General features: G+C 42.5%; 2 protein-coding genes across 3 annotated transcripts; one reads left to right on the top strand and one right to left on the bottom strand.

Moving 5' to 3' along the window:
• Window positions 1-30297: 30297 nt before the first annotated feature.
• Window positions 30298-45795, top strand: RAB4A (RAB4A, member RAS oncogene family). Its single transcript, XM_081186950.1, has 8 exons — window positions 30298-30558; window positions 36055-36135; window positions 37200-37314; window positions 37678-37740; window positions 38915-39069; window positions 40242-40337; window positions 41127-41281; window positions 41838-45795. The coding sequence occupies exons 1-7, from the start codon at window positions 30528-30530 to the stop codon at window positions 41240-41242; spliced, it is 657 nt and encodes a 218-aa protein (XP_081043076.1). The 5' UTR covers window positions 30298-30527; the 3' UTR covers window positions 41243-41281; window positions 41838-45795.
• A 6496-nt stretch (window positions 45796-52291) lies between these two features.
• Window positions 52292-62020, bottom strand: CCSAP (centriole, cilia and spindle associated protein). 2 transcript variants are annotated; one of them, XR_014006060.1, is made up of 4 exons: window positions 60700-62020; window positions 56119-56405; window positions 53951-54082; window positions 52717-52845 (listed from the first exon to the last, which is right to left on the bottom strand). XR_014006060.1 is itself a non-coding variant. In XM_081186844.1 (3 exons), the coding sequence occupies exons 1-3, from the start codon at window positions 61040-61042 to the stop codon at window positions 52672-52674; spliced, it is 804 nt and encodes a 267-aa protein (XP_081042970.1). In that variant the 5' UTR covers window positions 61043-61973; the 3' UTR covers window positions 52292-52671. The 2 variants fall into 2 exon arrangements, 1 of the variants encoding a protein (XP_081042970.1); XM_081186844.1 differs by lacking the exon at window positions 53951-54082 and having other exon boundaries at window positions 52292-52845; window positions 60700-61973.
• Between the last annotated feature and the right edge of the window lie 9872 nt (window positions 62021-71892).

Genomic DNA, 71892 nt, shown 5'->3' with positions numbered 1-71892 from the left:
TAGTGTTATATCATGCACGTAATGTGGCATTTTCAGTCATATTCATGCAACACACTGCTGACCTTGAAAGCCCAGGTGTCAAGTCCAACATGGAGAATCCCATGGCTTCTTGTCCAACTCCTGCACACACAGCACAAGACAGATACAGATGGGGCCTAAACGTGAGTACAGTGGTACCTCAGGCTAAGTACTTATTCGTTCCGGAGGTCCGTTCTTAACCTGAAACTGTTTTTAACCTGAAGCACCACTTTAGCTAATGGGGCCTCCTGCTGCCACCGCCGCTGGAGCACGATTTCTGTTCTCATCCTGAGGCAAAGTTCTTTTTTTTATAATCATATTTATTAAAATTTCCAATAATAACAGAATAAGAAAGATAGAAAAGATAGAGAAAGAAAGAAAAAGAAAGAGAAGTTTAAATCCTTACTTTCATAACCTTCTTTCTAGGACTCCCTCCTTCCCCTCCCAACTGTATTCCCCTTTCCTTAAGTTGGTTCCACAAGCTCTCATTCCCAATTTAAAACCAATATGCTTAACCCATTAACCAAAATTTATACAATCTTACCATCACTCCTCATCTTTAACAGAGAAAGTAAAAAGATTTTTCCCCCAAGATCTGCCCCAATTTCCTTCCACGAGTTCCCCTTTTAAAAAAAAACATGTTAAATCAAAATACAAAAGTTATATAAAGAAATAGAAGACAAAAGATATAAGAAGATTCAAAAAGTTGGTTACATAGCCTTTGGATTCCAAGATTCCCCCTCCCTTCCCCGGTTTGAATTCCCCATGTCCATCAGTCTGTATGTTGTTAGCCTGGAGGTCTCAAGTCCATAGCCAAATTTTTCCCATTCCACCTTGCCGGTTTTCTTTTAATTTGTTTGTTTTAATGATGTTTAACTTCAAAAATCCAGTCTAATAGAGGCCTTTAGTTTCCTTGGTCTTTGTTGCTCCTCCCATTGTTCTTTCAGTGTCATAGTTGGTCCTTTGTTCTTTTTATTCCTTACTTTCTCAGGTTTCTTGTCTTGTTCAGCTGCTAAAACGTTCTTATTCCGAGATCTGGTATCTCTACAGAGGTTTGTTATTCAGGAACAAAAACTTGCGTCCAGTCCCTTCCTTTCTTCAATAGGAAATTCTATTGTCTCCTTTTAATGTAAACACCTCTGTAGACAAAATACTGTTTCAGTTTTGCAGCTTTCCCAGAGGATAAGACCTGTACACATCCCAGAGTAATTTTCCACATACGACCACTTGTAATGTCCCGAAACCCCTCTAGGGGGATTGCAGTAACTTTGTATCCTCTAATCCAAAAGTCAAATAGTTGTTTCTTTTTCCCCCTGACAGTTTGTATCCATATTATATCAAATTGTAACAGAATTAACCAGCAAAATACTTATAACAAAGTCCTCTTTATATTCTCAAGATTTGACAGCTACTTTGACAGTTGTCAAATTCTCCGTCTCTCTTCGCCAGGTTCTACGAATCGCCCCGGTTCCCAGGGGGGGTTGCCTTTTCCCTCTCACCCTCCACTCTTCTCCTCCAGCACAATTCTTGTAGTTTCCCATCGTGGAATTTATAATTTTTGTCAGCAGTAAACTTCTGGATCGATCTTGGTTACCCAGTCCTTGTTTTAGCATGTTTACAATCAGGGGGAGACTGACTTCCTTTTTAGATCGCCCCCGCTCGTGCCGAATCCGAAAAAAATTTCTTTTTTTCTCCTTTTGTACCCGGTTTCCCAATTACTCACGGGTTGTTGTTAAAAGTCCGAATTTCCAATGGAAGAAGCCAGCGCTCTCCGTCGAATGGCATGCGACTGCGCTCGGCAGGGGAAGCGGAGGACTCACAGCACCACGCCACTCCCCGGCACCCGATCGGAAGCCTTTAAAAAGGCTCCTTCACGGGTCGGGAGGGCGCTATCGGTGCCAGCCGAGTCACCATGTCCACGGGCTCCGTGCCCGTGGTTTTTGAGGGTCCCCGCGTCGCCGGCGCGGTAGGACCCAGCCCCTGCCGAGCAGACTTCCTCCAGAGCTCGGAGGGAGTCCGCCATTCGGCGATGGCGCCAACCCGGAAGTCTTTCCATCCTGAGGCAAAGTTCTTAACCTGAGGTACTATTTCTGGGTTAGCGGAGTCTGTAACCTGAAGCATCTGTAACCCGAGGTACCACTGTACTTTCATACACATATAATGGAACTCAAAGGGCCACTTCTTATTGTGGCAATATTGATGGTTGAATAGGGGTCTATCTTTGGTTGATTTCTCTCTGATTCATAGCTTTTTAGTAAATCAGAAACTCTGAGTAACCAGTGCAATAACAGCTCTTTTTTTTCCAGAAGGGAAAGGAGAGAAAGAAATCCTAGCCTATTTGTAAAACTGATGCCCAAAGGAAGTGAACAGCATGAAAGTCACCAAGAAAATTGCCACTAACTAATTGGGCCCAGGGAGAATTGGGGGCCTGACATGTCTCACCATATTTCATGGGAAATAACCAAGAAGTGAATGTCGCATTAGATGCTTGTGCATTGATTTAATCATAATTGAACTCAGAATGTTTCCCAGCTTCTCAAGAATGCAAACATATTGTCGTATCATCTCATTTTTGGCTTCCTGTGTCCAGGCACCCTGTGTGTCTATAAGACAGACTTCTCCAGTCTGAAGATCTCCAGATGTTGACTGAAATTCCCACCTGCCCCAGACATCATGGTTGCCTTGGATGGGGCTGCTGGGATTTGTCATTCAAAACACCCAAAGAGTCCCAGGTTGCAGAAGGATGGGCTCTGGTTTAGCCTTCACCAGATCTAAACACAAATTTTCTCGTAAAAACCCAAAACGATTTCAACCGAGTTAGAGAGCAAACAGACTTTGGCAATACTGATAAACAACGAGCTGGAACATTTTATTTCTTGTTGCAGTGTGACAATAACTCCTTTGTTTCACAGAGAACAGCAAGGATCAGATACATGACTACAATGCTTCTAATCCCCACTGCCCACATATGGAGATTAGAGGTGCTCCAGGAATTTGTTCTTTGTGGATTCTGATACAAACTGACCTGAACTGTACTTCCTGCCTAATTAGACTGGAACTCGGTTATCCACTGGCTTTTGCACTCCCCAAATGTTCTGGCGCAGTTTTCTTTTTGCTCAGATCAAATAGGTTGTAAAATGTGAATTCTGAGAGAAAATAAATTTTCGGCAAGAGAGAAAATAAAATGTCAGCAAGAGCTGAAATGTTGATGTGTGAGGGCCGAGTTATCTGAAAGCATTCTGACATGCCACACCAGCCTCCACAGCAGTGCAAGAGTCCAGGCATTCACTCAGGGTTTGTGTTTCCTTTTGGCAGCGCTTTTTTGGGGGGGACAGGACACAGGGGTACGCATACCCCTGAACATTTTGCGAATCTTGGTACTTTAGTCCATTTATTGTATTTATTTCCCCCGATTTGAACTATAAAATAGTGATTTTCTTGAGTCAAAAGGAGAGTACCCCTAAACATTTTTTTAAGGAAAAAAGCACTGCCTTTTGGGAATGAGGTAGACTGGAGACTATGGTGTCTTTATGATATATGGTTTATTTACACATGTAAAATCATAGAGTTGGAAGAGACCACAAGGGCCATCGAGTCCAACCCCCTGCCAAGCAGGGTTGTATACAACCTGAGCCTGCCATGGAGGGGTTCAGAGCATTGTCGCCCCAAAGGAGTCTTGCTTCTTCCCTAGGCACAGTCCAGGATTCAAACAGAAATCAAACAGTCTCCAAAAGATGACTCTGACCCCCTCTCCAGCTTGCTGACTTTGAGAGACTACTACATCACTGCCAAAACTCCATCCTAAACTCTCCTTTTGTCTTTCTAACTAACCTTTGAGGGAGGCGCCCGCTCCTATTTGCTCTCTGGCACAGAATCACTCCCTTTGTCCCAATTAACAACTCATATTTAGCAGGCCATTACCAGGCTGATGTCTAGCTTGTACTTTAACTTGTTGAATTCAATGTCTGGCACCCTAGATTTAGAAGGGGAGTCCAGAGACCCCACAAACTTACATTACTTCAGTTTTAATTAATTACCCTAATGCCTGATTCCCTCTGTTGTTTCTTCTTCGGTTTTAAAGAACTGCTCACTAGTATTATTTTTTTGCTATGTGAAGGTTCATGTAGATTTTTTAAAAGTGCAATGCACTTTTTTTAAAAAAAAGTATTCAATGCAGGAACAGAATGAACAGATATATGGATAAATACATGTGAAAGTGACACAACCCATAACCAGAATGATTCACCCATCTCTAATGGAGGAAGGCCATAGAAAGACACTTCCCTAGAATGCCTCTCCTTCAGCCCTTGGCATGCTACTGCTGAAAATGCAGCAGGGCATTCTGCCTGTATTTATCCCCCTATTATCCACCAGCCTTACACTTTTTGAAATCTCTTCTCCGTTGCAGGTTTAAAGCACAATCTGAAAGTGTATCAGCCTGCTCAGCCACTTTATTTTTTTTATAAAGCTGTACCTGTACTGCAAATTATAACTGGTTTATTATGACATCTGTCCAAAGAATGCCGGGGCCGATAACAAGGTGGGCTACTGTTAATTATGCAGTTGGAAGTGAGTCTCTCTGCAAGGTGCAGCTGGAAGTCAGCCTCAGCAGCACCCAGAAAAGGAAAATAAAACCTAAAGCAGGAAACATGGGAATAGCACCTCCAAACCAAACCTTAGATCTGTCTTTTTCTCGGTAAAGAGCATGGGTTTTTAACTGGTGGGTCATGAAGGCCAGATCAGGCCAAGGAGGCAATTTTACCCCCAAACAGCTGCTACAGTGTCACACCACTGTCCTCCTGACAGCAGTGTGTTACCAAGTGGTGGCAAGGTCAGTGCTGTGCAGATGCATCAGCAGAAACCAATATGGCAATATGGCAGAACCAATACCTGCACAACCCCACCCTCATTGCTGTTCTCTCCCACACTATCCCAGTAAGCGGCAGCAACACTGCTGTGAGGAAACAAGAGTGCCATCTGCTCTGGATTTCACCAGCAGTTCTACACACACAAGATGTGTGCTAAACTTTTGCTGGCTAGTATATTTGTAGGGGTTCAGGACATGGGTGGCACTGTGGGTTAAACCACAGAACCTAGGACTTGCTGATCAGAAGGTCGTGGTTTGAATCCCCGCGACAGCGTGAGCTCCCGTTGTTTGGCCCCTGCTCCTGCCAACCTAGCAGTTTGAAAGCATGTCAAAATGCAAGTAGATAAATAGGTACCACTCTGGCAGGAAGGTAAACAACGTTTCTGCGCGCTGCTCTGGTTCGCCAGAAGCGGCTTAGTCATGCTGGCCACATGACCCGGAAGCCGGCTCCCTCGGCCACATGACCCGGTATGCCAGCTCCCTCGGCCAATGAAGCGAGATGAGCGCCGCAACCCCAGAGTCGGCCACGACTGGACCTAATGGTCAGGGGTCCCTTTATCTTTATCTTTATCTTTATCTTTATCTTTATCTTTATCTTTATCTTTATCTTTATCTTTATCTTTATCTTTATCTATATTTGTAGGGAAACAGAAACTATTTCCAAAGGAGGTAGAGATATTTTACATGTTACCTTACTTTAGGTTTTGCATGTGTGTTCTTTCATTCTCCACATGGACACAGAATTCTTTCGTGGCAGAAATGGACAAATTTATTATACTATCCATGAGGACTTTCAGCGAAGTGGCAAAACACACCTCTGGCAGCGAGACAACTACTGTATCTGAAGAACAGCTACTAGAATACTGAAGAAGTCCATTTCTGGTTTAAATCTACTAATGATAAGAATGTGGTCATTGGTGCTTCATTTTAACTGACAGCCCCATACTAGCTTCCCCATAGTTTTTTGAAAACCATTGCAGAAAACAACAAACAGCTGCCCAAGTATCAGTCAGGCTGATTTAGCAGCGAGAACTGAAGTAAGTTGATGCTTGGCACCAGAGTCACGTCATTTAAGAGCATGTTAAATTTGAAATAATTATCCTAATACCTTGTTCTCTCTGTTGTGCATTCTTTCGCTTTTAAGAAACAGTCACTAATATTTTTTAAGTGTCTCTAATGAGAAGGAAAGGATTAGTGGTGCACAGAAATGCCCCAATTTGTGTCATGAACACAAATAGAGAAGTTCAAAGGCATTGGCAACAAAAAGAGACAATACAATTTATTCCAGAGATAAGTTAGGTAATTCGGAGATCAGATTTCTGGGAAATTTTTAACTGGGCTTCCAAGAAAACATTCTATTTAAGGACTAACCAAGAAAGCAGGTAATTGGGACTTTAAAAAGGGTATAAAATATTTTAAATGCTGCCAGGGCAGATTTGGAAGAGGAAATCAAATGAATAACACCAGCTTTTGTAGCTAATGGCTAGTAATAATCAGGACAGTAAATGAAAAAGCGAGTGAACAGGCACATGCACACAACATTTATGATACTATGGCTCAAGCATGACATCTTTAGGATGCTGTTATGTTTAATGTTTGTTTGCTTCCTGATTGGCTGGATCTGGAAATAGCAGGTTTGAGTCTACTATTACTGCTATTCCTATTTACTTAAGCAGCTTGATTCTGTGCTTGTTTACTCAGAAGAGAGTTCCACGAAGTCCAACAGCACATACTCCTAAGTGAATATGCCAAGCACACTTCTGAACAACAGAGTTTTCTTTGGAGTAGATAGGATTTATGCCTGAGAAAACATATTTAGGATGATGCCGTTAGTGTTAGGGTTAATTCTGAGACCAAGATTAATTTGAAATTAATTTCAGTGGCCATCATGGAATAATAAAGCCCTGCCCTCTTCAGCTACTTGCAGTGATTCCCAAGCAGGAAAAGAGAAACCTAATGCTGACCTTAGTCATGTTGAGTATTCCGAGTGAAATATTAATGCTCTTTGTCTCTCACACATGCCAACTCCTGGAGCCAGATGCCTCTTTTCACCAAGCCCATCTGTCCATGTGGCACATTGAATCCCCAAAGAGCTCCCAAGCCCTCCCTGCCAACTCAAGATCAGCTGTTCTTCCCCACACCTCTGAGTGAGCACTGGTTTCCCAAGTCCCAACAAGATGCTGGTGTTGCTTATATGCCCACAGATCACATCCCTGTAGAATCTAGTCCCCTAGTAAACAGCACACTGTTCAGTGATACTGCTCACAATGCTTCCCACTTCCTTGAGTGGCGAGGTGTTGCAGAGATAGCGCTGGTCCAGAGTTAACTTCCTTTGGTGAGAGGGAACTAGAAACATATAGTGCTTTTGTAATACTTGTTTTATTTACAAGCATACAAGGATACCACAATGGAGAAAGACTCAGCGCTGCTGCAAAATCCTGCTTCAGATCTCTAGAGAAATTGCACCCCAACAATGCATGACCAGCAGCTCGCTCTGTTTGGAGTCAGGAAGGAGGAAAGCAGGCTACTTTTCTTAGTTAGCTGGTGGAATATCCTTCTCTTTAAGCTCTGGTGGGCATTAAATTCCAAAGACTGGAAAGACACCCCCCACCTATCAAGGAATATTATTACGTTAAAACCCAACAACCCACCAACTAATATTTTAGACAAACTATAAGAAGAGGTCCATTCACAGTAATTACAGTGGTACCTCAGGTTACAGACGCTTCAGGTTACAGACTCTGCTAACCCAGAAATAGTACCTAGGGTTAAGAACTTTGCTTCAGGATGAGAACAGAAATTGTGCTCCGGCAGCGCAGCGACAGCGGGAGGCCCCATTAGCTAAAGTAGTACCTCAGGTTAAGAACAGTTTCAGGTTAAGAACGGACCTCCGGAATGAATTAAGTACTTAACCTGAGGTACCACTGTACCGTGGATGGCTGAACTGGCAACAACAGAGATAACAGAATTCTAATACTGTTAGGCAAGAAAGCTTTTTTCTGTATGGTCTGTATCACACAGGAACATAGGAAGCTGTCATATACTGAGTGAGACCATTCTCCATCTAGCTTGGTATTGTCAACACTGACTGGCAGAGTTTCCAACATGGGTCTTATTCCTACCTGTAGGTGCTAGTGATTGAGCCTGGGATGTTCCATGTTAAAGCAGTTGTTCTACCACTTCTCTGCCCCCCCATCAGTTTGTAAAGGGATTAAGGCCCAATCATATAACTGCCTCAGCCCATAACAGTCAGTTCTCATTTAAAAAAGCATGCTGATTCTTAGCTGTGCTGTGATACAGATTCTGTGCACAGCAGGTTTTGCATTAATCCATAACCGCCACTTTGGGGCAGTTGGTTTTAAGTCCAAAACCCCCATCAGTTTGCTGGTTGGCAGTCACATTACCCTGTTAGCCCATGGCTGTGAACCTAAGAGTCAGCATGGGCCACCAAAACGTGATCCTGAATTCAGGGGTCCTGAATTTATTCAATACAATAGTACGAAACTACCGTATTTTTCGCTCTATAACACGCACCCGACCATAACACGCACGTAGTTTTTTGAGGAGGAAAATCCGTAGGCATGCCACCCGTAGGCATTCCCTCCATAACACGCACAGACATTTTCCCTTACTTTCTAGGAGGAAAAAAGTGAGTGTTATGGTGCAAAAAATACGGTAACTGTATTCCTAGATGGAATGTTTTCATGTGTTTGACTTGCTAGGTCAGCGAGCCTAACACCTGCAAGCTGTATGAGGACTGTTCCCAAACCCCAAGCTGCTTGTATCAAGCCCAAAATGGTACACTGAAGGCTGGCGGTATATTAACATGTGTGCTGGAATTAGAGACCCGATTTGTATGAAGCACCCGATTTGTATGAAGAAGGTCCCTGTTCAATCTCTCCCACTGGGCACCAGGTGACCTCCCTCAGCCTGAGACCCTGAAGAGTTGTTGCCAGTCAGAATGGGCAATTCCAGACTTAATCTGGTCAAATTGTCTGATCTGGTACAATGCACCTTCCTATATGAGTTAACTTGAAAACATGCTTTCCCCTTGGGCATCATCTGCAGTTTCTGGAAGCCAAGAGGGACCCAGTGAGATTTTTTAGTGTACTCATCAAATCTTCAGAATCTGTGTGGATGCTGCTTTTACTTAATGTTCAGAGAATGCCTGCCCTAGCTCCCTCCCATCTTCACCCCTTCCCCCCCCCCCACACACAATGCTGTATGCTGAAGTCATTGCAAAGCAGAGCTTCCCACTGCCTGATACCAGCAAACACATTGCACTGTTTCAGAGAACTACCCTATTGAAAAAGAATGCCCAAATTCAGCAAATGGGTGGGGGGATGGGGAGGGAAAAGGCCAGATGAGCCCATAGACAGAATAAAAGCCCCACCACTTCTCCTGCCCTTTTCTGTTGAAATATGCTTAGGAAACCTTGCCCATGTTTTAGCTATTTCTCAGAGCACAACACTGTTGATGACTATATGCAGCAAAGGTCTCTCCTTCTCCCTGTAAATGTGTGTTACAGTTGCTTTTAACAGACTGCTGATTCCCAATAACATTAAAATCCAGGAAACAATTAAATGCATCAAAAAACACACACACAAAATTACAAGAACATGAATGCACCCTCATAGGGTGATATTTCCATTTATGATTCTCCTGAGAGCTTTTTAAGAACTCCTAAGAGCTGGGAGCTTGTTAGCTCCAACAGTTATGGTATCCCATCCTTAAAATGCATGAATTAAACATAAATGTAATAAACAAAATTTTCATCATTGGTTGAGAAGCTTATAAGAAGACTGTTCTGTAAGTCAGGCAACAACTGAAAAGCATCTTCCCATTGTTATTTATTAAATTTCTATACCGCCCTTCATCCAAGAATCATAGGGTGGTTTTCAATATAAAAACACAAAAATACATAACATAATAACCAAGCAAGCAAGCAAACAAACAAACCCCAAAGGCTGTAGATTGTTTAATTAACCAAAGGCCTGGGAGAAGATCTGATAAAGCAACATATAATCACTTGCTTTGAGTAGCAAAGTGCCTTTGCAAACCCCGTAGGCCACCAGCTTGTTTGCAATCTGAAATAGCTGTAACTACAGTAGTATTCAGAGGAGCAAGGACTCTGCCTCCCAGAAAATGCATTGTGCAAAGATAACTTACAGGTATTTTTTATTTTATTTTTTGCAAGAAAAAAAATTGTAATCTCTAACCATATGTAAACTATGTAACGTGAACAGCTTGAAAACGTTTTTTGAATTCCTGTTGCCCCTCAGAAGTGATAGGGGAGAGGGGGAAAAGTGGGGAGCTGGATCCAATGGTCCCATTATACCAGATCGCTACATGTCACAGTAATGTAATCACAGTTCTGCACACCCCCAACAGCAATGTCGACAGCAAAACAATATCACTGTACAGTAAATGAGGGATAATGTAGTAGCATTGACAGGCACTCCCACAGCATCCATAGCAACACAACTGGCACCACTATTCACAGTGTGCCTGCCAAGGACACCCTTACTACCATATCATGCATTCACAGAAGGAACCAATCATGAATGGCAATGGCAGATTAACCCCATGGCATCATCTCACCCCAACACACATGCTATGCACAATCTGGTGGTCAAAGAGGAACCACAGCAGCCACACTCGTTCATAATGTCGGGTCCCCAATACTGGCATATATTCAGGTTCCACCAGCACAAATGCATTTAGGAATAATCCTATCTTTATCCAGCAGGCATATCCTGAGGACAGGATTTCACTCTTAGCAAACAAGTAACTGCAATTATTGGATACACCGCTGTTTAGCTAAAATTCAGATTAGATGGTCCTGAACATTATTTTAACCACCTGTACAAACAATCCCACAAACTGATCAAGAGGATGGAATAGGGAAGAATGGGGTTTCTCCACTCTTTTATTGATAGCCCTGTTGGACTTTGCCACCTAGCGGCAAGCACAGGGAACTTACATCCTTTTTAGAGAATCAACCTGCTTCATCTGCATAAACCCACTCATCTCTACAATTATTTTGGCACTTCGTGGGAGAATTCCCTGCTGTTCTGGCAGCTCTACAGTGGTTGCAGCTGTTGCAGAGGACTCAATATGGCTATAGTAAAATGCCATGCTGTGACGAGGAGTGTCCTTCTACCCTAAAATATATCAGACCCTCAGACCCATACATCTTTCCATAAGAGAGAAACAGGCATGGAATATGTATTGCTATGTGTTTGAATACATTGCTTTGTTATATCACTTGCTTATTCTTTGAAGCACAGAGGTGAGAAACCCTAAAGCACTGTAAATGTCTTGACCTGTTGCCACTTGCTTGGGACATGAGGATTATTATTATTATTAACTAAATTTGTGTACCAGCCCTCATCCAAGGATCACAGGATGATTCACAATGTAAAACTACAAAATGAAAACACAAAATACATAATAGAAACAAGAACAAAAAGGAAAAGGAAAACAAACCAATAACCCCCTCCCACAAACACATTAAAAAGGATATAGAATGATAATCAGCCCAAGGCCTGGTTAAAGAGAAACAATTTCACCTGGCGCCACTGCAGAAAAGGTCCATTCTCATGTTGCCACCCTCCAGACTTCTTATGGAGAAGGCATATGAAGAAGGACCTCAGCTTATGATTGCAGAGCTGGTTCAAATGCGGAGAGATGGTCCTTGAGGTATTACAGTTGTGAGCTGTTCAAGGCTTCAAAGGCCAAAACCAGCACTTTGAATTAGGCCCGGAAACTAATTGGCGGACAGTGCTGCTGGGCTAGGATTGGTGAAATATGCTCAAACCGTCTTGCCCCAATGAACAACCTGGCTGCCCCTTGCCGACCAAGGTCTGTGTAGTTAAAGCTATGGTTTTCCCAGTAGTGATGTATGGAAATGAGACCATAAAGAAGGCTGATCGCTGAAGAATTTATGCTTTTGAATTATGGTGTTGGAGGACTCTTGAGAGTCCCATGGACTGCAAGAAGATCAAACCTATCCATTCTGAAGGAAATCAGCCCTGAGTGCTCACTGGAAGGACAGATCGTGAAGCTGAGGCTCCAATACTTTGGCCACCTCATGAGAAGAGAAGACTCCCTGGAAAAGACCCTGATGTTGGGAAAGACTGAGGGCACAAAGGAGAAGGGGACGACAGAGGACAAGATGGTTGGACAGTGTTCTCGAAGCTACCAGCATGAGTTTGATCAAACTGCGGGAGGCAGTGGAAGACAGGAGTGCCTGGTGTCTCTGGTCCATGGGGTCACGAAGAGTCGGACATGACTAAACGACTAAACAACAACAATAGATTCCCCCCAACTGGACAGAGAGTTGGGAGGGAGGGAAAGAGAGAATTTTCTTCCCCTCCCCAACCCACAAGTCTGCCCTGATGCTGTACCCGGGTGGGCACAACAGGGTGAGAGCAACTCCACCTTGCTCACTCACCTAGGTGTCAGTAATATAGGCCAGATCAGCCTCCTCATCCATAATTAGATTGTGGGTAATGGAGGTCCTACTCAGAGCCAACCTGGTATTCAGCAACAATAGCCACAGACCCAGGGACTGGCTGATAGGACAACTGGAATTCCCCAGATTGGAGAAGGGACTGGAACACGGCACCAACATTAAATGCCTGTGCCATCTGCCCCTTATCCAGCCTGCCCCACCCCCACCACACCTCCTCCTGCCCAGAACCACTGCAAATGGGCACATCCTACATCCTACATCCTACAATTTATAAACAAAGAAAAACCCTACATTTCAAAACACAGAAGCAGTTTAAAACAATTTGAAACAATCTTGAGCAGCAGGATTTTTTTACCTTCTCATAAGACTGTGCAAAATGTAAACATTACCTAGCAGATCCAGTGTTTCTGTTGCCACCCCACAATGCCTGCTGATAAAAGCTTGAGTGTTGGGCTCCCACCTCTTACTCCATGTTGCAATTCTGTGGGTGTGGTGGTCTTATCTTGCCAGCAAACCAACTGAATGGTCACTACTGACAGCATGCTCGGATTCTCTCTTGTGCTAAGACAACTCAAGGAAAACACACAAGTCATTTACATCCATGTTAAACTAGAAGATAGCCAGAATCTACATGTTTGTGCAGGAATGAGACTCTTAAAAATATATCCTTCAAACACAAGACATGTTTGAACTAATTAATTTGTATAAACAATTACAGTATCCATTCTATTTAGCAAATGGAAGATGAAAACTACATAGGTTGCTAGTTTCTGTTATGATCTCTCTTTTTTAATTTCTTTTTATTGAATTTCACTTAAATAACCAAAAGAAAAAACAAAACAACAGTTACAGAAAAAAGAAAGGAAAATAAAAGAAAAAATATCCATACATAACACAAAAATAGCATCAATTTCCATTACAGTTCCTTGTCTTACTCCTTGAATCTTTATATCTTTAGATACAGTGGTACCTCGCAAGACGAATGCCTCGCAAGACGAAAAACGCGCAAGACGAAAGAGTTTTCCATTTTTTGAGTCATTCCGCAAGACGAATTTCCCTATGGGCTTGCTTCGCAAGACGAAATGTCTTGCGAGTTCTTGCGAGTTTGTTTCCTTTTTCTTAAAGCCGCTAAGCCGTTAATAGCCGCTAAGCCGCTAAGCTGTTAATAGCCGTTAATAGCCGCTAAGCCGCTAATAGCCGTGCTTTGCAAGACGAAGAAACCGCAAGACGAAGAGACTCGCGGAATGGATTAATTTCGTCTTGCGAGGCACCACTGTATTTAGATCTTTCCTCTACACACGTATTGACCTCCTTCCCTCCCGATTTCGGGCTTCTTGATAAAAATTCTTTCTTTTTTCTGCAGCTAAGAGTTGTTAATGGTTTGCGTATCATAAGATTTATATCAGACCTGCTGTAGTTTTTAAGTTTCTATAGTTTCCTTCAATATATACCATAAATTTATTCCAATCGCTAATAAACTTTGTATTTTTTTGGTTTCTAATTTTTTGCGTCATTTTTGCTAATTCAACATATTCAAATAATTTTGTTTGCCAATCTCTGACCGTTGGGGTATTTGGACTTTTCCAATTTTGTGCAATTAATATTCTAGCCGCTACTGTCGAATATTGGAATAGTGTTTTATCTTCTTTTTCAATTTCATCCCCAATTCTTTTAGGGAAAGTGTATTTAATTTTTTTTTTAAACTCAGATCCCAAAATTTCTTCATTTAAATTTCTTCAAAATTTAATCAGATCCCAAAAAATTTTTATTTCCTCGCAAGTCCACCACATATGGTAGAAATTGCCTTCTTTAATTTTACACTTCCAGCAGGCCTTATTTCCTGTTTTGTACATTTTTCCTAATTTTGCTGGTGTGATGTACCACCTATACATCATCTTTTCTAAATTTTCTCTAAGCGTGACGCATGCTGTGAATTTCATTCCATAACTCCATAATTTCGACCACTTTTCATATTCTATATTGTATCCCAAATCCATTGCCCATTTTGTCATAACCTCCTTTATTTCTTCATCTTTAGTGTCCCATTCCAATAATATATCATACATTTTGGATAATAACTTGGTTTTGCCTTGAATTATTTCTATCTGAAATTTAGATTTTTTCTCACTTATCCCTCCTTTTTTGTCTTCCATCCATATTGCGTTTATTTGATGATACTGCAGCCAGCCTGTTAATTTGTCTTTCAGCTCTTCATATGTTCTCAATTTCCAGCCACTTTCTGATCTTATCAGTAGGTCTTCGTAGGTCAATCTTTCTCCTTCCATATTTGCTTTTTTGGTTGTTAAAATGTCAATTGGTGATAACCACCAGGGTGTCTTATATTCTAAAAGTTTTTTATTTTTCTCCCAAACTTCATATAGTGGCCTCTAATAATATGACTTGAAAATCCTTTATGTACCTTTTCTTTATTTAGCCACAAGTAGGCGTGCCAACCGAACCTATTGTTGAAACCTTCTAGGTCTAACAGGTCGGTGTTTTCCAAATTAATCCAATCTTTGATCCAACAAAGGCAGGAGGCCTCGAAGTATAATTTCAAATTTGGCACCGAGAATCCCCCTCTTTCTTTTCGATCTGTGAGTAATTTGAATCTAATTCTCGGTCTTTTCCTTGCTATGTAAATTTTGAAAGAGTTTTCTGCCAATCCTTAAACATTGTGGAACCTCTAATCACAGGGATGTTTTGGAACAAGAATAACATTCTTGGGAGTATGTTCATTTTTATTGCCGCCATCCTTCCCGCCCACGAAAGGTTCACTCTGTTCCACGTATCTAGATCTTTTTAAATTTCCTTCCATGTTGTCAAGTAATTATCCTGAATTAAGTTTATATTTTTTGTAGTTAGCCAAATTCCTAGATATTTTATTTTTTTAGCCACCTTGATTCCTTTCTGTATCTCTAATTTTTCTCTTTCATCTTTTCCCAGATTTTTAGTCAGCATTTTTGTCTTTGATTTATTCAATTTAAAACCGGATAGTTTGCCATATTCTTCTAATATTTCCAGGGCCTTACTGACGCTTTTTTGCGGCGCTTCTAGGGATAACATCAAATCGTCTGCATACGCTTTTAGTTTGTGTTCTTTCGTTCCTACTTTGATCCCTCGAATCTCTGGTGTTGCTCTTATTTTGTTCGTAACTACCTCTAATACCATAATGAATAAAAGCGGGGATAGAGGGCAACCTTGTCTTGTTCCTTTTTCAATTTTAAATGAATTTGTTAAATTGTTGTTTATAATCAATTTGGCAGATTGATTCGTATAGATTGCTTTTATTCCTTCCATAAATTCACCCTCTAGCCCTGCTTTCTCCATGCTTTTTAGTAGGAACGGCCATGAGACATTGTCGAATGCCTTCTCCACATCAATAAAAATCAGCGCCGCAGGTACTTCATTCTTACACTCCAAATATTCAATGATATTTATGGTATGCCTTACATCAGTGTTTCCCAACCACTGTTCCGCGGCACACTAGTGTGCCCCGAGATGCTGCCTGGTGTGCCGCGAGATGTTGCCTGGAGGGAGGCGGGCGAGTCGGGCGGCGAGAGGCGGGGCGGCGGCGGCGAGGAGAGGCCGCCCAGCGCGGGGCTCTCGCCATCTGCCTGCCTGGCTGCCTGCGAGCTCGGCGGGCAGCGCCTCCGTCCGCAGCGCCTGCCTCGCGGCTCTCATTCCCTGCCCCTGCCAAAGCTCATCCAGCCAAGCCGCGCTCTCCTTCCTGCCTCGCTTTGCTGCCTCCTCCCCCCCACCCCCAAAGCTTGGAGGTTCCCCGGCAAGGGGGAGGGAAAAAAATTGAAACTTACACTTTCGTGCGTCCCTCCCGGTGTGACGCTGCACGCTGACGTCACGGGGCTGTAATGGTGGTGTGCCTCGAGATTTTTTTCATCAAACAAGTGTGCCTTTGCCCAAAAAAGGTTGGGAAACACTGCCTTACATTGTCTTTGAGTAACCTATTTGGAAGGAATCCTGCTTGATCCTTATGAATTAGATTTGCTAGACATCTTTTGAGTCTACTTGCCATTACCTCTGCGAAGATTTTGTAATCGTTATTTAATAATGATATGGGCCTATAGTTTTTAAAATTAAGTTTGTCCGTATCGGGTTTAGGGATCATCGTGATCAGACGATGATCTGTTATGATCTCTGAATGTTCTCTGTGGCATTCTCACATTCAGTTTTGTACGATCCTTGCTAGGACATTTTATACAATAGTTGATATATTGATCAACAGAAAAAACATTAAAAAAAACAACAGGTAAGATGATACTATTTATTGGACCAACTAAAGTACATTACTTGAAAGGAATTTATAGAATTAGCAAAACAAATTGATGTTGTTCTTCATCTTCACCTGGGATTTATTGCCTTTTCCAACTTACCTGTTACGTCATCCATTTTTTGTTTCCATAGATGCATCATGAGCAAGCGCACCATAAAATAATTACATGTAAAAAATATGGAGCATTCTTTTTTCTCTATTAGGCTTCGCTCCAGGATTTCACCTGACAACCATTTGTTCAGCATTAATGAAAAAGTGGCCCTAGGGATGTACAGCTGCACACATATAGAGAACACATGAAATTTCATTTCAACACCCTTTAAGTTACTGATTTCAAAATGGTCAACATGCATTTCTCTTACTGACTATGCTAAAACTGCTGCCTGCCTGATGCTTGCTTGGGTGTAATTTGCTTTCTGTTTCAAAGTGAAGCTGTTACATACTGTACTTCTTTTTCCTTTCCATCTGTGTTTCACTTTATGAACCTCTCTGCTTTGTGGCTATTCTTTTTATCACCTATGGGAAACCGCCTCCAGTATACAATTTATGCTAGATTCATTATGATGAATTAGCAGTTATTATTTTTCCTTTATATGCCAGAAAATTCCACTGGACTTCTAAAGTGTTTTTTTAAACTCCCCCATGGATATTAACTTTGTGTGTCAGCCTTTCCATTACTAATGCTTTCTAAAAAGTTTGGAAGCATTCAATGAGTTTAATGAGACCTCCTCTTTCCAACTTTTTGCAGTTTTCATTCTTGCAGTTCCTCTTTTTAATGCCTATGGACACCACTTGATGCAGTTTCTCCAATTAGATTCTGAAAGGAAACCAACAGTAGACTCCTATGAACATTTACACAGAAGTACGGTAATTCCTACCGAGTTCAGTGGGATTATCTCCTAATTGTGTATAAATTAAGTGTGTATTCTTGATCCTCCTTGAGCAGGCACCCTGTTTTCCCCCAATGTGAACCCTGAACAAAAGCCCCAGCATACTTATGTCTAACTTATGGTAAGTCCATTGATTTAAGTGGTACATAGCTAGGGTTGACTTTTGCTGGAGTTGCACCCACAGTGTTTCTGATACAATGTTTTTGAGTCTGTCAATTGATTCTATCCTGTTAAATCTTTTGCTTTTGCAAAGCTAGCTGATCTGAAATGTAGTTCTTTACAAACCCTAGAAAGCGTGCAAAAGAGACACTACTGTTATTTAAAAATGTGTACAAATCAGAGAGGGATATTTTTATACTGCAGGAGGTTTGGGTGTGTTCCAGAGACACAGCAGAAAAAAACAACCAAAAGGACTTTGGAATTCAAAGTCCCTCTGATTATCATCAAAAAATTTACTCTGATTACCATCAAAAAAAAATTTCCCAGCTGCAGACTCCACCTTGCTTCATGCCATGCCCCAAATAAAACCTCTCCTTATCATTTCTTCCAACTTTCATTCCAGCCAGGCCAGTTCTATTTCAAAGTTGAAAGCAAGTTCCTGTAGGGAAGCCTGGCTAGTTTGCAATCCAAGACAGTTAAGAGTTATACGCCTGATTTAACATGTTTTTACTTGAAGAGGAGAACTTGCAAGCGAGTTCTATACATACCCTTGCACTGTATCACACATTGAAGAATCTATCTTTTCTCCCCCCACCTTTTTTTTTTTGCAGCATGTTTAACCCCTGTCCTTTCATATATTCTATTACTGATTTTTATTCTGATAGCACACTTTAGTTTCTGAAGGATTGCCAGCCAATGTGAAGAGATGGCACTGACCACATTCACACCGTACACTGCAAGATTTTTCTCACTCTTGTCCCTTCTGTCTGCTTCAGTAACTTGCATAGTGATGTCTAGGCCAAACCCCCACATCTCATCTAGAGCTTTGTTGTTGCCTGCCACCCTGATCTCCGAGTTGTATGCAATTCCAGGGGTTAGAGGTGCCTACCCAAAGTTCAATTTCCTTGGAATGATGGCGGGAAAGTGGAGATTGTGGTGTTCTAGAGTCATAGAACTGTAGAGTTGGAAGGGATAAGATACAAAATTTGTTTTCAGTGGGGCTGCCACTGGTGGATGCCTGGTTGGCACTGAATTGTGATAAGGCCTAATCAGCAGCTGTTCCCTGTTTGTGGAAAACTTTGGTGTCGTTGGTTTATGTGTCTCCCTCACTACAGACTTCCATGAGAAATTTTAAAACATTCCTGTTTACCCAAGCATTTGATGTTTTTTTCTTGCATCAAGAGGAAGAGTGACATTATAAATTAAATAAATAGATAATAATGAAGCTTAAATAAAACAATTTGGCTCAAAGTAGAACAATCCAGAAGGAATGTCAGTAACCAAATAATGTTAAAATAATGTTCAGCAAATGTGGCTGAATAGCATAATAACTGATAGAACATAGTAGCATAGAACATAAATTTAACTGGAAAATCAACCGTGCAAGATCTAAAGGGGGGAAACACACACACTACAACTGATACAGAAAGAAAGCTAAGGAGCTGGGAAAGATGAGCAGCAACCTAGGCCAAGAAATATACAAAATCAGATTAAATGTTTCTGTTTCTAAGAACCAATTTCTTTTGGCTTTTCATCTTGTGCATAGCACGCACACAATTGTTTTGGCATACTTTCTAGTCAAGGGATACTTTATCACTGTTTTATTACATTTTTATTATCCTATCCCTTCTAGCTTAAGGCAGCATGTGTGACTCCCCGCCATCCCTTTCAGTTCTCAAAACAACTCAGTAACGTAGGTCACGCTGAGAGATCACTATCTCAACCCCACAGTCAGGGCTGATCTAAGTCAAGGACAAGATGACAGCCCTCTTCTACTCCGTGTACAGAACCCAAATGGGCTGGCACTTGAATCTTACTTCAAAAATGACAATGGGACACCATCCTCTTCTGCCCCAGAAGACAAGAGGCTAGGTTAGGGGGCACAGGGCAGGCCTTTGTACTCCAAACCTTACTACCACTCACTAATTGGCTTCCGCAGTGGTGTGCAGGGCCAGCACACCCATGAGGTGGACTGAAACAGCTGCCTTGGGTGGCGGAAACCCATGGGGTGGCATCCCTATCCCTGCCACTGCTGTGTGACCCTGATAAGCAAGGCAGGGGTGGTACCTTCCCGTTTCACCTCAGGTGGTGGAATGGGATGGGCTGACCTTGGTGGCATGCATCACATGAGTAGAGCAATGCATGCTGGGAAACAAGACCTCCGATCACATGACATAAGCTGTGTATGAGCATGGAAATGTCAGAAAGCTGAATCTCCTTGTATTCATTTATCACCAGTGTTGTTGCACACCTTCCTGCTAGCAACCCCACTTAGGGTTTTTCCCCAGCTGAAACTCGCTGAGACTCAGTTCCGGCACCTCTCAAATGGGCACCATTGCCATTCTAAGAGACTGAGGGAGGTGTTGATAGTGAATTCCGGCAACCCCTTTTTCTAGAAAAATAGCACTGATCCCACTGAAGATAACGCCATCTCCCCAACATGAGAAGTGAATTCTCACAAGTTCAAATGTAGAAGTGCAAAGCCCAGGGGTTTGTTCAAAATTGCATTCTCTCTCTCAAGACACAAAATGATGTTGAAGCAGACTGTCAAGATGAGATTAGGCAAGGCCAGCATGCTATTGAAAACCTACAAGCCATCTGTCTTGGCTACTGTATGCCAAAAAGGAACACTTCATAGAACTTGCCCAGTTTGCAATTCTGCGCAACACCTTGACTTTCACCAGATGCACACAGTAGCACAGCTGTGACATGTTGCTAGAAAGAAGAATGGGCAATTCTAAATGAGATCAGGACATGATGTTGACTTTACTATGCCCAGGGGAGAAGGCTGAACCTCCCCACAGTATGGCATTTTAAACTGATATCATTAATTTCATTTGGATCTCATTCCCAAATGTGAAATCAGTCAGTTTCTTTCTCCATCTAGCATCCCAAGCAATCCAGGCAATTTATTCATCAGCCTATTGTAATGACAGGACATGCTTTTGTCATTATCAATTTGTTTTGTCATCATGGTTTCTCTCAAGGCCAGAAGTAGATATGAACATGGGAGATTTGGCCTATCCACACTAAGCTTTTTTCAAGTGGTATTGTCACTTATTCCCTCCTCACAATGCACATGGCGCTCACCTCTTCTTGTGTTGATACTGCTACTTCTGAATATTTATTACGGGATTTCTCAGATTAGTTTTATGTTGAGTGTTTTGAGTTTGCTTCTACTCATCTATGTGCAGGGACGCGGACTTATAAAAAATATTGGGGGGGCCCGGGAAAGCTCATGAATAATAAATAAGCTCATGAATATGCAAATAAAGTGACGCCACCTCCTCGTGAGCGAATAGGGGAGAGCGTGCTGCGCCTATTAATCAGCTCCGGAACAGCTGATATGCGGGAAATGTGGGGCTAGCCGGAGAAGAGAGGGCTGGCTGGGAGGTGTGGCCGGTCGGGATTCCCCTGTTCTCGCGGGGGCTGAAACCGCCAGGAGGTAGATAATTCCCCCCGGCAGTGCCTTGGCAGTGGCGGTGGTGCTGCGAAGCAGCGAGGCAGGAGCCCCCGCCCCCGGGGATTCCCTAATCTCGCGGGGGACGGCCGGGGCTCTCCGACTAGGGCGCGCGGCTAGCTGGCTGGCTGGCGAGGGAGCAGGTGGGGAGGAGGCGGGGGACGGCGGCGGCGCTCTGCTGGAAGGGCGCCCGAGATTATTGGGGGGGCTGAGCCCCCCCAAAAAATTTTTTGAGGGGGCTCAAGCCCCCTCATGCCCCATGGAGTCGGTGCCTATGTCTATGTGCATCAGCTGCACGGTGTCAAAACTAGCATTGCTGGGGATGGTTTCATTCCCACACAACTGATTTGGCACTCTTTTCCTAACTTTCCTCCCCTACTTCATCTTTAGCCTTACAGTGGATCTTTGAGAAGGAAGTTTTATCCTCTATTTTATTCCCAGAGACCAAACAGTCACATTAATGATAGCCATATACTTAGTGGGGGATAATACTACTTCACAATGTGCATCTGCACAGCTCTAATAGTTTTCAATAATGTTGCTATTTGTGTGGCTTCCTTGAAAGATGCAGGATGCAACTGATAGCATAATAAACAGTAGGAGGTGGAGAATGAGTGATGGGAGTCAATATATGGAATGGCGTTTGTGAAGGTGATACCAAAAGCCTTTAATAGCCGGTTGACTCTACCTTTACTACCTGTGCACACATACTCCTCCCCAACAACTCATGACAATTTCAGTTCTGTTATGGGCACTCAGTTCTATGAGTTCACATTGTGCACCTTGGTTAGGGACAGCACCTCAAAAAAGAAAAATGCATTACCATAAACCCCCCCCAAAAAATAAAACTTACTTTTGATGGTCAGCTAAAGCTTATTAATTGACTAACCTGCCCATTAAATTACACTGATTAAAGCTTAAAATTTTTAATTAAAAATAATAATAAAGGTTCACATTTACAAAATAGCAGACAGCAAGACTACATTCACCTCCCAAAGGTGTTTCCCTACTCTTTATTTTGAAAAGGTTACATGAGTGCACTTGTGCCTAAGAATCACTTAACCTCTCATTTTTTTGTTTAATGGCAGAGTCAAGTTGTCCCTTGCTATTGCCCCCTACACTAACCAATATATACCCATGATGTTCACACAAACACATTCAACAAAGGCAGCACATCTGGTAGCTGAGGAAGAGTGGCATTCTCTAGCAACAACATATTGTTGGAGAAATGTGGCGTGCCTGCAACTGACGCTCCTTTCCCACAGCTCCATTTATAAGGAAGGGTCACTGATTAAAAACAGCTGTATATTTATTGAGCAATATCCTGATCACCTACTGTGATACTACAGATATATGGAAAATATTTTTTTCATTTCTTTATTACTCAGCATTTGCCAAGGCTTCAGCTTTATAATCATGCTATTTGGATGCTCTCCAAGAATAGGTTTTCTAGCCTGTGCCTTATAAACCAGGTAAATAAAAATGTTAAGATCAAAAATTAGCCTTGTTAACTTCAAGCTTCAAAATACCTATAGAAAAAAATGTACTAGTTACTAAATAGCTTAACATTGGGAAGAAGAAAAAATAGAGCCTTCAGAAAAACTCCAAGAACATTGTCTGAGAGAGGAAGTGGATTAAGTGGATTAAAGCTCCCTTAAAAAAATAACTTTTAAAGTTTGGGAAACAATGAGGAAATGCACTGGGATTAGTGAATAACGGGAAAATGCGCAAACACTCCACAAGCAAAACAGGATGACTGCTCACTTTCATATAATTGCCATGTAAACAAATCAGACCAAATCCTTGATAAAGACTAGACATAGTCTAACCAGTGCTTTTTTTCTGGGGGTATGCATATCCCTAAATATTTTGTGAATCTAAGTTTGGCCTCATTGAGGGGCAGTATTTCAATACAAGTAGGAAAATGTGAGTGTGCCCCTAAACATTTTTTTAGATAAAAAGCACTGTTCTAACCACTGCATAAACTTTGTGCAAGCAAATCAGGGTGAATGTTTAATAAGCAGATCCCGCGGATGGGATCCTTAACCAGTTTCTTTTATCCAGAAAAGCAAGTGAAGATCTAGGGAGATAAATGGAAAAATTGAAAATATGTTTTCTAAGGACCCTCTCAAACTGCCATAGAGCTCAAGAAAAGGCACTTATCACCTTGGATAAGATTCAAAATGAAGAGGAAAGAAATTTGCCTAGGAAAACAAAAATATAATTCAAGGAAATAAATGTATCAAACACTTCTGAATTTGGAATGGAACACAGCAGAGTTTGACGCAGTTAGGTAATAGACCTAAGCAGTGAATGTTCCAGGTGTGCTATTATTACACCATTGGGATCGCTGAAAGAGAAGCAAGGCTACATTTTGTGACTTCTTTCAACTTACTTAGTGCCGGGTGGAAAGAAATAGGCGATGCGATAGAAAGTTTCAGGAGCAGGGGCATAGGAGACCTAGTAACTGCGTAAGAAAGCATACTTTCATTAAGTTTGAGAGGCAGCAGTAGAGCATATGCTTTACATGCACAAGGTCCCTAGTTTAAAATCCAGGCTCTCTAATGAAATGAAATTTCAGTTAGCAGGGCTGAGAAACATATTTCCTGACACCCTAAGCCCACTTTTGTTGTTGTTGTTTAGTCGTGTCTGACTCTTCGTGACCCCATGGACCAGAGCACGCCAGGCCCTCCTGTCTTCCACTGCCTCCCGCAGTTTGGTCAAACTCATGCTGGTAGCTTCGAGAACACTGTCCAACCATTTCGTCCTCTGTCGTCCCCTTCTCCTTGTGCCCTCCATCTTTCCCAACATCAGGGTCTTTTCCAGAGAGTCTTCTCTTCTCATGAGGTGGCCAAAGTATTGGAGCCTCAGCTTCACGATCTGTCCTTCCAGTGAGCACTCAGGGCTGATTTCCTTCAGAATGGATAGGTTTGATCTTCTTGCAGTCCATGGGACTCTCAAGAGTCTCCTCCAGCACCATAATTCAAAAGCATCAATTCTTCGGTGATCAGCCTTTTTTATGGTAAGCCCACTTACCTGGGAGTAACTCCCACAAGTCAATAGACTCACTCAGTGCTTTTTTTCTAGAAAAATAGGTGTTGGTACTCACCATGAAGTTGTTACAGTAAGTGCCACACTTTTTAACAACAAAAAAAGAGTTGGCATAATAAGAATTGCACTGTATGGGTAAGGAAGCTTTGTGTGCTCAACCAGAAACCTGGTGTAGTGTAATAGTGTCAGAAATAGCTGTATTTGTATGCATGTGGCCCATAGGATGACTCGAGGAACTGCAGCTGACAACTATCACAGTATTCTGGACATGAAGGGCTTTCTCTTCCAGCTGATTCTCGCTTGGCTAACAAGATAGTAGTGGTTGGTAAGGCAATGCTGCTTACTGAATCGCCCATCACCACTGCTTCTATGGCATCCAGGAAGGGTGTAAATGCAGTGAAAGAAGTGCCACATTGGCTCCACTGGTGTTTTTGCCCTGCACCAACCTCACCACCACCTTGCCCCTCCTGGTGCCCCTCAGTGGCACCTGTGATAGGCCAGGTGAGCAGTGTTGCTCTACCCACTGCTAATGCAACCAGGGCTTCCTGAGCTCTGCTGGGTTTCTACACCATTATTCTTTGCTTCTGAGTTGCAATCTCCAATCGTGCCTCTTTTTTGCCCTTTAGCTCTGGCTACTGGCTTGCCCAACCGCTCCTGGTTTGTAACTCATCAGGCCTGGACTTGACAATTTAAGCTACATCATAGGCTTTATAAACAAGAAGCCCTGTATTGGGCAAACTGTTGGGGGAAATATAAATCACCCACCCATGTGGGAAAATTAATAAAGGTCTTGGCTGGATCCTTACATCCAAAGCACAGGCTAAACACACTCTCCAGTAAGAGAGCCCCAGCAAGGTTTAAAAGACACAAAATATGCAGCACAGAGAAGCGTGGGAATAAAAGGCTGTTAGAGTTTAGTTTGATTACACTGCTCCCATTTCTACCCTGCTTTCAGTAAACAGACCGCACCATTAGTAAGTTTCAATGGTTTTACTTACAAACTCTAAAGATCATATTCATGTGTTATTCCATACAGCAGCAAAAAGAACACATACAGAAAATTCTTGGGTTACAAAATACAGAAAAGTACTTCTGAGCATGCAGTCTGGGCTTGAAGTGGGCAAGCCCAAATATGTGGTCTGGTTGGCTTCACATGGTGGAAGAGAGTAGACAAAGAAGCTTGTCTTCCTTCTTCACCAGAGGTGAGGCGGCATGAGCTAACTGAGTCTAGCAATAGAGTTCTATGGTCTTTCATGCATTAACTAGGCCTAAGCTTGCTAGTTATATTTGACTGCAATTTCCCACACAAACCACGTTCTCTTAAGTCTTCTCCACCCCACCTATGAAATGGTAATGATAATTGTGGACTGTATTATAGGTCCACTGAGATAACATGTATGAAGTATTTTTAGCACTTAAGAAAAGCATTAATTAAACACTAAACCAAAGCTTATAGAAAAGAGGCATTCAAAACAAGCCTGAAACTGACCTGCTATAAGTTTTCATTCTGAAGACGAAGTACGGTATAACTGACAGCAGCTAAAAAGCCCAACTATAATATTGGATATGGTTACTAATTAGCTATCCAACATTTGCAGATGTTCAGATTAATTCAAATACTGTCTCTCCTTGAAACCTAATGACACCTTATTTGTTGTAAGCACACTCCTAACATTCAGATTAGGCTCCATCTTCAATAGCTAGAGCCCTCCACTCAAAGCCTCTTCAGTGGACTTAAAATTTAAATATAAATGAGGTTTGCCAAATCAATAAAAAATAAAAAAATTAAAAGAAATGTCATTTTTTAGTTTAAGGCAGCTAACATGGAAACTATCATATTAGCAGTCACTGGGGCCAACTTACCATGTGTTTTGTATAGCTAAAAAATGAGCAACTGGTATTTCAAATGCTACCAGGGTAGGGTGAGGAAAGGGGCAATGGGAGCTAAGGAGCCAACTGCTGTATTCTTGGGCCCACTCTTTTCTCCCATCAGTGGTCTAAAAACTCTAAATGTATTTTGCTGCACAAACTGAATGGTCAAGTTTCATAATAAAGGTAACACCATCTAGTTTTAAGGCCTTTACAGTCATGGAACTCAGGCATATTATTATATACAAATCCCAAAGAGAAATACAATAATAAATGTGGGATAAAGCTAACCATCTAAAAACTTTCCTTTCCCCCTATATGAAATGATGAAAAAACTATTCACTATATGTTGATTAAAATTTGGTGCAGCACCAAAATTCCAACAGAACTGTTTGGGGGCTGGATTTGGCCCCTCGGCCAACAACTGGCCATCCCTGACATATTCTCCCAAAGAGTTATGCTAATGTATCCATTATCACTATGAACAACTGATTACAGTGGAAATGGTTTGAATTTTCATTTATTGCCTTCACACAATTCCTTCTGCCCAGCCTGTTTGTTTAGGTTTAGACTAAGCATGGAAGCCAGTAAATACTGGAGGATTGACAGCATGCTAAAAGCTAAACAGATGCTCTAGGGTAAAATTTGGCTCAGAATGGGGAACATACATACGTAAGGGAAAGAAAAAATAGACCTTCCAGAAGGGTATCCCCAAAAGCCACAATAAAAAAGATACTCTCCCTTCCTTCCCATAAAAGAAAGCAATAGATGACGTTTACAATGTTGATAAGAACATGCAGTCTGTCAAGGTTGAAATTTAGCCAGAATCCACCCTGTTACCCTAATGTGGATTAGCTGATGTCCTGTGTAAAGGTCAACAGAACTTTTTCCCTAACCCTGAGTTACGCAACAGTGTGTCGTGGCAAAGACATTACTTCATAATAACTTTCTTTGTGTTGTTGGGTTTTTATGCTACAGCTGTGTATTCCTATCAGCCCAATCTTTTGCTTTATAAAGAATCAAAGGACACGTTACACGAGGCTCCACGGCCGGGGGGGGGGGGTCCATAAGCATTCTACGTGGAAAATGGCTACCAGCCAAAATTCACATCTTGCCAGACATTAGGTCTAATCACTGTAATGTGTTTAGGATTGGGGGGAGGGGGCATGAATGGCAGGGGCGAGTGTAGCCAAATAATTTACTTAATAAGACAGAGGGTATTTCAAGCCAAGGGGTGTCTGTGTGTGGAGGGGGTATTATTGCAAATGAATCACTGGTAATAGGGGTTTTTTTAATTACTATTTTTTTTGAGGAAAGAGTAAGTCCAAGTTTGGGGTGGGTGGTGGAAATACAGGCTGGCATTTTGATACCACAATGTTGTGTGGACACTGAGAAAAAATGCATGCACGGGCAGCATGACTCCTACAACAAATACCCATCTGGAAGCACCCACGTTTCTTTTGCACTTTTAAAAATAAATAGGCAAAGTGAATACAAACTGTATCAGCTATATTTCTGATATAGATTAATTTTGTCTTATTCTGAGCTTTGCATGGAAACCAAGCCTTTGAGGAGTGGTTGAAGGAGCTGAGTATGTTTAGCCTGGAAAAGGAGAGACTGAGAGGAGATATGATAGCCATCTTCAAATATCTAAAGGGCTGTCACATCAAAGATGGAGCAAGCTTGTTTTTTTCCAGCTCTGGAGGCTAGGACCCAAACCAATGGCTTCAAGTTACAAGAAAGGAGGTTCTGACTAAAAATCAAGAAAAACTTTTTGATCTCCGCAGGACTGATCCGCCCAGGCAAGATAAACCTTGCCAACCCGCTCTAGGTCCAATGATTTTTCTCTGCAATTGCTCCACTGAGGCCATTTCCCCCAGCGTGGAAGCATTTGCTGGAGCATCAGCTGATGTAAGCAACTTACCCCACCCACCCACATTAGAATTACAAGTAATCTTCTGTTTCCCTCATAATATCTAGTTTAGCACTCACACACATACATGAAAGTTTCATGAAAATTCCTGAGTGCCTTTCAGAAGCAGCAGTATGGTGCCACCCTCAGGATGGTCAGAGATATGGAGTAAGCTTTCTCTTAAAAAACAGCCTGTTCCCGAGGAATACTAGTAAATATGGGGTGTGCTGGAGGTATGGAACTAAATTGTATTACTGGCAAAAACATTCACAAACTATCTCCCTGCTCCCAGTGAACACAGTTCTATTCAATAATGCATTTGTTCCAAGCTCCAGTGGTGCTGTTACATCTTTTTAGACTCTGGACTGGGGAAAGTCCTTTTTAGATGGTAAGCTGTGGTAATGCTTGCTTCAAAACAGGTAAGTCAGTCCTGCTGCATTAGGGGTCCCTCCTGCTCATTCTGCAGGCCCTGGAAATCTGGGTCAAAAGTTCTTCCCTGACAGCACCACTGACAGGCCTAACCTTTGCGGCATCCACCTCTTTACAACTTACAGCAGAGCAGGCCTCAAATGCTGATCTTAAGGCTTTGACAGGCATATTTGCGTATAGGTGGTCCTTCACATAGCTGGTCCCAAAGAGTTTTGGGTGATAAAAGCTAAAACTGGCATGAAAGTACAGTACATAGGAATAAAAAGTAGCAACAGTGTTGGCAAGAAGTTACAATGACCATTACAGTGTTAGCTGGAGGCAGGGCTTATCCACACTTCCTCTTCCCACTGGATTCCCCCGGGGAAAACCATACTTTAGCACTCAGCAGGAACAAATGGCAATTCAGGTTTATCCTGGATTGGCATTTGCTCTGATGTATTGCTATTTGCTAAAGAGAGGTTTTTACCTTGTAAAGGAGTGGGGCAAGCGGGAAACTTATCAGACCCATGGCTAAAAAGCATAGGTCAAGCAAGCAGAAAACCTCTGGGACACAAGCAGAAGTGTGAATGAGCCCTCAGTAACAAGGAAGCTGGTGTGGGGGCAAAAGTAGGAAACAAAGCAGTGGTGAACAGAGGAAGAATGAGTGGTTTCAGACTGGATTTGGAGGCCAGAGCTTTGGTCTGATCCAGCAGGGCTCTTTTTAAGCTCTTCATGACGCCTTTAAATAATACTGATCTGTCTAATTTACTTCTCAGAAAATATCCATCCAGCCCAGCGTTCTGTCCCCAATAACCTATTGCAATATGTGAGTGCAAGATCACTCTCCTGTATACATTCTCCAAAAACTGGTATTCTGAGACATACTGTACACACTACTGATGGCCTCATTCTCCATTAGCTTAATTCCCTTTACAAGACATACAAGTCAATGGTCATCACATCATGTGGTGGCAAACTCCACAGTTTGATCATTAAACAAAGAAATGCATCCTTTTACTTGATTTTAAACTTTGCATGTTTTTATTGCGTTTTTAAGAAGGCTTTGGGTTCTTGTGGCGAAAAGGCAGGAAACAGATTGCTAAACAAACAAACAAACAACAAACAGAAAACAGTAATTAAGGGAAACCCCCACAAGTTCAGGACTACAAAGAACTAACAGCAAACTTGTAGTAAAAAAACACATTCAACTCAACCAAGTCTTGCAGCACCTAATGTAGGTTAATAAAGTTATTGTAACATATAGAATAATAAAGTTGAGGAGTTCCTGGTTTTCCAAGGGTTAACCGAACCTGGGTAGGGTGGACAGTTGAAAATCACTGAAAAAAGGGTGACACCAATTTGCATTTTTTTAATGTAGATGCAATAATGTACTGTAATTTAAACTGAATTACAATACACCTCACCACAGTGGGGAAGACCCCGGGTAACCTACAGTCTGTTGACCAGGTGTTCCTGTTGACTACAGAGCTCCTGCTCTCCCTGTGGTTCCTTATCAAACAGAGGGCACTTTATCAAACGGTCACCTGACAGCACTTCAAAAATAAAGAGGCCTGTCCTCTACAAAGCAGGACACACTGCTATATCCCAAACCTGGGGAGCCCTATATCCCTTTCACTGTCCCTCGTTTCCAGCTACCAAGATGGAGCCAGAGGCTTCCGCTCGAAAACCCAACGAAAAGCAGGCGCCCAGGCCCAACTGCGAGGCGCGAGGTCCGCCGAGACGTCGGCTTTCAAAGCCCGCCGCGCACGTGCGCTTTGTTTTGGTGAGGGAGCCGTTGGCGCGCCGGCGCGCCTGCGTACAGCCGCTCCACCGCCAAAGGGCCGGGCGGAGAGGGCGGAGCCGCCGCCTGCGCAGCCGCAGACCTCGTGAGACGCGCTCTCGAGCCGCTGGGTGGCTGGCAGAGGCGTTTCCCCCCTCCCTCTCCTCACCCCTCCCCTTTCCCCTCCGCCCGAGGGGAGGGGGAGCAGCGCCGCCGCCGCCGCCGCCGGAGGTGTTTTGCCGTTCTCAAGGCTGCGGCCTCCCTGAGGTGCCTCGAGGTCCTGCGTTGCCCCCGAGCGGCGACGGCAACGACGGTGGCGGGCAGAGGGGCGGCCGCGTCGCTCGGAAAATGTCGCAGACAGCCATGTCGGAGACGTACGGTAGGGAGGGGCTGGGCTGGCGGGGCTGGGTGGGTGGGTGGTACTCGGGCTCTGAGGTGAAGCGGGGCTGCGGGCGGCGGCTGTGCCTGTAGAGATAGGGAAGGGAGGGGTTGTTTTCAGGGAGGTGGGCGCTCTCTTTCCGCACACGGCGCCCGCGGGCCCGCTTCGGACCTGCGGCGTGATGCGGTGGAGACGGACATGGCACAAGCGCGCGCGGCGTTATTACTTCTCTCGCCCCCGTTTGTGCAGAATTCATAGCATTTGTTGCCTGCCCTTCCCGTGGGGGCCCAGGGCGGGGAACGGCCGCGCAGCATTAAAAATGAATCAGTGCAAGGACAGAGCCAGTATTGCCTGTGGGTTACGCACACCTTGCACAGGGGAGGCCCTTGCAGATGTCTTCGCATTCGCCCCTTCCTCTTCCCTCCTTGCTTTCCCCTGTTTTTGGTACCCATGTGTAGACAAGGAGGAATGGAGAAACCAGGTAGTAGTGGTGTTGCATACAGGTCCTCGGCTTTTCGGCTGCATGGATCACTGGCTTTTTTCAAGAAAGGGCTGAATTACATGTGCTTTTTAAACATGTTGTATATCTTAACCTAGGCAATTGTAATTGGCACATTAAAGCCCTTCGTATAGCTTTCTCTCTTCTTTATATAACACTCACAGCAGCCCTGTTCGGTAGGCTATCATTTTTATGTCTGTGCTATAGATTAGCAGTTTCTAACCATTTTCTAACCTGATACCCACATTAGTCCAAGCATGCATTTTGGAACCCATTTCTTAAATTTCTACCATACCTTTTTCAAGGGGTGCTGTCATGACTTGTATTAGGCCAGACTGTGAGGCAGTAGTGAACCATGTATGGTGCTGTATGTAGGGCTGCTTCTGAGAGGTAATGGTTTTTGCTATGGGGAAAGTAACAGTGGGAGAATTTTCTTCTGTGTGGATAGCAACTGGAATAAATAGAAAAACTAGGAATTTCATGGGAAACATTAAGCAGTGTTGCTGAAATAATAACATCTGCTTGCACCCAGATTTTGAAAAGAGGAAGAAGGCCTATCCTATGTGACAAATCTAGATTAAATGCTCTAAAAGCAGTGTTTTTTACTTAGGGACAAAAGCTGGAGCCAAGGCCGCATTTGCTCTCTATCTCAAGACTGCAGTCAGTGTACTCTGTTGGTAAATGATCACAGTTATCAATCTTTGTCAGTGCTCAGCTTATGCTTCACTACATGCTTAAACATAGTGGAGCTCCATATTTGTTGTATGATGTATACCAGGCAAAGGCAAATTCAGCCCGCTAGATGTTTTGAGACTACAGTTCCCATTCATCCCTGACCACTGGTCCTGTTAGCTAGGGATCATGGGAGTTGTAGTCCCAAAACATCTGGAGGGCTGAGTTTGCCTTTGCCTGATGCATAAAATTTCATTTACAAAGATGCTCAAGAGGTATTTTGGACTACAGCTCCCAACAACCCCAGCAGTGCTAGCTGGAGCTGGTGGGAATTTATGTGTAGAGCTCCAGATTGTAGAAGCTAGCGCATGCTATTCAGCCTGAAAAAAATGAAGAGAATTATACCAGGGCCAAGTGAATAATTGCTGCATGTTTATAAAGGAGCAAGTAATGTACATATTTCTACAAATCTGGAAAATGGATTAAATAATGCAAAACTAGGAGAGTTAACAGCTGTAGTTTATGAGAAACTCTATGCTACAAGAAATCATACTACAGGTGTGTGATTAAGCCAGTGAGCAAGTGAAAAAACAAGGATAGGCAAAGTAATACCATTTACATCTATAAAGACACCAAGTTCAGGAAGCTCTCTTGAGTTAGCAACCACATACTGGTTGCATGCCCCTTACTGAACGCAAGCTGTAGTGTATGCTAGCAACATAGCAGCAGATGGACCTGGTCATGTTATCAAGAGCATGTATGGTTTTAGCTAGAATGCTTACTGTACTCTTCTGCTATACATCGTAGTTAAACTTCCTGATTAGCAGCACCTTTGTTTTAATTGAGGAACTTGTTTCTTTCTAGTAGCTACTGGGACTCAGTTTGTTTGCACTTCTACAGTTGGTGCTTTTTTTCGCTTGAGTCAAACCCATTTTCTTAAAATAAAGTGAAAAATTCTGGTTGTTGTATACCAAACCATTATCTTTTGGCAGTATCCCATAAACATCATTATGTATTGAACGATGACTTGAAGAGCTTCTGGGAAGAAACTTAGGGCAGCATAAAAGAAGAGGCAGAGATGCAAGAAGAGTATGCTCCATTTTGAGCCTCCATGATTTGGAATATCTCAGGCATAATATCTTGTTTTCTGGGCTTCACTATCCTGCAATTAAAAATATATTTTTACTTCGCCTTTCTTTGAGACTTTTTGTTGAGATCTTCCTGCCCTAATTTCCCTGATGAGATTACTAAATTGTTAGTTTCTTTCGTATTTTTTTCATGGTAATTGTCTCTGTTTTTCCTTTTAAAATATCCCAGGTAGAAAATATTTTTGTAGGTGCATAGGAATAAAAGCAGTAATGCATCTATGCCAAATAAAGAAAATCTGTGAAAGAATACTGCAGGAGATGAAGTGCTGTACTGCATTCCTTTTTAGATGCCATTCTTGTTTGCTGATCCATAGTACATGCACAAAAGATATATTTTTCAGTTTACATCTACTATCACATCTAGTCTAATTCTACCATTATTAGGGGAATTGTTATATTATTAGGGGAATTGTTATATTGCCCACAGAGTGGAATATTTTTGAGAATTACTAAATAGATCAGTGTTTCCCAACCGGTGTTCCGCGGCACACGAGTGTGCCGTGAGACATCGGTTGGTGTGCCGCGAGATGCCTGGAGGGAGGCGGGCGAGTCGGGCGGCGAGAGGCGGGGCGGCGGCGGCGAGGAGAGGCCGCGCCTCCTGCTGCTGCCTGGCGCTCCTCCTCGCAGCCGGCAGCGCTGCCTGGGCGCCTCCGCGCGACTCTGCCTCGCTGGGTTTGGTCTCCCAGCAGAGACGGGTCACACGCGCACCTCCCTCCCTCCCTCAGCCTGCGCGGAGGGAGAGCCAGAGAGAGGCATCGCTCCTGCGCGGCGGGAGAGGGAGCAGCCGGAGCGATGCCCCAAACGAGCTGAATTCCGAGCGAGGGACTGAGGGGGGAGGGAAAAAACTTTCACTTTCGTGCGTCCCTCCCGGCGTGACGCTGCGTGCTGACGTCACGGGGCGGGGCTTTAATGGTGGTGTGCCGCGAGATTTTTTTTTCAGTAAACAGGTGTGCCGTTGCCCAAAAAAGTTTGGGAAACACTGAAATAGATAGACGCGGGTGGCGCTGTGGGTTAAACCACAGAGCCTAGGACTTGCTGATCAGAAGGTTGGCGGTTCAAATCCCCACAACGGGGTGAGCTCCTATTGCATGGTCCCTGCTCCTGCCAACCTAGCAGTTCGAAAGCACATCAAAGTGCAAGTAGATAAAAGGTACCGCTCTGGCGGGGAGGTAAACAGTGTTTCCGTGCACTGCTCTGGTTCGCCAGAAGCAGCTTTGTCATGCTGGCCACATGACGCAGAAGCTGTACGCCAGCTCCCTCGGCCAATAAAGTGAGATGAGCGCCGCAACCCCAGAGTCAGTCACGACTGCACCTAATGGTCAGGGGTCCCTTTACCTTTACAATATAATAGAGCCTTTGTACACTCCAAACACAACATGGAAAAGTAATGGTTGGATTTTTAATTTCTCAAAACAACTGAAGAATAAAAGCTACCCTGAATCAATTATTTTTAATGCTCATTTATTGCATCCTTAAAGCTTTGATAGTCATGGTTACCAGAAGTCCCCGTTTCCCGGGTACAGCCCCTGTCATAGCATTCACATTTGTGTTTTGAGGTTCTTGACTCTAGATAGCCCTTAATGTTTCAAAATTAGCTATGATGATAATAGTGACTGTGGGTCTCTTCTTGGCTGCATTTTTGTCTTCGGTCAATCCTAGTAACAACAGAGTTCTCTAGGGTGAGAGGCCAGACAGCTCAACAAATCTTGGAGCTCAAAGCTTCTTTGTCAGTGAGGAAGAAAGAGAAAATCAGCCCTATAATGAAGTGCCTTTCATGGCTTTGTTTTTAGTTTTTTGTTTCATCTAGAAAAAAGAAGCTGCAAGTAAAGCTGAAGAAATAACTGGCATGTGAATTGCTTTCACTACACTGTGCCAGAAGTAAAACATGCAAACAATTTTCCCCACAGTTGTTTAGAATAACAATAGCTAGTTTCAGGTTAACATCCGATTCACATGAGCCTATGGTACTTTACAGCACTGTGACCCCCCCCCCCCAGTTGTAAAAGGAATATATTATCTGCAGTGTGGATTTGAGTATGTTGGGAAAGTTTAGAAATTGCTGCTTAGGCATTGCTGATAGTCTTTTCATATTTGCAAGAGAAACTTTACTTTGTATGTATAGAGTAAGCCAGTTTTGAATGTGACGTAATAGAGAAGTTTGGTGGTCAGATAGCTTCGGACTGTGAAACATCTGAAGAGCCCATAGATCAGGGGTTGGGAACCTCAGGCTGCAGGCCCAAATGCAGCCCTCCAAACCTCTGTCCAGCCATCAAGATTCTCCCACGCTATGCTCCTCCTCAGGTCACATGCATTTTATTTACGGTACCTTGATAGAGAACCAAAAGATGTGGGCGTGTGTGTGTGTGTAGAAACCTCTGGTTTTGGGGTACAGGAGCATTACCTACTATATAATAGTAAAAATTGCATCCCTTGTGCCTCCCAATTTTTCCTCTGGCCCCATCCACCACTGGCATGTGGCCCCTGAATGGCTGCATATGAGGGAATGCACTTCTCAGGCTGCAGAAAAGTTCCCTGCCACAGCTATAGGTGTTACTAAATGTTTACTGTTTTAAAAGCATAAATCTCCCACTTAAAAGTGCTTCGCTTTGGCTAGTTTGTGTCCTTCCTCTCCCTGCCCTACTCTTTTTCATATTGTGCCTTGCAAACTTGAAAGGGATATTTTTTTCTGTTGATTCATCCGAATTGAATTATAACTTCGGTTAGTTTTTTATCATGGCATTCAGAGATGCCAAACTTGGGTATGTATCTGAAAAATCCAACTTGATGTTATTTGTCCTTTGCTACTTATGCCTCACAGAGAACCTGTCCTGTTGTTGTTTTTATGTTTGATTCAACACTTTTAGAATCTAGATTGTTGGAATAAATCAGCTCTTGTTTTATTACCAAAATAGTACTACAAAGGCTAGGAGAAAAATTCAAATCTGAAATGCTGAATTTTGTCTTAGACAGATTCATATGTCATGTGTAGAATACAAATAGCCATACTTATTCCTTTGTTCTGTTGCAATATCTTGCTAAGCCAGGCACTGAATAGTAACCAGACAGTTTATCTGTTCTGTGTCCTTGTGATTTCTTTTTATGACAAAGGGAAAAAGCAGTAATAGCATGTTTCTTTTGCATTTGAAGATGCTCATTTGGTTGTCTTATCATTTTCAGATTTCCTGTTTAAGTTTTTGGTAATTGGAAATGCAGGCACTGGCAAATCCTGTTTGCTTCATCAATTTATTGAGAAGAAATGTAAGTATAATGCAGATGTTGTGGGGTTCTTAGAGTTGGAGTTTTTGTGGGGGTTGCTCAACAGAACTCTGGTCCACATTGGTCCTGGGTAACAGCATTTTTTGGACAGAAGTGATCTGGCATTTCTTAGACAGTAGTATGAATAAGTAGGGACACGTGCAATGTAATCCATGTATTTCCTTGGAAGTAAATCCCATTGTACTCAGTGTAGCTTACTCCTCGGTATGTATTATCTACCCCAAATCACTTTCTATGTAGGCTTGAGAGAACATGCTATCAATATCTTCCTTAATACCATGGCTACAATGTTTTCATTGTGTGTAGGATCAAAATTTGCTATCACAGTGATACATAAATGGAGTGTGTGAACTGCCCAGGATAGCCCTAAGAGCTGACTTGATAGATTACCATTCTACATAATACCCCTTGCCAGTACAATGGCACTCCATCAAGGCAGATTCCAGGCTCTTCTGGTCAGTTCACACATTCCATTTATGTGTCACTGTGATAACAAATTTTGATCCTACACAAAATGAAAACATGGTAGCCACAACTTCAAGCATGGGCATTGATAGCATGTTCTCATAAATCTTAGTTAACAAAACTTAGGGGTGGGTGAGAAGGAGGCATTTTTTTGTCACAAAGCAACCTTTGAATAAGGAAATTTCCTTGACCGGTGCCACTAGTAAATTTTGGGAATTGTCACATTTGTGCTTGCATATGTGTATATATATATGTATATGCACATAGCCCACCATCCAATGTTGGATGAATTCTCACAACTATATAATGCATTTCATTTTGACATATCTTGTCTAGCATATTCACAAAGTGTTCACAGAAGCGTATTCTAATACCCCTGAATATGTGTTGAAAAGTACTGTCTCTCTCTCTCTCTCTGTGTGTGAATTTACCATAAAAATTCCCCTTGGTTAAGTTAACAAATACACTGCTGCCTGTACAGAACAAATTATGGATAAATAATAAAAATGTCACTGTTAATATAATATCCTTGTATACTTTAAATTGTACTTGACTACTAATAGACACCTTTTCTATTCTAGTCAAAGATGACTCAAATCATACTATAGGAGTGGAGTTTGGTTCAAAGATAATAAATGTTGGAGGCAAATATGTAAAACTACAAATATGGGATACAGCTGGACAAGAACGATTCAGGTATATTTTCATAGCACAGAAATTTGTTGGCATGTTAGTTGAAGAAAGTGGCATGTGACTTTTTTGTTAGCAAGTTTGTTGGATACTGGCTACTGTTTCACTAGTTCTGTGACATCCAGTTGTATTGTGACTAGGAGAACTTGTAGGCAAAAGTAAGTATTGTTAAATCATTGATTTCTTCTGGAGAGTTTTAAAATATGCCCCCTCAAAGCTGATGAGGCTTAAAGCTGCTCAACTTTGGCTCAGTCATGACTGTACTGCCTTGTTAAGCGGACACAGTAGCTTTTGTGTTGTTTGTAATTGTAGCACTGTGTAGAGCATAGCTTATTGTCATCTTATAGTGGTATATGTTTTCCTTCACAGGTCTGTAACCCGAAGCTACTACAGAGGTGCAGCGGGTGCCTTACTTGTTTATGACATCACCAGGTAAAAGGAAAAACTGCTATAAATATAAGTACAGATAAACTATTCTGCTCTTCCTGTGGTTATCCTTAGGTAGATATGTAATCCTTTACAGCCAAGATAAATTAATCACATAAGAGCAATTATCATGGGACAAGTTCAGCTTTCATAGCTTCTTGAGGTTACGCACACAAAATTCACACAAGTGTGCCCCCAGCCCTATTTCATTTGAGCTGCTGTATCTTAAACGGGGGTATGATTTTACAGTAAAGAACCCTTTTCAAACCATCCTACATATAAAAATATTTTAAATTCAATCTAGTACAAAATCTGACTTCAGTGGCTTAGGAGCCAGACTAGCCTCTTTCCTAGTTCATCTCTCTCCTCTCCATCCCCAACATGCACAAGCCATGTTTCCTTAAAATTTATTTATGCTCAAGCTTTTATATCTGGTACTAGCAGCTGATTGCAGTATATACATACAGTAGGCCATGATGCCAAACTTGGACTCTTTTGAGTCCTGTGCAGAGTCTTGCACATCAAGGACTTCTTGAGATTGTGAGAGACCATCACCATTAGCCATCTTGGGAATCATTTTTTTTCTGGATGAAGAAACACTGGGGACCATGCTTCGTTTACTCCTGAGAGTGTTTTCTGTCAGCTTTCTTGGATACCAGTGACTCCTTCATAGAAATGGCCCCCTTGCTTTCAGTTGTCTTAGAGTGCATGCCTCAGAAACAGAGTGGTGTTCCTTTAACTCAAAACTGATTTTCTTGGAGACTTAAATACACACACACTACAAAAAAAGTAAGTCTGTTGTAATGTTCCGGTCAGCTTTGGAACAACTGTATAAGGGGCAAGTTTCACTGGTTACACTTGCCCTTGCTTTCAGTGTCCACAGTGCACTGGCACAGGTCCAAATGTGGGACTAACACTGCATGCTCTTTGGTGTTGCCTGCCTGCTCTGCACCCTACCACCTGTCAGGTGCTCCGTATCCATTATTGCTGGGCAATAACTTCTCTGTAGTATTTTACAATGGACAAAAGAAAGTACAGCATTTTTTTTAGTTGATCTTCTATCAAAGTGAACATGAACTATTGTTGTGTAAATTATCTAGTTAGCTAGGATAATTAAAACATAGTTTTAAGGGGGAAGTATAATTATTAACATCTAATAATTTGTCCTTTTGCGATGCAGTCGAGAAACCTACAATGCGCTTACTAACTGGCTAACAGATGCGAGGATGCTAGCAAGTCAGAATATTGTTATAATACTGTGTGGGAACAAAAAGGATCTTGATGGAGATCGGGAAGTCACTTTCTTGGAAGCATCCAGGTTTGCTCAAGAAAATGGTAAGTATTTTTCATGACCTATCTGAGTTTGGTGATAGTCTGTATCAGCCTCCCCCGTCCTGGTGCCCTCTAGATATTTTGGACCACAACTCACAATCATTTGGAATTATGACCTCCCCACCCAGGTATTGGAAGCTACTAGTATGGAGGGTAAAGTCAAGTCAGAGGGAGGTCAGTGCTTCTGTCATTCTGAGTGGGTGAACATTTTTGCCCCATTCTGCAACCCCCTCAGTCTCCAAAAATGGGACGAAGAAGTTGGAAGACAACTCTTTATGAAACATCCCCCAATTTTGGTGTGGTTGTAATTGGGTAAGATGTCCATTGGGCATATACCAATTATCTGAGAACTTCCGCACACCTCTTTGTTGGTGTCTTGAAACCAGTTTATGACTGCATTGTTTTAGAATTGTTCAGTGCTTTGGATATTCTTCTGGTTGAAGTTATTCTGCTACATCTTATCTGTTTACTGTTGCTTAAGTTAGACTGCAATCCTATATCTAGGAGTAAGCACCATTCAACTTAACAGCACTTGCTTCTGGGCAGATACAAGTAGGAATGCATTGCATATTTTTGTTTGATATAGATAATATTTTGTTTAATTGTTTTTTATCTTGATTTGTTGTTAGCTGAAAAGTCACTCCTGTGGTTTGGGAACCCTTCTCTTGCTTGGAATAGATGCTTAGGGGAGGAGTGCAGTAGGGGACGGGTGGCAAAAACAGGGTAGAATGTGGTTATTAGCTTCAGAAGTGGAACAGGTGCTTTTTGACCATTCTTTGGACCAGCTTTCCCTGACTGTTCTTTTGGGTAGCCTTCCTCAGCCCAGTGCCCTACATATATTTTGGGACACAGCACCCTTCAGCCTTAGCCAGTAGGGCCAGTGGTTGGGAATGATGGGAGTTGTGTTCTGCTGAAACATCTAGAGGGCAGCTAATCAGGGAAGACTGAATCAGGATATCTCTTCAAACGGATGGATGGATGGATTGATTGATCAATCCCCTCTGCCCTTTTAAAATATATTGGGGGGTTATTATTGGGTTGTTGTTTTTATTTTGATTCTGTATTTTGTGGTATATAATATTCTGATTTTTTCCTGTGAACCACCCTGAGACTTGCTGGTATAGGTTATATGCAAATAATGATTGCAAATATTTTTTTGTTCATATTTGTTTCAGAACTTATGTTCTTGGAAACAAGTGCATTGACAGGGGAGAATGTTGAAGAGGCCTTTGTACAGTGTGCCAGAAAAATACTTAATAAAATTGAGTCAGGTAATCACAGTTCATGTTTGTGATCTCAAAATATTTTCAGCTCTAGACACTTTAGAGTATGTGAAATGTTGGCATGTGATAAACTGCGCTCAAATTAGATGTGCTCTTCTATTGTCATAAAGTGTCACCTAATTCTCACCTGTGTCTTAACTTGTCAAATACCTTAATGCAAGTACAAATGACCCTGAAGAACACAATCCAAAAGGAGGTGTAACTGGTTTTCATTCAACACCCCACTAGCACCCTTTTAACAGCAGGGGTAGACCCATTGAAATTGATGGGCTTGAGTATATCATTGGATAATCACCCAATGGTAGGGGATGCTGTCAAAGCATTTTTTTACAGGTTGCTGTAAAAATGTAACATCTTTCTAAATATGTTGAAAGAGATGTCTGACATTTAGATTATTAATAATATTGTAACTCTGAACTGCCTTCTTGTGTGTGAAGCCTCTCAGCCTCTGACATCTAGCTTCCAACCTGCTGTACATCTTCCAACTAGTAGGAAGGGGAGGACACAGCAGCTTGTATAATGGATAGGACCATTAAAAGTTTGCTTAACAATACTTAAAAACAGGCACCCCTCTGTAAAAGAAAAAAAGTACAAATTATATTTGTGTGCATATGTACATGTGTTTGTGTATAAAGCACTCTCAACTTCTCATGACTACTGTTAGTGTTACATTCAGCAAAAGTTACATTTTAACATTACATGTTCGTGAAGAGAACAGCCTTGAATTTAAATGTAATTACAACGTCTGTAAGAACAAATTGTGTTTTGTTTTATCAGGTGAACTGGATCCGGAAAGGATGGGCTCAGGTATTCAGTATGGAGATGCTGCCCTGAGACAGCTGAGATCTCCACGAAGAGCACAAGCTCAAAGTGTTCAAGAATGTGGCTGTTAGGAACAGACAACTGAAACATTCATTTGAGCAAGGAAAGAGGTAAGTGTTAGCAGTTGGAGATCAGCATCTTTGTTTAGACATTGATAATTGAGGAAGGGAAAATCCATACACCAGCTCCACAGGTGGGGTGGTTTTCCTCAAATTTTCTGTGTGTCCCAAGAGCTTGTTTGTTTGTTTGTTTCACTGTCTGGATTTATGTTTTTAATATCCACCTTGTAAAAACAATGTAAATCTGTAACAGCATAACTGTAACCATGATTCCTACTCAAAAGTCAGTCCTGTTGCAAGTAACGGATTTGCACTGAAATGAAAATTCAAATCTATATCGAACCTCTTAATTTGAGAAACATTGCTTTATTTCATTTATAGCCCTCCTTTCCTCAAGAACATTTCCTTAGTGCATAACAAAAATCCACTAAGGTGGAGAATCTGTGTATGTTGTATGACCTTGTGAATGACTGCTTAATTGTGTGTCTGTCTCAAAAAACAAAATAGATTAATTCTGTGGTTTCACACTAAATTGCATGGAGTTTGTTCCTAAAGTGTGCATAGGATGCCTACATTGTTTAACATGAAATGCTGCTTATTTTTTCAGCTGTCCTTGAAAATGACGATTAATGAAACAACTGCCATGGCTTCAAGACTGCAGTTTTAGAACTGCTTTTTATTCAGTAAAGCATACCACATCTGGTATTTTTTAAAAGTACTATGAAATGGCTTCCAGAAGTGTGCACTTGGCACAGCAAGATTGCAAAAAATAAAATTTGGTAATTCAGTGGACAAGAGTAAAATATCAGTATGTAAAAAAATTTCTGTTGCATATTTTTTCTCATTTCTTCCAGTTTAAGACATTGCTGTATCCTGTGTATATAAAATGTGGTCATTAAATTTCCAAAGCATGATATACTGACATATTGTTGCACTAACATTTGTTTGTTTTATAAATAAGAACTGAAATGTAACTGGTAGGCTTTATCATGTTTGGTGGTTTGTTTTTATTTTGTTTTTTTGTACAATAGCTTTTATTTATGATTTGATATTGAAAGCTACTGGCATTGATTGTCAGTGTTTTATTTGCCATATTCTACAAGGTATATGATTTATTTTTTTGAAAAACAAATATGTTACTAATATGTTGTGGGTTTTTTACTGAAGCATAACTGAACTGTTTCCTGACAATTCTTAAATGTATTTCAATCACTTTGACAACTGTAGGCTATACAATTCATTTGTGATCTTAAGAGCTTACTGCTGTCTGATCTTGCCTTGGGAAATCCTTGTTTTCTACATCTGGAATTGTAACTGAAATTTTATGTTTTGGGGAAAAGATAATGCCTACTTGTTTTGCCATTCTAGAACAGTGTTTGAAGTTGTGAATCATCGTTATCTGACTTCTTTTTTTAAAATTAAAGTAATTTCTATACCTAAGACTCTGTTCAGGTTATCCTCCTTAAAAAGAAGCAATTTGTTATGAAAAGTAGCATATGTTGTATAGACTGCTTCAAAATCTGTAGTAATGCACTGCAGTCAGCTTCTTTTACTCTGTAATTTAGAAAGACAATACAGTAAACGGCAGCAACTAGTCAAAGATAAACACTGCCCTCTGCCTTCATGGTATCTAACTGAGAGTTCTATAGAGATACTTGGAAATATGAAACCTTGACTTTGCCTAAGAGAGACAGGTGTGCGTATGTAAAAGTAAAATGAATTGGCCTCTTAAATGTTCTTGACACTTAAAAACTCCAGAACATGAACATTTATGATTTTGATACACAGATAATTCTGAAATATGGAAACATTGAAGCTGTATATGGGAGGTGTAAATATAGCTATTTGAGCTAGATTGTGTTAGTTTTAACTAAGGATGTACATTGCTTAAAACTTTTTGGTTGGTCATATCTGAGGATGTTACACAGTGAGGGCAAACTTTGACATTATTGTCAAATAAGTATTTGATTGAGCCTAAGTTGGCAAGACACATGAGCAGTCTCTTTCTTGAATGTTTATTTACTCAAAATGCAGGCAGCAGGAGAGACTGAATTTGATTGGAGCTGTGAGACATTTTTCTGATAAGAATCACTGCTTCCAGCTCCTCCTGTCTTAGCTAGTTTCACATCCTTGAGGAGAAACTATACAGAGCAACTGGAGGTAGGATCTACAAGACATGGTTTAAGCACCCTTTCTAGAACATAGCTGCTCTAATGTTTTTATGCTGCTTTTCTCTCATAAATTGCATTTAAGGCAATTTAATAAGTGGTCTAGAACAACTCAAAAACAATTGCAATAAATACAAAATGGCAAATAAAAGTAACAAAGCTTCATTACAATGCAGGTAAACTAGTTAAAATAATGTAAATAAGACTTTAGCAGTGCTTTGCCAAGCCAAAGCTCATCACATTGAATGACAAAAACTGAACAGGTCAGCAAAGTAAACTGAATGCCATAAGCAGAGATAAACAGGTCAGGCTCCAGTGGCAGGGGTGCCCAGAGCAGGGCCCATGACTACGACTCCTAACTGATGGGCAAGTTCATCCAGGAACTGGCGGTCCTCCAGCTCTGCAGGCCTGTTGCTGCATTTGAGTAAATAAATAATGGTTGGGAGACAGCTCATGCATTTTAATCCAAGATGAAAAACACATTTTCATGTTGGCATTTGAGTACATTTTTCATCCTCCCCTCCCCTCTCTCCCCCACCATTCAGGGAAAGTAAAATGACACAGATTGCAAGCACGTTACTCATTAGCATGCAAAATGGACACTGTAATCCTTTGAGGTAAATGAGAACCTTTAACTTGAAGGGGTTGATTCATCAAAAAGTTAATTCCCAAAAATAAAGTAGATTGATGTAAACAAAATAACATGCTTCCATGCATTGTACTGGAAAAAAAGTCAATTTGAAGTCTAGGTAAACATCCACTCAAAGTAAAGAAAGTGATTAGCATGCAGTATCTATTAACGTATTTGGTTCACAGCATGGGTATATGAGGTGCACTGCATGGATGTCTTATAATGGTTCAGAAGTACTTTCAAAGAATATTATTTGGTGTGTTTTTATTGTGTACTTTTTTCTACTGTTACATATATTAATGTCAACAATTCCAAAGAAGTTTAGTCAGTAAGTCCTAAAGTCCAACTTTTAACTTGTTCCTAGTCTTCTACATAATACTTGAAGCTCCCCTTTCTCCTCCCTCCCACCCCCTACCCAGTAACTACTGTACTGCTGCCCTCTCTCATACTGGAGGGAATAGCAGAAAAAAGGAGGTGCCATGCTACTATTAATTGTGAACCGATTAATGATGTAGTGAAAACTCAGGTATTTACTCCATAGGTTTTTGTACATCTTCCTGTTGCATTTAGTTCTTTCCCACAATCCCTTTTCATCTTCCACACATCTTTCATTTACATGGATCGCCCTGAGCCAACCTGGTGCCTGACTGACGTTTTGGACTAGACCTTCCATCAGCCTCAACCAGCGGGACTTGTAGTCCAAAATATGTGGAAGGTGCCAGGTTAGCGTAGACTGATGTCAATGGTTGGTAGTTAGTACTACAGCACAAAAACCGGTCTCTCCCTATCGCTAGCCTCCTTTATAGTTGGTTGGGGAACTCAAGGCCTTGTGCCTTACTGTTTGTGTTTAGGTGTTTTGGGTTCTGTATGTTCTGAGGGAGTTCTGTTTCCTCTACTTCCCTCCAGTGATCTGTTTTTTTTGTGTGTTTTTTTTAACATCAATGCAAATGCAGGCACGATAAACTCTCTGTCTTGCTGTTTGTTTCCAGATTTAGCTAATAAATGTCACTTCACAAACTTGCTTATCTTTGATAAAGGGAAGGACAATTGGAACTTAAAATTTCTATGGGGCTAAAATTACCTTAGGCAGAACTGTACTGTGGCTTCAGTTCTAAACTAATATTTGTATGCTCCTTTCCAAATTTTGTGTCTGCAAATTAGCATGAATAAGCTTTTGTTTCTGCAGAAAATTTCATGAGAGTTCATACCTCCTGTGCCCACAGATTGCCCCCAACACTTCTTCCTGGTTGTTTCTCAAAACTGGGTTTATTTAAATATTAGAGCTAGGCTTTGCAAGGAGGAAAGTTGGTTCAGGAAATGATTAGACACCCAGGTCATTGATTGTTGTCTACAAAGGCTTGCCTTCACTATATTACTGTTTCTAAGGGATACATGGAGTTTGGAACCCCGTGTTTCCCTTGCAGTGTGTAGTGTCACACTTCAAGACTCTGAACATTGTAGCTGTACTCTTGTACACCCTTGTTAACATGAGTTGGAGGAACTGTAGTTGAAATGTGCTAGATTGCTACCTGTATTGGCTTGGTTCCACAAGTTGGAACTGCAAGAGCTTAAGGAGTATTATTACAGTTGAGCCTCAAGACAAATGCTCTTGGCATTTAATTGCGTCTAAAAATAAAAGTGCTTTTACACAGTGTTAGTATACATTAAACTTTAAATGCATGACTTCTATACTGTATAAAGAATTTACTATGCTGCTTAATGTCACCAGAGAAATGTTACTAAATAAAAGGTTTTATTTAAATGTATTTACTGTAGGTTTCTTTTCAATCATGGCAGGCTTGGGGAGGGTGTGGGTGGAAGGGGTGGAAAGCTCTGCTCCCTGGCTGATCAGCCTTTTCATACATCCACCATTTCCTGCATTGTTAACATCTCCAATGTGCACTGTTGCATCTCTATGAAATCTCAACCCTGCCAAGGGAGATGTTCAGAATTTTAACAATATCAATAATCTTATTTATCTACATGCATTTGACACCCCCATACATTAAATGCTCAGAATCGTAATCATGACTTGCTAAAACAAAGTGGCATGATTGCCATGGAAACAAGCACACAATTTTTAATGGATGGATAGATGTATGCTAGGTAGCTTATGTGATTTTAAATGGTTTCATGCGCAATGCCTGATTTTAAGCTTTGGTCTTACTTAGGTTATTTCTGGACAGTAATAATTGGATTTTCTATGTTTCTTACTGAATAATCCAACAACCAACTGTCCAGTGCATGCTTCCTGTTAATATTACAAAGCTGAACCAACTATATTCTATGGAGAACTGAAAAAATATCACCAGTTTCCCAAATTTTAATGTGCTCTTACCCTGCTTTTAGGTAATGAATACATTATGAGACACCCGTTTATCATCTTGGGGAGAGAAGTAACATTAAAAATAAAATATTTATCTATTTTTTAGGAAACATGAGTAGTTAAGGTGGGGAGGAAATTGTAACAATTATGTACTGTAACCCAGGTCTTTTTATTTTTTCAAAGAACTGTTGCCTCCCTCATAAAGTGCAGACCAAAAATCCATACCATCTCAAGTTTAGGACTCAGCCACACACTTCCCTTTGACTTGTGATTTCTTCTGTTTAGCCCATGACATCCAGGCATGGATCAGAGAGGTTTTCCTTTTGTCCTGCCACTTTCCCAGGAAAAACCTGCTGTTTACTTCTCAATCGGAACAAACGCCAAGCTGCAGAAAACCCAAATGACGTTTGCTCTGATTCAGCAGTAAACATCAGGTTTTGCCTGGGAAAGCAGTGGGAGAAAAGAAAAATCTCTCGGACCAATGCCTAGAAGTCACGGACCAAACAGAAGGGTGAATAAGCCCTTAGTGTAAATGGTGTTCAAAGCTATTGTATCAACTTAGTAGTAAGTTAGGATGCTAGACTTGGTGATTAATATATGGTCAGATCTTTCCACAGTGTTACATCAAGGCTACAGTTCTCTGCTCACTTAGGGGACAAAGCCTTGGCAACCACAAGGTGGGGGGCTTAACAGCCCCTATTGGGCATGTTTATTCAGACAGCTGGTATTCTATGCCAAAATAGAAAGTAAGAGTCTACTAACTTGATCACTTGTTTGAAGCAGTACTTGGATCATTCCCCTTCGTCCAATTTATCCCTAAGATTTTCAAAACCCATAGACACGCTAAAAACCTCTTATTTACATGTAGTAATCATTTAAGCATTTCCCAGTATGTTTGGAGTTTCTTAGCCCATCCAATCTTTTACTGTTTTGCTGACTGGAAAGGGGCCTACCACTAAAGATGAAGTGTATGAGGGAGGTGTCTAGATTTCTCGTGTCGCTCAGTTGTGTCTGAAAGCAGCTTAAAATTAGTGTCCACAGTGGGGAATATTTTTCAACCTAATGGCCACATTCCAGTTTGCACAACCTTTAGGGCCCATGCTGCAGTGGTAGATGGAGCCAGAGGCAAAAGTGGCTAGAGTCATTGTAACCTTTGCCTTTGTACAGCAGGCTAGTTTCAACACACACAAAACCCGTATCATCCATCCAGACAAAACAAGAGAAATTGGTGGAATTTAAGAACACGTTTCAGCCACACAAAATGACTTGTGGTTCCAGTGAGGGGTCTGGCCTGAGAAGAATTCTGAATGCCAGAGAGAGAGGCCTGGAGGGCCACATTCAACCCACAGGCCTGAGGTAAAACAGGCTTATTCACCACAAATTTGACTAATCTTTTAAAGCCATCCAAGGTGGTGCATTTTGTGGGAATAAATACCATAGTTTTCTAAACCTATGGTGAAATGTTCAGGAAAGGGCAACCAAAATGATCAAGGAAGGGTGCAGCAATTCCCCTATGAAGAAAAGTTTTTGTGTTCCAAAAAGCCAATTGGGAGTTTTTAGCTTGAGAAAAGGGAAAGAAGAGACATGATGAATAAAATTATGCATGGTGCAGAGAAAAAAGATTGGGAGACGGTTAATTTCTACACATTCTTATGCATCCCTCTCTATCTTCCAGGCAACCGAGAGGGATTGTCAAAGTGGAAGGACACATTACAACCAGCCAAAAACAAGGAAGGTGCAAGCAGGTCTGGTCAGAGGCCAAATAGTGTCCTTGGGGGCTGTATTTGGGCTGTAGGTCAGAGGTTCCCTATTCCTGCTATGGTCTTTTGCAGTTACTAGCCTTAAGGTTGCAATCCACTGAGAGGACTCAGAGGCACAAGGCCCCTAAAACTTACATAAGAGTCATAAGACTTATTTCACCATTATCAAGAAAGCGCAACAACTGCTTTTTCAAAATGTTTTTTCCCCCAAATTGATTTTATTCACATGTACAAAGTCATGGCAAGTACAATAAAATATAAATAACACAATAACATTAGGAAAAAAAAAACACTATTTAAAAACACATTCTAAGTCACATATTGCTTCAAGCTTATTTTCCCCCAAGCTTTTATCTAAAGTGATTTCAGTGCTCACAAAAGCTAAGTGTGGCAGCTTCCCTGTACCTTTAACTTTACATTATAGGAACAACATAGAGGAACAGAGTCAAGAGTTTATAGCCCCAACCTGTTCAAGTATCTGGGCCTTAAACAGTCGTGCTCAAAAGACTGTCATGCTTGGTCTGGTTACTCGCGCTTTATGGCTTTAGGCTATATGTTGCTCTTTGTATTACACCAGCGTTTTGGTACTCCTAGCCTGTCACAAACCAACATATTTCAAAGAGGCAGGAGTATGCAAACATAAACTGGTAGATAGTTTATGCTTCAGGTGATGCTGCCTCCCACATCAAGAAGGTAACTTTCTCATCTAGAAGCCATATTTAATGCCAATCTGGTATAGACAGTTTTCAGTAGGCTAAAATGCGAGTGGTCTCAATTGCTTATATTCCCGTCTGCCCTGGCAGCTCAAGCAGGGGAGACACATTTCAAAGGTGGGAGAAGACCCTGAGGGAAGTTGAGCCAGAGCCATTTTCCCATCAAGCAACAGGTCTAGCACTACAGCTACCACTGTGCCAACCCCAGAAGCTTCAAAAGGCAGGGAGGATGTGGGACCCTCACCAAATTTGGTCAATTCTAGGAGAAGTCTAATCCCAGGGCTGAAGAAGCATTCTGCTCCATGCTTACAGAATACATAGCTGCCAGTAATAGTGAAGGAGGGCTCAGTACAAGCAAGATGCCTGAGGGTAAACAGTAAAAAAGGAAAGAAAAAGCATAACCATGATATTTAAAAATAGAGAAGTTGCTAACAATAGCTTGTTGAAGTTACTGGATAGTGATGCAAGAAACGTGGTGGTACAAATATACACAAAAGCATACTTTTTTTGCACAATGTCACACCATAAACATGTTTCACAAAAGTAAATGTCTAATTGGAACAGTAGATACTTATTTTTTTTACTGTGCTGGAACAATGAGTGTCATTTGTGCATTTCAGTTTCATGCATTTGGTAGTGATACTAAGCCAGTTTTGTGAAGACAGATGGACCATAAATAGGACTTTTCTCAAGTTCAAACAAGGAAAGAAGGGTGTTTCTCATGTCAAGGTCCCTATTTTAAAATTAAAAGCAAAAGCATTATTTATGCCCAGAAGACTGGAGCAGCTCAGAATTTGTCATCCCACCACCACAATTCCAGCTTTAGTAAACACATCTGTAAATACCGTATTTTTCGCTCTATAACACGCACCCGACCATAACACGCACGTAGTTTTTAGAGGAGGAAAATCCGTAGGCATGCCACCCATAGGCATTCCCTCCATAACACACACAGACATTTCCCCTTACTTTTTGGAGGAAAAAAGTGAGTGTTATGGTGCAAAAAATACGGTAAGCTTTATTTCCTAGTGAGGATGGTAGTTTTGCCATTTCCTGCCAACTTTAGCCCTCTTCAGGTGGGACTATCTGAAAATATAATGCAAGAACTGGGGGGGACGGGACCTGCATGGAGGCTCCTTGAGTGATGCAGAATCTTGTTAAACCTGGATTCTAAAATGCACAGGAAATATTCACCCGTAGAAGCAGGCTCCTCGCTTTGCACACCTGCCCTTCAATTTACAGAGGGAGACAGAGACGGGGTGGTACTCACATGCTATATTTATGGATTTTTATCACAGCTGAACAGGGCTTTTGTCAGGAAGTGCACCTGCAATCCTTTGCTCATTTGCCTGGAAGTGTCACTGAACTCTATGAGACTTCTGAGTAGACATGTTTAGGATTGCAATCCAAGAGACTCCATGTCTAACACCACATTAATGCCCAGTTGAAGGGGAGGAGGGGATCGCTTAAAGTTAAGATAAAAACCACTCTACAGAGAAGCAAGCAGATGCTCCAAGTGCAACAGCGATATGCACACACCCCATTTGCAAATTACCAGAATTATAAGTGACTTAAGCCACCCAACACATCCTTGTGGAAGACTGAAAACCCAGACTTTTAGTATCCTTGTTTCAACAGTGTCTTCAAAATTTCCAACGTCCATCCATGTGTCAGTTAGCTTACATGAAGTTTAGCTGAACACATTCTGTGAAGTTAAAAGATGGCAACATGAACAGCTCTTTGAAAAGAGAATCCAAAATATTTTCAAAAAGCTGCCAGTTGTTTAAGAAAAGTGGTCTTTAGGACACAAGAAAAAAAGTCCTTCATGTATCCCTTGGAAGCAGGACGGGAGTCAATATTGTATAACAAAGATAGAGAAATGTATTATTATGTTAAAGCCATGTACAATTGATTTTATTTTGTAAAGTGAAGATAAGGGATTAAATTAAAAAAAGACTGAAGGAAACATAGTTCCAACCACAGGCCTACAGATGGAAAGAAAGCAGAAGTCAAAGGAGCCAAAAGCCACCTGCAGCAACCATGGAAGAGAGAACTCAAACACTGAGTAACCACAGAGTTTCTGGGGAGAGTACCTGATGTAGCCTTTGGAATGAAAGGCTACCAATAACTGTTTCCCAAAATTTGAGTTATTTAAGTCTTAATGATTGAGACTAATGCCAGCTGCATAAAACCACCCCTACATGAATGGAGCCAACATAATTTGAAATACAATCAAACCTCGGTCGTCAAATGTAATCCATTCTGGAATCCCATTTGACTTCCGAAATGTTCGACAAACAAGGCGCAGCTTCCGATTTGTTGCAAGAGCTTCTTGCACTCAAGCGGAAGCCACGTCAGACATTTGGCTTCCGAAAAACCTTCGAAAACCGGAGCATTTACTTCCGGGTTTTCGGCATTTGGGAGCCGGAACGTTAAAAAACATGGCCGTTTGAGAACCAAGGTTTGATTATATAAGGAGACTATTTTAAGCAGCTTATTAGCCACCAGTTCGGTGTTTGATACACACACAAAAATGGCAGGTAGTCTCACAATATGCGATACAAACTTTAAACTGTAACAGATTTGTTACATTCTCATAATTTCCAATGGCTTCATCCTTTGAATTACACAAATCAACTTTTTTGAGTGGTCGGGGGGGATAAGGGGCATGTCATACACTTGAGAAGTATAGCAAAATTTGCCTGAGTCCTGAACATGCCTCTGGAATGTACACTAACTTGGTCTGGTAGGTTCAATTCAAGAGTTGAAATAGTCGTAACATTTCACTTATGCAGAAGCTCACCTAACTAAACTCTTTACAAAGCATATTTAATCCACCCAAATAAAGCATTAAAAAAAATCTACTGTACATCCCAGTTCACTGTCACCAAGTCCATGTTACTTACTGCAAAGTACTGATAACTAATAGTTAATGATTGTCTACACCTGCCATTTGGTACCACAGGCTCATGATAGCAAATTTAAAAAGCTAAAAACGTAAACACGTCACATTACTAATCTATTGCACCAAAATCTCCAGTTCCAGATGGTCACAAAACCTAAAACTGGAATGTAAACCTGAACAAGTCACTATATATTTACCAAAAGTTGGGGAGAGCTTTCAGAATTCTAAAAATGGAGCATTTCCAATTATACAATCTTCTACACATCTGGCTGCAAGAGCTTGCACATCTGGCCTGCACAGCAAGATAGATAGATAACAGTCCCCTGTTTTTGTAGTCACTGGATTGAATCCACAGAGGGCAGAAAGTCTGCATTTGGCTCGCTAGGTCTCAAGTTGTACAGGTCTGAGGAAAATCATAGCAACTTAACTAGAATCACATGAAAATACAATGGCACCAACAAATAATTTTTACAGACCTGATTTGTAAAGCCTTATGGCTCCCCTATAGGGAAAGGTTTTGAGTTCTATGCAACATCAGGGCAAGAAATTTCCCATGGATTACGGTCCATATGTTTTAATGATTAAGGAGGGACTAAATATTTGTCAAAATAACCCTTCTGAGGTCTTTCATTTTAAAAAGTTCATTCTACAACATTCCATAGCTTTTCCGCTCAAGGTCAACAGAAAGATCTCTTAATATTCTTCTTTTTTAAAAAAATCTGTAAAGAAGCTATACTGCTAAGCATAGTTCCCACCAGTATGGAATCAATTATTCCCTCTCCTGCAGGGATAAGTAGCCAAAATATAAACAAGTATATCAAACTGCTGGAAAAATCTTTTTGTTAAAAATCTTGCATAAGTAGTTTGGAATTCTTCACCCGTTGCTTTCGTACACTATTTCTGAATTTTAAAAAAGACAGGTCCAGGCAAATGTTGAATCACCGTGCTCGTGCTGAGTAACACCTCATGTATTCTGTCATCCAGGGGTTGTCTGGTGCAGCAGATTTTGCTCTCCAGGCTTGTTCTACTTCCGCTGATTGAATCCGCCTCTGAGACAGCTTCCTTTTTTCCACTTGCCTTCTGTTCTTTGCTCTCAGTGCAGACTCGTGGATCTAACAAGAGATATTTAAGTGTTAGATGATTTTTGGTGGCCATCTAGATGCCTGTGAGAAACTTGCAAGCAGGATTTAAGCTCAGGAGCAGTCTCCCCTCCTGTAGTTTCAAGCAACTAGCATCCAGAATCCCAAAAACTTTGTATTTGATATGCCAGTAATAATCTTGCTACAGTCATACCTTGGTTCTCGGATTTAATCCGTTATGGGAGTCCGTTTGACTCCCAAAATGGTTTGAAAACCAAGCCACGGTCAGGTTTTGGCACCAGGCAAAAACCATTTAAATTTTGCCTCTTTTAACTAAACGGAGACTGATATTTACTGCTGCTTTTAAGGTTTATTGTGGCTTTCCGTATGCTATTTACCATTTCCATTTTTAAACTATTGGATAGTATCTATTCTTGCTTTCATTTGTAAGCCACGGGGAAAGTTCATCAAACTGAAAAGTCAGGTGCACGCTAAGTAAAATAAAAAACATGCTAATTAGCTGTGCACATCCAATATTGAATCACCAACTTTTCAAAGGTGAGTGAATATGCATGGCATTGGGTTAGGGTATGAAGCACAAATGCAATAAGCTCAGCTGCTAACCTGAGAGGCTGAAGGATTTAGCCATCCACTAACCTGCAGAGGTTGTTCAAAGGCATGTTAGGCTGTGTACAGATATGTTAGCCATCCAATCATAAATATGTGTAAGCTCTACTATAAACGCCATTTTTTCTATTCAGTAGCAAATGCCAGTATCTGTTGGGACTTTAGTAATTCACTCTTTATGACAAATGTCCATTTAAAACAAGCTTAGATTTATTTATGTCAATGGACTAAGCTAGACTAGATCAAGATATGCAAATTTAACCAGTACGTGCTGTATTATTTTACACACACACACACACACACACACACACACACACACACACACAATAGCTGCCTTTCTTGTATTTCTTCCATACTGCTGTCAGAAGTACATTAATATGCTTTATGCTGAATCTTAACATTTCACAGATCAGCAGCACTTTTGCAAGAACTTACAGCTTCCCAAAGTCATTCAAGTACCAGGAGCCTACCATGATGGTGTCATCAGTACTTGCAACCTTTTATGCCATACCTAAACTTGAGCTCACTCTGCCTTGGGACCCTTGATGCTAACTGCCTGCTGTTTTACAAAGATTATTCTCTCTCATATCCTGACAGGGGGTAGGCAACCGTTCTAGCATCGGGAATTCCCTCCACAGCAGCACTGAAACGGCAGCCAGAAACAAACAAACAAAAGCTTTGCATTAATTAAAGTTAGCAAATAATGTTCCAATATAATCTGTAAACCAGGTGGAAGAAGATTCCACTTCATAACTACAGCATAGGATGTCAGTGACAATGTTGAAGCCCATTACCATCAACCAAGGAATATAACTGTAGAAGATCAATGGCCGACATCCCATTCACAAGGTCCAGTAGGTGTCTCAGTACAATAGGGCAATTTACTATGGGGGAATATGAAGGTGCCTGTATGTGGCAAATGGATTCCTACAGGCTCTTCCTTCACTCATTTATCCCAAGCTTTGAACATGTTGACATCAGATACTACCCCTTTCCCTTCCATTTTGACATACCCACACTAGTAAATTGAAGCTGAAGCCATGAAAACACATAGGTTGTTTTCAGTTCTTGAGTCTGGGGAGATGGTTTCTTCTGGACAGGGCTGCACTCCCCTGAAAGGAGTAGGTCCATAGCTTAGGGATGCTCCTGGACCCAACATTGTCACTGGAGGCTCAGGTAGCCTTGGTGACTATTTTTGAAAGACTGCCTCCTTCACTGCAGACCCCCTCAGGTGTTAGGATCAGCAGAGGGGGCTCTCTGGGGATCACCACGCTGGAAGTTTAAGGTGGTGGTAGCCTAGGAGAGTGCCTCCTCTGGGACAGCCCCTAAGCTATGGAATTCCCTCCCCACAGAGGTGTGCCTGACACCTTCATTGTGTAATTTTGGTCATATGCTGAAGACACATCTCTTCATCCTGGCTTTTGATACCTGATATATAGAAGGACCCACCCTATACTCTTGCTTGTAGTGTGCTTAAACTATTTTTAATATTCTGTTTTTTTATATTCAGGTTTTTGTAATCCCCCCCGGGGGACCTCATAGTGAAGGGCAGGTAAGAAATCTAAGATGGGGTTGTAGCCAACTAATTCACTGTACATGCGGAATAGCTTCTGTGAGCACAGCTGAACATTCCTCTCCTCTCTGCCCTCAAATCTGCTCTGAATGGCTAGAGCAGATTTGGAGAGCACACAGAGGGAGAAGAAGTTCCACTCTGCTCACAGAAGTTGTTCCATGCATTATAATAACTTAGCTGGATACAATTCAAACAGCAATACATCCACTGGAAAACACCCAAAGCAACTGCTTCATGGCAAGGCCACTCCCATATCCAGTTCAGAGTATTGCTACTGACCATGGAAGAAACGGCCTTGGATCCAGCTATGGAAAACAACACAAAATACACAAGGAGGGCAGGCAACTAACAAAACCATAAAAGGATGCTGCACTACTCCTTACTCTCAAGCAAGTAAGTGCATAGGCATAATAAATGGGTCTGAAAACCAGGCAAGGCCAGCCGAACCACATAGGCAAACTGGACACCCCTAAGAGTTGTTCATTTCAGCTGTGTAAGTTACATAGAAATCGTGCACTTTTGGAGGAGTTGGAACAGGGGCAGCTTCACAGCTGATGGGTTCACTAGTATTCCCTACTTTTGGGGATGCACAGTCAAAAGTCTGCTGGCATCTGTTGGCTGCCCAGAGCACAGGCACAGTAGCAGAAGGGCAGGAAGTTAAGACAACATTAGCCCACTTAACTACAGTTGTACCTCTAGTTACGAACTTAATTCGTTCCAGAGGTCTGTTCTTAACCTGAAACTGTTCTTAACTAGAGGCGTGCTTTTGCTAATGGGGCCTCTTGCTGCTGCGCTGCCAGCACACGATTTCCGTTCTCATCCTGGGGCAAAGTTCTCAACTCGAGGTAACTCAGGTTAGTGGAGTTTGTAACCTGAAGCGTTTGTAACCTGAGACGTTTGTAACTTGAGGTACCACTGTATAGCATATTAAATGTCGGTAGTTATTTTGCCCAGCATAGGATGACAAAGAATGAGGAAACAGCAACATCCTAGTTCACTGTGGGCACCACACAAACCTGGGCTGACCTTACAAGTGCGAAGGAGTCAGGCAGGAGGGCAAGGACTTAGACAAGCAACCCATAAGTATATATTTCAAGTTGCCTTACTTCATTCACAGAAGCAGATGCACAGACATTGTGTGTTTTCTGGCTCCCGGTATCAGTCTGTTTTTCTCCCCAGCCATACAAGGCAAATGGGTGTTTCAACCCCTTTGCTGCATGTATCCTTTGAGGACTTTTCACCCGTCTTCTGTCACCCCGGCTGCCCAAAGCACCACGACTCGAAGGCTGCCCTTGGGGGCAACTTGCTGACCCGCCAGCTCCTTTGGGGGCAGACTTTTTGCCTCCACTCTCAACTTCAGTTTTATCCTCGGCTTTCTCTTGGTCTTCATCCTCTGGGAGAAAAGAAGGAGGGTTAGGTTTAGCCTGCCCACCTCCCAGGGCCGGCCCACCCGAGAGGCATGCTAAAGCAGCTGCCATGAGCGCCCCACCCACTGCCACTGGACAAGACAAATTAATGGAGGCAAAGGCTCTTCGTGTCTACCAGTCATGACAGCTAAGTTCTACCTCCACTGTTGGGAGGCGGAACGCCTATGCATGCTAGTTGCTGGGGAATACAAGCTGGGAGACCATTGTTGCACTGATTGGACACTGTGAGAGGAAGATGCTGGACTAGATGAGCCACTGGCCTAATCTAGCAGGGCTCATCTTATGCAAACCAATGCAGACTGGTAGTGTACCATAACTCCTTTGATTTGTCCACACTGTAGGTAAAACTTCCCTACAAGGAAGTTCACCTGGCACCTTCATTATACACCTTTAGGCGCCAGGCAAAAACATTCCTTTTTAACCAGGCCTTTGGTTGATCTGATTTACATTCTATGCCCTTTTAAAATGTGTTCTTTTGCGGAGGGGCTATGGGGTTGTTTTTATTTTTTATTATGTATTTTGTGGTTTTATATCTTGATTTTATTCTGTGAACCGCCATGAGACCCCCAGGTATAGGGTGGTATATAAATTCAATTAAAAAATAAATAAAAAATTTAAAAATCAACTAATGCTGGGTGCACACAAGAGTCAGCAATGTAAAGTAGGAAAAAGAGCCCTCCATTACTAAGGTTTCCAATCAGACAGGAGATACAGCAACAGTGGACAGGTGTCAGTGATCAGAGCTGCATAGTATTACCGAAAGGTGCAATGCCTTCTCCTATATAAGAGGCCGGATCAAAGGCGGCTATGGAGCCTGTGTTGTTAAAAAGCACAACTCCCATCACGCACCAGCTTGGCTGGCACAGTGATGCCATTTGTGGCTACATTACAATTCTTGCACCTAGCATGTAATAGTCCCTGCTCTTGTTAGTGCCTTATTTTTGGCTGGAGAACGAAAGCTTATGCAATTTTAAAGATGCAAGATGCCATGGCAACAACTTACATAAGCAGCTATGAATCCATGTGAGAATCACTGACAACTAAAGAACTCTCTGCAAATGCCGAACACACCATGCGTGCATACGCACACAGTGTTCTTGCTCATCATTACTCTTGCTTGTCAAGGCATGATACCGATTTTCATCATAAAATGGGAAGTAACGGAGGAAAAGAGATCAGTGTCAAAAATAAAAACCAACCTTCTATAGAGGAAATGTCTTTGCCCCCAAGGTACCAGTGCGTCATCAGAAGACTAGGTTATCTACGCTAGTGTCACATTTGTGACAATGCTTTTAAGTTCCAAATAAATACTGTCCGGGAAGCACAGCACAGAGAAAACTCCATGCTGTCATTCGGATTAAGGTTTGATTATCTTAGCAAACCTGAAGTGGTATTGCAAATTTGTATAGGGGTACTTGCATGGAGTTATCCTGCCAACCATCGCTGTATCTGCCGATAGTATATTCCATATATAAGTCATGCACGTTTGTTTCAATTTGCAGGTGGTATCTGCCCACATTTGATATCCTGAGCATTTGAAAATCCATTTTAAAAATTTGATCCCAGCTGTCAGCAAGGTAACATTCCTAGACTCAACCAATGTCATAGGACACTTCACAAATTTATGTTTTCAAAGGTTCACTGGAAAGGGGGAAAAGACTATGTGTGACATACCAAACTTCCGTTTGTGTATACATAAATTGTGCAGGTACAATCAAGCAGACTGCATGAGTTGCTGCTTCCCTGTTGTGAACGCACTTAATGGCCAATCTGAGTTTGCTGCTGTGTACTGTGTAAAACATCTCCTAATTAAGTGTGTTCTGAGAACTAGGGCACAGTCTATATAGAGAAGCACATTAATTTCCCTGGAGGACCCTGAATGCGGTTTGTGGCAGCTGGTAAGGAGGACAGAGTTCGGAGAGGCCAGCAAATTCACCTGCACCTAGTAGCCTTACCAGCTTGGAGGCCCAGGAGTTTTGTCAGGACTGGGAGAGAAACACTAGCAGGGCCTTATTGCCACCCTCTTTTTTGTGCTTTTTTTTCAACCACTGTTGCTTCCATGGTCAAGTAGGAGGAGTTTCTTGCTGTAGATCCTTGTGGGCAACAATTCATACCTCTCAGGCCCATGGGTGTAGCCAGGCTTTATGCTGGGCGGGGGCAGAACCTCAATTAGTTAACTATTCTTACTGATTTACTTGATGGGGGGGCAGCTGCCCCCCTGGCTACACCCATGCTCAGGGCAAGAGCCTGGATGAGATGGAAGCTGTTCAAAATCCACGAAGTCTGTTGGCCCAGAGTGGAGCCTTCTTTGTATGAGAGACAGCGGGAAGCAAGTGGATTACCTCAGCATCTCCACCAGAAATGAAAAATGGGGTGGGAATTGTTGGTTGTTTAATCTGTTTGAATGTCTTCTTTTTTTTACCTAGGCATTTGGTTAAACTGGAAAGTTTAATGTTTGTCATTATAGCGTTGTTGCTTCCCTTATGAAAGAATTGTTAATTTGTTGTTTGTTGGACCTGTTTATATTAGTTTGTAATAGTTTTATTACTTTGATCCTTATTCTGGGATTGAAAATATTCAGTGATTGAGTAGGCTATAAATACTGTAACTAAATAAAGAAGCTACTTTTACTTTCTGTTAAATCAGAAAAAACCAAAGGAATTTCAGAGTGTTTTTTAGGGTTATTCTATTCAGAATACTACCGAGTTGGGTGTATTCTCAGTACTGTGCCGGTATTTCAGTTTGGGCCTTTGAAATGCTCTTGGTGAGGTCATTCCAAAAAGCTTATAAGAGATCAAGACACTTTGGGGATGAAATCAAAGCTGCATTCACCAAAGCTGGCTCCACTGATGCCAACAGCAGCACTCAAGAGCAATAATAATAATAATGTACTAGTCTGGAAGAAATGTTGTCAGGTATGCAGATCTAACCCTTCACTCGTAGTAAGATCATTAAGCTTTGTCTCACTTTTTCGGAAAACAGATTCTAGAGTCTGCAAGTAAACCCAGAGGAAACAGGCTCATTTTTATCTGCGCGCTTAAGATTTCCATGGTCTTAAAAAAATCCTAATTCTGCACAGGCCAGGGCATCATGCTATTACCACCAAAGAGCGGCTGGAAGAATGGCATCATCCTTACGGAAAGTGTGAGGAACCTTTGGTCCTCCAGGTGTTGCTGAACTACAGCTCCCACCAACCCCAGCAAGCATAGTCAATGCCAGGGGATGAAGGACCTGCATTTCAGGAACACCTGGAGGGCCAAAGGTTCCCCACACCTGCCTTATGGGGTAGCATAATTTCTGCACTGCTCTCTAGATACTGTTGTTGTTGGCATCCATCTGCTCTCTACATAGATATTATCATAAGGATGTGAAATTAAGTCACAAAGCAGGAGTCGCATCATCCTTAGTAAGTCCGAGATGGGGAACCTGTGGCCCCATCCTGATGCCGCTGTCCTACAACTCACATCATCCCTGTTCGCCTTGGTCCTCCATTGGCCAAAAAGCCCCAGGCCCATCTCTGGCCCTACACGAATAAATTTCAAAAGAAAGCCTCAATGCAAGTGGGCATGGCCTATTTTCCTGCCAGCAAAGCTGGAGAGAAATAATCGTCCCTTTCCATTTGGTCAAAGATGGGTTTCCAAAATGCCGCTGTTACGTCAGCGGAGGCTCCGGTAGCAATCTATTCGTTCGCAAGCGAGGAAAGTGCCGCCCGAGGGCGAAAGCGCTTCTCGGCAGGGACGATCCAGCCGGAGATCTCTCGCCTCCGGAAGGACCCGGGTTGGCGCCGGAGGGGCCGAGTATTGGCAGCAACCACTCGATGGCGGCAAGGCAGCGCCGCCTTCGCCCGTTCCCCAACAGACGCGTAAGGAGGAGCCGCGAAGCCACTCGGCGGCGAGAGGCCGAAGCGCCTGCACGGTCCTGGCACCCTCCATTTCCCGATGCGTGCGGAGGGGAGGGCGGCTTCAAGAGCCAAACCGGACGCGGAGCCCCAGCTGTTAAGATTTATTTTAAACCCAGGAAAGCCGCTTTCTCCTCCGCGCCCCCCCCCCCGCCCCGTATTTACATCCAGCGGCAGCTCCATTGCAGAGCAGGGACATCCGGCCACTGCAGCTCCCTCCCTCCTTCCCCAGCGACTCATCTCCGCAGCCGCGGCTCCCAGCGCCCCCCTCCGCTCGCCTTCCCGGAGACACCGAGAGAATGGCTCAAGGTCATTCCGGCAGGCCGTCCTCTTCCTCTCTCCTCGGCGGCGGAGGAACATACCCGACCCGCGCAAGGGCTCCTCGGGGCAGGATCTGTCGGCGTCCCCCGCTGCTGCTTCCGCCCTGCCCAGGCCAGATTCGCCAGGCGCCGCTCCTTCTTCTCCTTGCTGGCCACCCGGCGGGCTGGACGTGCCCGGGGGCGACGGGGAGCCGCCACTACCACCGCCGCTCTGGCTGCTGTCCTGCTCCCAGCCGTCCCAAAACCAGGGCCGGTGCGCCTGCTCCAAAAGGCGCCGGCTCAGGCGGTAGCGCAGCAGCTCCTGGTAGCAGGGGCCGCACGCCTCCCACTTGGGCTCCTTGAAGCGCTTCATGTACTCGCTCTTCACGCACCGAGACGGCACCATCGCGCCGCGCCGTCCAGCCGGGGGGGGGGGCGGAGGGTCGCCCTGCTCAAGCAGCGAATCGGCCGCCAGCCCAACGGAGCCCTCCTCGCCCCACCCTCCCGCTGGAACGTTCAAACACAAACAGCGACGTTCCGCAACCGCCTCCGCGCGCTTCAGCCAATCGGCGCGCGAGGAGGAGGGCGTCCTGCTGCTACGTCGCGAGCGAGCCTTCGAGGCTCGGGGAAAACATTTGAAGGAGGTCCCTCGCCGGCGAGCCCGAGGGGACGTTTGGAGCTTAACGGGTGGGGACTGGGAGGCTGGGGAGAATCGCCAGGAAGCCTCGGGCTCCGGCTGTCTTTGTCCCTGGAGGCGAGAGTGGACTCCGGATTTTCTCTGAAGCTGCCCGGTTGTTGGTTTTCGTCTCTGCAGTGGTGTTAGTCACCAGGTTTTAGTCACCCACCAACGCAGCTACTGCTATAAAAAAAAGTACCCCAGATGGGCATCGCACGTGATCGCAGACGGTACGGGCCACCTAAGGCTCGCCTGTGCCTGACGCTTTGCTGGAGACTAGCTGTCGTTGAACCGGTCAATTTAACCAAATTCAGAGTTAACGTTGTGCAGACCTTTGAAATCTAGCTTCTTGAGAGTTTCAGGGCCCGAGAAAGTGTCGCTTTGAGGAGTTAAAGGGGGCACTCAATGGAGGTTCATTTAAGGAAGTCCGATCGGTGGGAAGGAGACGAGCCTTTTCTGTGGTGACCCCCAATGCTGCGCCCCTTGGGGAGCTAAATAATTGCACCGCCTTGCCAAGATTACGGTGATTAAATCTTGTGCCCTTCGAATCTGTCCTCCTAGATTTCTTAAAACAAAGCAACATTCCGAGGCATCAGCCAGAACTGAGCAAGTCTACAGTCGAATTTTTCACATTTTAGTTAACAATTTGCATACCGCTTAATCACAGTCATATCTTAGCAGTGTGCATGAAAGCAATTAAGCACATATTCAGCTAAGATTTAAAAATACTTAATTTTGGCGGGATTGTGCTCCTCCGTGTTCTCAAGGGTGACGTGAAAAGATTGTTACCTTTTTAAAGTGCCAAATTTAGGATTTTCATGGGCATTTGGTAGGCAACCCCTGCCAATGCAGCCGGAGAGTAAGAAGTGGCAGCAGCTTCCAGCAAGATCTCACTAGATTTTTGTTTCTTTATTTTCTTTCTTTTTATTATGTTTGCACATTTTTTTGTTACCAAATCAGGGTTGGCATACATCCGGATTTTTCCGGACATATACGGAATACCACAGTTGGCAGCAGTGTCCGGGTGGAAATCAGGAAAATGTCCTGGATAATCTGGATGTATGGCAAACAAAAAAAGGGCATTTCCCCCCTTCGATTTTGACCAATAAGCTGAACAACTTTGGGCTAAATTTAAAAAAAAGGTCAACCCTTAATAAATCAATAACAAATTTAAAATAAAAAACAAATAAATAAAAGCAAATTAAAATGAATGAAATATACTAAAATACTAGCATTCGAGGTGAACTTCATCAACAACAAATGAACAGAAACCTAACTTAAATTTGAGCATTTCATTTAGCTCAATTGGAGGGGGTTTACATTTAAGTTTTTTTAAAAAACAACCACAAAGAATAAATAAAAATAAATAACAACCAAAATAATTGTATTATTAACCACCATCAGTATAAGGACAGACATTTTATAAGATCTGGACACAACCATTTTTTCCTCCGGGGATACTGCAAAAGAGATGATGGAAAATCATGTTTTGATGAAACGTGACTTCTTTACCCATGGGAGGTGATGAAATCTTGTCAAGTATTATTATAAGCTTTCTGGCTTTCTGTAGGCAAAAGACCCCAGAAATTTTTGTGCAGCGTTCAAGGATAGGATTCCCAGACAGAAGTGTAGGGCGAATAGAGTAGCTGTAGTCAAGTTCATTTCCAAATTTGCCCACTTGAGGTCTCCTTGAGACTTTAGTATTTATTTCCTTCCCATAATGACTTCTCTATTAAAGACAGTATAGCGTTGCTTGGTGGTAGCATTACAAAACAACCGTGAGCTGGAGGTATCTGTTTTTTCTCTCCGCAGTTTATGAACTGACTCACTTAGCCAAAGTCAACAGTTCATCAGTTACTCAAAACATTAACTGTGCCAAGATACTTCTGTGTGAATGGCATTATGAAGCAATTAGAATATAATAAAAAACCGTGTTTGCTGAAGCAGACATTTCAGTTGTTCATTTACCAAGGGGTGCACTGTGCTACTCAACTCATTTTAAGCAGGGCTGGCTCAACTGTTATGCAGAGTGATGCAGCCACCTCAGCTGTCTTGAAAGGGCAGAAAACTATTTGCTATTTAATTTATTGCTGTTGTATTTTGACGACCAGGGGCAGTGTGTGTGTGTGGAGGGAGAAGAGCTTCTCTGTCCCAGGTGCCAGAATACATAGGAACAGAGGAAGATGTCTTCTACTGAATCAGACCGTTGGTCCATCTTGTTCATTATTGTCTACACTGACTGGCAGTGACTCTCCAGGGTTGGAGGCAGGAGTCTCTCCCAGGAGATGACAGGGATCGAACCTGGGACCTTCTGCATGCAAGACAGATGCTCTGCCACTGAGCTGTGGCCCCTCCCTGTCAAGAATAACTCGACTGGCCTTGAGAGCTATGCAGCTGAAATTGAAGTGGGTGAGGCCTCCGATTCTTGCTGTACTTTAGACAGTTAAATGGAGACTGTCCCTGGGGAACCTGTGGCCCTCCAGAATAAAACCTTGTCAATGTTTCAATACCAGGAAAATATGTTTTGTTTCCCCAGGAAATTGTGCAGCATCAGTGATATTGTTAAATCTGGTACAGTGGTACCTTGGTTCCTGAACGGCTTAGTTGTCAAACAAATCGACTCTCGAACGCCTCAACCAGAACCAGAAGTGAGTGTTCCAGTTTGCGTATGTTTTTTGGAAGCTGAACATCCGACGCAGCTTCCACAGCTTCCAATTGAGTGCAGGAAGCTCCTGCAGCCAATCGGAAGCTGCACCTTGGTTTTCGAATGGGTTTTGGGAGTCAAACAGACTCCTGGAATGGATTAAGTTTGAGAACCAAAGTACCACACTGTGTGTGTGTGTGTGTGTGTGTGTGTGTGTGTGTGTTGTGACTTAGGAGCCCTGCTGGATGAGGCCAGAGGCCCATCTAGGCCAGCACTCTGCTGTAACAGCAGCCAACCAGATACTGGTGGGAAATCTTCAAGCAGGACCTGAGCCCAGCAGCACTCCCCCCACTTGTGATTTGCAGGATACTGCTTCTGACAGTGGAGACAGAACACAACCATCATGGTCAGTAGCCATTAATAGCTTTATCCTTCATGAATTTGCCTCATCCTGTTTTAAGGTGCAGTGGGATTTAAGTTAGTGGCAGCAAAGCTGTGTCATTAACTCAAATGGGATATAGTTCTGATTAGCTTTAGCTGAATAACAACTAATGTTTAGGCACTTTTCTTAAAATCTTCACTCTTCCCCCCCCCCACTCCCCACTAGGAACCCAGTTATGAATAAATGTTGAATTATATGAGATTTTTTACAACTTATTTAAATTCTCCTAAAGCTGAACAGCATCCATAACCAGACTTTTTGGGCAAAATCACATTAGGGTAATATTATAGCTCGTATTAGAATAATATGCTTGAGTATGTGTCAAGGATGAGCCTTAGATAGTTGTTAGAGGTGAACCTGGGAATCACCCAGAACCTGGAAGACTTGGTTGCTCAGGCAACGTTCAAGACCAATTAGAAAGCCTTTTATAGCCCTTTCTGTCCAGGAAGGCCCAGTGGATAGGGTCAATCCCGAGCCTGAGAATGCCTGATGGCTTGGAAAATGCTCCAAGTTGCAGCTCTCATAGCTCACCACATTGGGGTAGCTGCACCGCAGACAACTCCAATATGCATTTCACTCCAAATTCATGTCAACTTTCCGTTTCACAGGGTATATTCTATTGAAATCAATGAAATCTCTCCCTTACAGTGGAATTCCTGGTCAACACCAATAGCGGAATGAAATAATACAATCCTGGGGTGGTGCAATGGATGTTACCACTTCAGGCTGGAGGTGAGTCCCACATTTTAAAAAATTGTTCCCTACAAATGGAAGGCTTGCAAAGTTCAGATCATTCTTTTCCCCTGCTGGACTGCTTTTGTTTCTGTTTTACAGCACCCCCCACAGTCCACTCTGTTTTGAATCATATGCAAAGTAATTGGAAGAATGATCATAGCCTCACAAAGAAGCAACAGCAAAAAGTGGAAGGCAAAGAACTCTTAGAGACACCAGTTAAGGTCCATTCCTTCCCCTCCCCAACTATGGCAGTTTGTTAGACCCATAGAGCCAAACACCCCACCTCCTAGGTGAAATCATTCTGCAGGAGAAAATAAGCGCAGAGATCGTATTTCTCAGAGTCACACATTTCTTGGAAGGCTCAGTTAGCCATGTTAAGATTATATATTTGCCTGTGCAGCCTTGCAGTCATTACCCACACTGCCTGTTTGCAATCCTCCGGGATAAGAGATGACAACAGCTGGGCTGTGTGCTGCGTCGCGTGGGAGGGAGGCGTGCAAATTTATGTGTCAGTGTGATTTTGTCAGCCGTAGGCTGCGTCTCTGCCAGCGTCAGAAAGGGAAGGATGGTTGCCCTAAAATAGGGACTGCTGAACGACCCGTTTGAAATATGTCCCAAGAGGGACAACAGATTGGCTTTATTTGGGCAATGGGGGGGAGGTGACATCCAAAGGATGTTTGGTACACCCAAGTACCTTGGTTTACGAATTTAATCCATTCCTGAAGTCCATTCTTAAACTAAATCTGTTCTTAAACTGAGGCGCGCTTTCCCTAATGAGGCCTCCCGCTGCCAGTGCCCGTCCACTGTTCAGCTTCCATTCATAGACAGAGGTAAAGTTTGCTAACCAGAACACTACTTCCGGATTTGCGGAGTTCGTAAACCGAATAGTTCGTAAACAGGACTGTTCGTAAACTGAGGTACCACTGTACTATTAAACTTGAATGTTCAATTGATTTCAAAGAAAATATAATGTGCCACCTGTCTAAACCGGTGCTGTTCTAAGAACAGTCCTACGCACATCCTTGAGTTCTGTCTGGATCATCTGCAGATGACCAACTGTTAGGCCCTGAAATTGTGTCCAACCCCTCTGGTGAAAATTGGAGCCCCCTCCCCTTGTATTTTTACTCTATCTACGTACTTTGGATATCTTTTCCACAAGCAGATGATTGGGGACAGAATGCTCAATGGGCATAGAATGCTGATGGTATGCAAAGGGTTAAAAACTGGGAGGGGGGAGATGGAATGGAAGGGGGTGGAACCTTGAACAGAAGATGCAAAACATTGTTGCAGCTCCCACTTGTACTATGACAACTAGGAATAAAAGTGTTAGTGGGGTTCATAGTTTCTGTGGCAGTCCACTCTGCATTACTGTTGTCCCTGAATTGTCCATTGTCTCTGAATTTCCCCACTGAAATGGAGTTCAAACAATATGGAACATTTTCTCCCAGTCTATTGTTGTTTCATCATATTGCCCTTTTGGTCAGTATCAAAAACAGCTTATTTACTAGGAATCCTTCCAAATGAATATGTATTGTGGGTTCAGTACTGCTTCTGTTTTCTCCAGCATCTATGGGACTTTATTTGCATCAAAATGCCAGTACTGTAGATATATTTTTTCACCAGTTAATCAGGATTTGCCCAGTCTGTGGAAAAGCCGGTAAGTTTTTGGTTTTGTTTTTTTAAAGGCTGTTGCCAATGACCAGTGTATGGTATCTGAATGACCTGTTGGCAGTCTTTTTTATATATAAATTTTTTATTGGTTTTTCACAATTTATGTAAAGACAAACAATACACAATACACAATACAAATATACAAACACATAAACAAACATGTATAATTTCGAATCCTTTTTTCTTAAACCTTACTTCACCGACTTCCCCATACCTCCCCTTTCTGCATCCCAATTTCCAAATTAGTTTCAGCAAATCCCCCCTTAAGTTTATCTAATTTTCCCTTGTTCTTTTCTTTTACTTAACCTTATACAGCTGTAATCCCCTTTTTTTCTATACCCTCAACATTTTAGCACTCAGTAACTTTGCAATATTTCTTAAGATAAATTTTGAATTTCTTCCAATCTTCTTCCACCGTCTCTCTCCCTTGGTCTCGGATTCTGCCAGTCATTTCAGCCATTCCCATATAGTCTATCACCTTCATCTGCCATTCTTCCAGAGTAGGTAGATCCTGTTGTCTTCCAATACTTTGCGACGAGAATTCTTGCTGCTGTAGTAGCATACATAAAAAAGTCCTATCTTTCTTTAACACCAATTGGCCGACAATGCCCAGGAGAAAGGCCTCTGGTTTCTTGGGAAAAGTACACTTAAGTACCTTTTTCATTTCATTATATATCATTTCCCAGAAAGCCTTAATCTTCGGGCACGTCCACCAAAGGTGGTAAAAAGTACCTTCAGTTTCTTTACATTTCCAGCATTTATTATCGGGCAAATGGTAGATCTTTGCGAGCTTGACTGGGGTCATGTACCACCTGTAAATCATTTTCATAATATTCTCTCTTAAGGCATTACATGCCGTGAATTTTATACTGGTGGTCCACAACTGTTCCCAGTCAGCAAACATAATATTATGACCAATGTCTTGTGCCCACTTAATCATAGCTGATTTAACAGTTTCATCTTGTGTATTCCATTTCAGCAACAAGTTATACATTCTTGACAAATTCTTAGTATTGGGTTCTAACAGTTCTGTTTCTAGTTTGGATTTCTCCACCTGGAAGCCAATTTTCCTGTCCTGACCTGTTGGCAGTCTTAGGCATCAGTCTGAAAGCACCCTGTCTAACGTGAATGAACTCAATAAAAACAGAGTATGGTTTCTAAATATAGCAACCATTTGTATATATTCTTTGCTCCGAAGGAAAGAGTAATCTCCTCTTTCATCTCGCCAAGTAAATTCCTGGAATGGATTATAAAAAGGCATAGAATACCTTGGTATAACAATAGCATGCAGCCTGCCAGTTGAGATTTTCCCTGCCTCTGGTGGAGATCTGCGCTTACGGATGCTTGAGATAGAAATACCAGAAGTAAACATTTCATTCCCCTCCTAGGGCAACATTTAATGAGTAACAAAGACTTCTGTCCAGCTCAGAAGGTGACACTCAATCATAACAGGGTTTATAAACGGAATAAATGGATTTACATACTTTGTTTTGTTCACCCTTGTCCTGAGTTCCATAACAACATTCCATAAGGTAATTGTTTGTAATTTCCTCAAGTTATCTGGAATTTAGGGAACTCGATTGCCCTTCGACTTGTAACAGGGGACTCCTTAAAAAAAAACCCATTTATATCCCATATTTCCTCCAAGGAGGCATACTTGATTCTCTCACTATCCATTTTTTTATCCTCACAACAACTGTTTGAGGTAGCTTAGGCTGAAAGACGGTGACTACCCCAAAATCACCCAGCGAACTCCAGGGCCAAGTGCAGACCTGAACCTGAGTCTCCCAACCTAGTCCAATGACTACACCCAATTAGCATCACATCCAAGCCCTGGCTGGACAATACAAGCATTCCCCAAGTGGCCATGTTTGTAGGTGTGCCAGTGAAGAAGCATGCGGTCCAGCAGGTGCAACTGAGGATCACTCAAATGGTCGCAAAGAACGCTGGGGCATAATTCTGGGATTGCGTAGCACATTGGTGTGGCCTAGCAAAAGGGCCTTAGAGTAGCTTGATGAGCAGTCCCAATCCCAGCTTCATGGCTTCACTCCACTTGTCCTCCAACATTCTGATCACCATACCCATCTTAATAAAACCATTACAAACTAATGGAGGGAGAAAGGTTGTTTTCTGCTGCTCCAGAGAAGCGGACACGGAGCAATGGATCCAAACTACAAGAAAGAAGATTCCACCTAAACATTAGGAAGAACTTCCCGACAGTAAGAGCTGTTCGACAGTGGAATTTGCTGCCAAGGAGTGTGGTGGAGTCTCCTTCTTTGGAGGTCTTTAAGCAGAGGCTTGACAACCATATGTCAGGAGTGCTCTGATGGTGTTTCCTGCTTGGCAGGGGGTTGGACTCGATGGCCCTTGTGGTCTCTTCCAATTCTATGATTCTATGATTCTATGATTCTATCTCCTTTCTGGTGACCGTGATGTCAGTTGAACCCAAGGATCCTGCCACCCCTCTCCATTCCATTACAACTTGAAAGCAGAGGTTCTTATTTATTTAAGAAGGCTGGACCAGATGGGTCATTGGCCTGATGGAGCAAGCTCTTCTTATTAATGTGACTATGACCTGTAATGTCTTCTGCCGTAAGCCAAAACTTCAAACCCTTGGAAGTGTAGAGTCAGAAAAAGCAGGTGCTGCCGCAGTTAAAAGGAACATTAATCACTCTTTTGAGTTAAGTCATCCTGTCCTTTTCCAGCACAGGCAACCTTGCAGTCTGCTTCTTTTTGGTCTGTATAACATCCAGCCATTCATCAGCGATGACCACAAATGTGGCACATCTGTTCCCTTCTGGGCTTGTGGCCTCAGTGCTCTGTAATGCTAAATGGCATCCCCCACTCGGCGTCTCTGTCTGATCAGCTGTCACGTATGGGACACCCCCCTATGAAGCTCACTCTGTATTCCCAAAATAGAAAAGCGCTAATGGTAGCTCACAGTGAAGACAGATTCCCATTAATGTTCCCATTGTATTCCTTCACCCGGTGTCCAGGCCCTTTCTAGCTGTGGCCACCACCCCAATTTATCTTGGAGGTGGGGCTTGATGATGATAAAAAAACATAACCTTTGCTGTTGCTAATCCAAGTGGAGTGGCTGAAATGTGGTTTTGTTAGCGGGAAGAGTGCAAACCTTTCAGCTTCATGGGTTAGGCACCTCGAACAGCAATGTACACTTTTCTGATATAACTCCGCCAGGGCTAAAACTGGTGACTGAATCAAACAAGTATACATCATCAGGCATTAGCAATGGTACATACCTGCTTGCTTGCTTGCTTCCTTGTACATGTTCAGACTCCTTGGTTCAGCCCATATATTTTTCTGCCCCAAGTAGCTGCATCAGATGAACTAACATATTGTTATAAACCGGGGGGGGGGTGTATGCCTGACCCCCCTTCAAATTCCTGGATCCAGCACAGATTCAATTCTTGGAATAGCCCGGTTAGCTTCCTGATGAGTTGATGGCCTTAGTATGGGTAACAAAGGTACCTAAGGTACCTCAGGTACCTAAGAAACAAAGGATGTAGCGAGAAGACAAATGCTCCCCTCCTCCCCCAAAACATGCTGGTACTTAGAAAGACAAAGACAAAGAGAAGAGTTAAGGTGTGTGAGCTAGAAGCTAGAAGCAAAGGTGCAGGCTGGGAAGCCAGAGAGAGAGAGACAGAGCCATGCCTGATTTCTGCTTGAATCCAAGGTTGTGGCTATGGGAGAAGCAAGGCCATCTTGGGGTGCTAATGCCGTGAGCCCCTCCATTGTAGGCTCAGGTTGTATATATGAGTAAATAAACCATATATCATAAAGACATCACAGTCTCCGCTGTCCCTCATTCCAAAAGAAAGACAAATCCTTGGTAAGCGCCTGGAACCCTTGAAATCATGCCCCGCTTGGAAACAGGGGTGGTGTACAACATTATCATCTAGTTTGGCCCTGAAAGAGCAATCTACTATGAAGGCTAATGTCCTAGCATAAGGCAAATATCTTGGCTACTATATTTAAACTACTCTGAAATAAAAGGTTTGAGGCTGCCTCTATAACCAACAGAGCCTTATGGTAATCCAGTATGAACTGCAATGTTGCCAAAGGTCTTCATGTAACGGAGAACTTCTGGTAATCCTCAGGTATCTTTTTTTGTTGTTGAAAGGTTTCAAGCCACAGAAACGTTCTCAACACTCAGATTCTCATCAACACAGTAACAGCTTGGTGGTCGCCCCAGGAGGGGGAAGTGATTTTCATATAGAATTCCCTTGTGCAAAGAAGACTTGAGACCTCCAGCTAAACAGTGGCCCAGCAGAAAGTTCAGGAGCTTAGAGCCTTTGTATGTGGTAAATTCCTTTTTATTCAAGCTAATATCCCAGAAGAGCCTTAGATTTCAACTTACGACCTATTGGTTTCCATAGAGGCTGTTTCCCTATCCTGGAGACTCAGGCTGCATATACACACTATAACTTTAAAGCACATTCAAGAAACATTCCTCCCCTGCAAAGAATTCTGGGCACTGTAGCTTATCCCCCATAGAGCTACAATTCCTAGCAACCCTTAACCCTTAGCAAACCCTTAACCCATCCGTCTGTCTCGGCAAACAAGAGAGGAGTGTGCCCAGTGCCCAGAATTCTCTGAGGTGGGCAGTGTGTTTCAACTAGACTTTAAAGGTATAGGGCCAGATTCAGCTACTCAGTTCCGTTAGTGAATGTTAGCCCAAGGGCTGTTCCTAGCACAATGGAGCTTCCCCTCACTCTCCTCTCCCGGTGCAGCCGCACGCCACGCCACACCCCCCAATCTGCTCTGGAAGGTTGTGGGAACCCCCAGAACAGCGTGCAGGAGAGAGGAAAGGGGAGATAGTTTTGCTAGTCAAGCGGAATTCTTATGTTGACAGAACAATCTCCTTAGTGCTACGCTGAATTCATCCGTAGTGCGTACACCGGCTCAGCATAGGCTCTGGTTTGTTTCTAAATGGATCTTGTGACAGGCGATGCGATTTGCTCCTCCTGGTCCTGATGAAGCCAACTCTGATCATTTCAGCTGGAGGTGTCAGAAGCTGAACTCAGGGCCTTCTGAATGCAAGTAGCTCATTCTGCCACTGACCCGTGG

The sequence above is a fragment of the Podarcis bocagei genome (assembly GCF_964188305.1).
Source record: "Podarcis bocagei genome assembly, chromosome: 3".
NCBI classification, from domain to species: Eukaryota; Metazoa; Chordata; class Lepidosauria; order Squamata; family Lacertidae; genus Podarcis; species Podarcis bocagei.
This window is presented reverse-complemented; position numbering and strand designations above follow the sequence as displayed.

What these genes read in the sequence shown, in the direction of transcription:
- RAB4A (XM_081186950.1), top strand. Translation starts at nt 30,528, where the DNA reads ATGTCGCAGACAGCCATGTCGGAGACGTACG. An exon ending in GCTGGACAAGAACGATTCAG is followed by an intron (nt 37,315 to 37,677) that starts GTATATTTTCAT and finishes TTTCCTTCACAG; the next exon opens with GTCTGTAACCCGAAGCTACT. An exon ending in CTTGTTTATGACATCACCAG is followed by an intron (nt 37,741 to 38,914) that starts GTAAAAGGAAAA and finishes TTTGCGATGCAG; the next exon opens with TCGAGAAACCTACAATGCGC.
- CCSAP (XM_081186844.1), bottom strand. Translation starts at nt 61,042, where the DNA reads ATGGTGCCGTCTCGGTGCGTGAAGAGCGAGTACATGAAGCGCTTCAAG. An exon ending in GGAGCCCTTGCGCGGGTCGG is followed by an intron (nt 56,406 to 60,699) that starts GTATGTTCCTCC and finishes CTTTTCTCCCAG; the next exon opens with AGGATGAAGACCAAGAGAAA. An exon ending in CATCTGCTTCTGTGAATGAA is followed by an intron (nt 52,846 to 56,118) that starts GTAAGGCAACTT and finishes ATCTCTTGTTAG; the next exon opens with ATCCACGAGTCTGCACTGAG.